The following is a 72,089-nucleotide window of genomic DNA, read 5'->3' as shown; positions in this document are numbered from 1 at the left end:
GAGATAACGTAGCAAACAACAAACAAGGTTAACAAGTCTTTCTTTAACGTATAAATATACACATACAATACGCAATATCGCTTGGCTCAATATTCGCGAGGCTCGAAGTATTATGGCCAGTCCCTGATATTATATATATGATATTATCATAAGAAAATTATGTTGTTAAATATCTACAAAATGAACCAGATAAATCTAAGTTATCATTAACTTTTCCATTTACACAATTATCTAAGTTTGTAAATAACATGCCTGATGAAAATATAGGGTTTGAATATTGTTAATACATGTATAAGAACAAATTTGACATAAATATCTCATTAATAAGAACGTGCACGAGGATTTCGTGTTTAACAAATCGCCCACTGTGTTAGTTTAATAGATTGATACATGCTATTCTATGTTTGATTATATTAATATAGTTAAGATTGGGCTCACATACAACACTTATTTTCATAAGTACATACGTTTCTAGCTTTTTACTATTATTAACATTTTGAAACCAACAAAGTACGCATTGATCATAAACACGTTGGATTAACATCTCCAATTCAACTTTCGTAACATTTGCATTATGTCACATTTATGTATGTCCAAACTCATCTAATGTGCGTTTTAATAGTAATGTCAGTACAGGTATAAATCTGATTGTGTTTTAATCAGGCGTCTTCAGATAAAATTATTGCGCTGAAGGTTTCTCCAAATGGAAGAATTAATACAACTGTCAAATGTTGAGCAATCTTGAGAGGACTCGGTACAACCTAAGCTATTCACACGTATTCCTACTAACTTAGTATCAAGATTAGTTGTTTATGTTTTCTATGGATGGGTTTATATAATTTTATTGCGTAAATAAATTTAAAAAAAAATCAAATTATTTCATATGATCAAATTTGTCATATTGTGAACTGTACGATATGCACACGGTAATAATTAGTCTTTAGGAGATAACGTAGCAAACAACAAACAGGTTAACAAGTCTTTCTTTAACGTATAAATATACACATACAATACGCAATATCGCTTGGCTCAATATTCGCGAGGCTCGAAGTATTATGGCCAGTCCCTGATATATCGAGACAACGGATTTCGATTGTATATGTATTTGAAAACGTCTTATTTGGTACGCGTCAAAGAAATTTAATTTGAAGTACCATGCTATTCATATTTGTTTGTAACAATAAACGATGCCTTATTTAAAAGTCCTAAGTAAAGAATAATAAGGTGTGATATCTAGCAAATTAAAAAAAGCAAAAATCAATTCTCCGTCCGAATCAAAACGCGTGTAGCCACTTCATCAGAACGTTGGTCAAAAACAAACAAAACTCATATATTTATCGAATAACAACTGGGATAATAAAACATGTTACATAAAAATACGTTAACAATAATATATTATTATTAAACGCGCATTGACTATTAGCGAGAAGAAGAAATGACCTTCTGGTGAAAATTTTCAATGTCTCCCAAAGGTCGCAACGATGTTACCCAAAGGTTGTATTTGTCAGTTCATGTCTAGTATTTCCCTTATATGTGTAAACTAGGACAACAGCCAGTAGGCGGCGGTCACCATTTGTTCAGATTAAGCTTAGTATAAGCTCATTCGGAACTCCTCGGCCATTTTTATTGAAAACAACCTCGGATGTTTGTCGGTACATCAGTTAAAGTAGTTCGTATTTTTTTAATTAAATCATTTTAGAAATGTAGTGTTTTAGAATTGTGTTTACTGATCTAAGTTTAAACTGATTGTCATTGAAGTATATTATTGCAAACATAATTAAGATTTCCAAGAGTAAAGTCATAAAGTTTAACTACTAAATAAAATCACTACGCGATCTACTTGCAGCGGACGTAAACGTACCTCTTTTTTAGTATGTAAACCGTCCAAATACATCCGAGGTTGTTTTTGAAAAAAATGGCCGAGGAGCTCCGAATGAGTATAAGCTATGGTCCAAGGTCATGCCGGAAGTCACTATACATTCAGTTTAGGACTAGTAAGTCTCTTTTATGCATATGCAAGGGCGTCAGGCATAACCAGGATGACACTGTATGATCAGTTCAACCTAGTATGTTCCAACTATATTTCTTCTCAACAATTTGTTTAGTTCAAGCCAAGTATATCCATATACTGTGTCTTCTAGAACGGTAAAATTAGGCGGATATCATTCTTTGTTCAGTTCAGGACTCATAATATGTCCTTATTGAATCCCTACCTGGGCGACAACCAGTAGGCGGCGGTCAATATTTATGCGATCAAATCAGGTCTGGTATGTCTTTATTTGTGCCAACAGAGAGACTACCAGTAGGCTGATTCACTAAATGTGCACATGAGGGCGACAATCGGTACGTGCAAGCTATTATACGTTTACTCAGGCCCAGTATGTTCCAATAATAAAGATGGCCTGCGACATTTGAGCCTGGTTGATGACCTTATTAATGCCCGCTAGGCACTAGGTCATGCGGAGGTCACTGCATAATCACTTTAGGTCAAGGACGTCTCAATTATGTTTCTACTAGTGCGAAAACAAGTAGTCTGTGGTCACTTTATGCCCAGTTCACGTCTAGTTACTCCCTATAATGAGTAAACTATGGCAATACTCAGAAGTATGAGGTCATTATATTCTCTGCTCAGACTCAGGGTGTTTTAATACGGCGCCGTGACATGGTGAAGACCACTGTTTATCAAGGTTTTTTAAGGTAAAGACTCGTACAAGTTTTGTTCAAGACTGAAAATGTCTTTTTATGATTCCAAAATTTCGACAACCAGTTGCCTGAGGTCTCCCTGTCTTCTATTCAGGCATAGAATGTCGCTATTATGTTCCTACTCTGGCGACAACCAATATGCTATGGTTTAAGATACTTGCCTTCTTGGCGCGTGGTAACGCGAGTGAATATAAAAATTCTAGACGCATAGCGTTAAACAATATATTAAGTAAGGTGTAAAAATTGCGACCCAAACTTAAGTGCAATCGGAAGTGACAAAATGATAGGTTTTCATCTCGGCAGATCGGCCACTGATGCCAATGAATTCATATTCGATTACAGTCGAAACTCGGTGTCTCGGTATCGCAAGGTTCGATATCCTCGTTGGCTCGAACAAGGTTTAAAGTGTTTGTTTTTTCAATATGTTCATATAAAATTCGATCGGTTAGCTTGGTATTTTGAGGTTAAATATTTCTCAACGCTCGATGTCATTTTGCGGTCTCTAGTAAACAGTAAACATTTTGTTTTGTTTGTATTACTCGATGTCAGTTTTCACACCTTGATTTGTTCGCTTGGCTAAGCCGAGGCGCTGATCGATTAATTTTGCTTGATTGGTATTATAATCATTATCATATTTAAATGGTTTAACAGTTTGAGCAAACATGCTTTCACTTTAATTTCTGTCTTTAGCTGGTACGAATACAGACGTTAAAAGTATGTCAGAGTCAAGTTTAAGTTTTATTAGCATAAACATAAAAATGTCATTGCTATTATACATAATACAATTTAAAGACGGTGAACAAGTAATGTATATACAAACACAAATGTAAATATTAATCATAAGAAAATTATGTTGTTAAATATCTAAAAAATGAACCAGATAAATCTAAGTTATCATGAACTTTTCCATTTACACAATTATCTAAGTTTGTAAATAACATGCCTGATGAAAATATAGGGTTTGAATATTGTTGAATACATGTATAAGAACAAATTTGACATAAATATCTCATTGATAAGAACGTGCACGAGGATTTCGTGTTTAACAAATCGCCCACTGTGTTAGTTTAATAGATTGATACATGCTATTCTATGTTTGATTATATTAATATAGTTAAGATTGGGCTCACATACAACACTTATTTTCATAAGTACATACGTTTCTAGCTTTTTACTATTATTAACATTTTGAAACCAACAAAGTACGCATTGATCATAAACACGTTGGATTAACATCTCCAATTCAACTTTCGTAACATTTGCATTATGTCACATTTATGTATGTCCAAACTCATCTTATATGCGTTTTAATAGTAATGTCAGTACAGGTATAAATCTGATTGTGTTTTAATCAGGCGTCTTCAGATAAAATTATTGCGCTGAAGGTTTCTCCAAATGGAAGAATTAATACAACTGTCAAATGTTGAGCAATCTTGAGAGGACTCGGTACAACCTAAGCTATTCACACGTATTCCTACTAACTTAGTATCAAGATTAGTTGTTTATGTTTTCTATGGATGGGTTTATATAATTTTATTGCGTAAATAAATTTAAAAAAAATCAAATTATTTCATATGATCAAATTTGTCATATTGTGAACTGTACGATATGCACACGGTAATAATTAGTCTTTAGGAGATAACGTAGCAAACAACAAACGAGGTTAACAAGTCTTTCTTTAACGTATAAATATACACATACAATACGCAATATCGCTTGGCTCAATATTCGCGAGGCTCGAAGTATTATGGCCAGTCCCTGATATATCGAGACAACGGATTTCGATTGTATATGTATTTGAAAACGTCTTATTTGGTACGCGTCAAAGAAATTTAATTTGAAGTACCATGCTATTCATATTTGTTTGTAACAATAAACGATGCCTTATTTAAAAGTCCTAAGTAAAGAATTAATAAGGTGTGATATCTAGCAAATTAAAAAAAGCAAAAATCAATTCTCCGTCCGAATCAAAACGCGTGTAGCCACTTCATCAGAACGTTGGTTCAAAAACAAAACAAAACTCAAATATATTTATCAAATAACAACTGGGATAATAAAACATGTTACATAAAAATACGTTAACAATAATATATTATTATTAAACGCGCATTGACTATTAGCGAGAAGAAGAAATGACCTTCTGGTGAAAATTTTCAATGTCTCCCAAAGGTCGCAACGATGTTACCCAAAGGTTGTATTTGTCAGTTCATGTCTAGTATTTCCCTTATATGTGTAAACTAGGACAACAGCCAGTAGGCGGCGGTCACCATTTGTTCAGATTAAGCTTAGTATAAGCTCATTCGGAACTCCTCGGCCATTTTTATTGAAAACAACCTCGGATGTTTGTCGGTACATCAGTTAAAGTAGTTCGTATTTTTTTAATTAAATCATTTTAGAAATGTAGTGTTTTAGAATTGTGTTTACTGATCTAAGTTTAAACTGATTGTCATTGAAGTATATTATTGCAAACATAATTAAGATTTCCAAGAGTAAAGTCATAAAGTTTAACTACTAAATAAAATCACTACGCGATCTACTTGCAGCGGACGTAAACGTACCTCTTTTTTAGTATGTAAACCGTCCAAATACATCCGAGGTTGTTTTTGAAAAAAATGGCCGAGGAGCTCCGAATGAGTATAAGCTATGGTCCAAGGTCATGCCGGAAGTCACTATACATTCAGTTTAGGACTAGTAAGTCTCTTTTATGCATATGCAAGGGCGTCAGGCATAACCAGGATGACACTGTATGATCAGTTCAACCTAGTATGTTCCAACTATATTTCTTCTCAACAATTTGTTTAGTTCAAGCCAAGTATATCCATATACTGTGTCTTCTAGAACGGTAAAATTAGGCGGATATCATTCTTTGTTCAGTTCAGGACTCATAATATGTCCTTATTGAATCCCTACCTGGGCGACAACCAGTAGGCGGCGGTCAATATTTATGCGATCAAATCAGGTCTGGTATGTCTTTATTTGTGCCGAACAGAGAGACTACCAGTAGGCTGATTCACTAAATGTGCACATGAGGGCGACAATCGGTACGTGCAAGCTATTATACGTTTACTCAGGCCCAGTATATTCCAATGATAAAGATACTTGCGTATTAAGCAGTATGGCCTGCTAATGTTTGAGCTTGAATGATGACCTTATTTATGCCCACTAGGGCACTAGGACATGCGGAGGTTACTGCATATTCCTTTAGGTCAAGTACGTCACAATTATGTGTCTATTAGTGCGATAACCAGTAGTTTGATGTCACTTTATGCCCAGTTCACGTCTAGTAACTCTCTATAATGAGTAAACTATGGCAACAATCAGAAGTATGAGGTCATTATATACTCTCCTCAGGCTCAGGGAATGTTTTTTCAGGTAAAGACTCCTACATGTTTTGTCCCAAGACTGAAATGTCCCTTTTATGATCCCAAAATTTCGACAACTAGTTGGCTGAGGTCTTCTGGTCTTCTATTCAGGGATAGAATGCCGCTATTATGTTCCTACTCGGGCGACAAGTAGTATGCTGCGGTTTAAGATATATGCCATCTCGGGTATCAACCAGTAGGGAGATCATTTTGTGTTCAGCATAGGCTGGTTATTTATGTGATTTTTGTATAATGTCTAAAATATATTATAAACAAATCCGATCTTTTGGTAATATTGTTGCAACCTTTGAAAGACATGAAATGATGTTACCAGATGGTCAAATCTTCTGTTTTCCGAAAGTAAGTTTTGTGTTCAAAAAGAATATAGTTTTGCATACGAGTTTTTACATGTAATGTTATCGCATTTCTTATTTTTTTGTGTTTTATATTTTTGTCGTTGTAAATTCATTGTTCTAATGCTGTGTAAATGCATTTTTATATAACTGGACATAAAGGTATATCTGATATTTAACTTCCTAGACATGACATGAATATTTAGCCTAAAATATTGTTAAGGTCTCAGAAAATCTGTGGTCAGTAACAGTAGTACGTGTCATGCTATACTAAACCAAAGAAGTTATGTTGAAATGTTTTATGCAGAAGTATGTGTGCAGCTCGTATATCGTTTTTAGTGCTTACTAGTGCAACGAAATGTAGGCAAAACTAACTATGTCCAGTTCGGTTCAGGGCGTGTATGTCGCTCTTTCGTGCCTTCAAGTGTGGCAGCCAATAGACAGAGATCGCTTTATGTTAAGTTCAGCTCCGATATGTCCCTGTTTTGTTCGTCCTAGGGAAATAACAAGTTGGCAAATGTCACTGTGTGTTTAGTTCAAACTAATAATGTCCCTAAAATATCCCTTCTATGGCAAGAGCGATAACCAGTAGCAGGAGGTCATTCTTGTTCCGCTTAGCCCTTTTGGGTGCTTATTAGTGCAAGAACCACAAGCAGGTCATAATGAACATTTCACGTCTATGATGTTTCTATAATTTGCCTTATAGTCTCGAAATAGTCCGTCCCTATTATTTGCTTTCTATTGAAAAAACAGTAGGGGCGATCACTATCATGTCTATTCGGTCGCTATTTTGCGTCTACGAAGATGAAAACCGGTTGGCGAAAGTCTCAGCTTTTTGGTTTCTTTAATCGAAGTATTTTCCTATTTTGTGCCAGTTAGTGCAACAACCAGTAGGCGGAGGTCACTTATTTTAGACAGGACTAGTATGTCGTTTTCTTTCGCCTACTATGGCGACAAGCAGTAGGCGCAGTTCACTATATGATTACAGTATGTCTAGTTTGTCCCTACAATGCAGCTGGTAGGATTACAACCAGTTGGTGGAGGTCACCATGTGTTCCGATATGGCTCAGTAGATCCCTATTATGTGCCGACAAGGCAGATAAATAGTAGGCGATGTCAGTAGGCTGATATCACTCTGTTTTTGGCTCATACTTAGTATGTCGGTATCATGAGACTACCAGGGCCAAAACCAATAGCAAATGGATATCATTTGTTTAATAGGACAAAAACCAGTACGTGGAGGTCATAACTTGAATTCATGACTGTTATATCCTTATATGTGTTATATGTGTTAACTTGGACAACAGCCGGAGGTCAATAAAATTAAGTTCATGTACGGTAGGTTCTTATTATGTGCTTACTTTGATGACAACCAGTTGACAGATTGTCAATATATGTTACCGTTTGACTCAATTATGTGCATAATAGTGCGACGAGGAATGGCGGACGTCACAATAAACCCATTTTGAAACAAATTTGTCTCTATCAGTTGTCTGCCCATCAACCAGTACCTGGATGTCAATGTATGTCCGGCCTTAGACCAGTTGGTTCATATTAATTATTATTGCATTTAACGCTAGCATGTGCGTAACAGGGTGATGCCCAGTAGGCGGAGGTCATAAACAATCAGTTCACGAATATCATGTTCATATTTTGTGCGTACTAGGGTGACAATTTGTATGCGGATGGCACTATATGAACAGCTGAATTTGCTCTGTTTGTTCCTTTTATGAACCCACTAGGGCATAAAGTCATCGTGGATGTCACATTATGTTCAATTCAGGACAGGTACGTCTCATGCGTCTACTAGGGCATCGGCCAGTGGGTGCTAGTACTATTTTGTGGATACGCGGACCACAATTAGTAGGTGGAGGTCACTATTTTGTAAGTTCAGGCAACTGTAAAAGGAAACTAGAGTGTCGACCCCCCATCAACTTTCAACATGGTATATGTGAAATTGTCGTGTGTAGAGCAGTAGAGCAACCGTGACCTTTCTAGAAAAAGATTGTAAATCGTCTACGGAATATTTAAACAAATCCGACCTTTGGGTTACATGGGTGCAACCTTTGGGAAACTTGTACTTGTTATTAGATGGTTAAATAGCATGTTGCCCAAAAGGTATGGTGTTTGATAAAACATAATTTGGCATATGGTTCATTACATTTTGTGTAATCCAATATATATAAATTATAATATAATATATTTATGTAGATGCAATGTTCTGATGAAATGTGGATACACTAATGGTATTAAAGGATGGAGATGATAATCACCTAAAAATTAAATGAATATTAACCTCAGCCTAATAGGTTAGTAAAAGTAGTATTTGCCATGCTAGAATATATATCAAATAAGTAATGGTAATTAGAATTTTGTCATAAGTTATGGTGCTACAAGAAATACATATTTATTTGGATAATTTGGAACGATTCCAAACGTATCACTTTTTTGAGGCGTATTGTAATAATTATTAAGATTACTTGTTTGCTCATATAGGCATACTTTACAAGTCGGTGGCAAGATATCACTGTTTTTGCAGAATTTGGTATCAACTTGCTGAGATCTTCAGACATATATTGCTAGTTTCTAACTGACGCGTTTCTTTTGACCAAAATCGCATAGCAGTTAGATTTCTACACTTTTTCATAATCATTGACTTGTTTCCTCCTCGCCAGTATACTCGATAGTTTTTAATAACTTTATGACAATATATTTCCAATATTTTTATTTTCCACATGTACTATATATCCCCATTATCCTCATATTCTTGTATTTTTCCCAAACATAGTTCTTAAAACTCGAATGATATAGATCGCCTACAACACTTAATGTTTAATGGATGTTTACTATGTCCGTTTTATGAGAATTCTTTGCTGCCAGTCATGGCGTATATCCATTTATGTTCAGTTCAGTTCAGATTTGTACTAGCATGTCTCGGGTTTGTTTCTACTAGGGCAATAATCCGTAAGCCGATGTCAATATACACATTAAACACCGTTAATCCTAAGTCGGGATAAGGATTAACGGTATGTCGAACAAACAATTTATAGACAAAACAGCATGCGCGATTTATTGGTGACATAAAACATAAAGTCGTGAAAATGTGCAACACCTTAACACCGTTATGAATGTTAGTTGAGTGATAGTTCAGTATATAATTATGTCAAAACAGTGTTTAATTAATAACAAATAACTTGTGATTATACTTGTTTTATTTAAAATTTATGTAAATAAAAATTAAAGCACATGCATGCATTCATAATGTAAATCAAGTCCCTGTAAAAATATAACAAAGACATATAAATCCTGAAATGAACATAAAGCGATCTTTGCTTTCTTGTTACCGTCCTAGAATGCACTTAAACGCGACACTGAAGTCCTGAACAGGAAATAGTGGCCTTCGCCTACTGGTTGTCGCACAAGTAGGCATTATTGTTTAATGAACATTCTAACGAAAGAGGAATATTTTGCATACATAAAAAATAAATATTTACCGCTCCCCAACTTTGAACATCACATAAATAGCCTAAGGTCATATCTCGTATGTTCCTAGTATGTGCCTATTGGGCAATGACACTTTGTGTGCAGCTGAGTACCAGTTTGTCCCCATATTTTGACTACTTTGCCGCGTTGTCATGGCAAAGTACATTAAATGTACTGTTCGGGACATTATTTTCCCTATTAGGTATATATTATGGCATCAACCAGAAACCGGAGTGACTTAATGCACAACTTAGGACTTGATTTGACCTGTTAGGTGCCAACTTGGACCACAAACTGTAGGATGAGGTCGCATTCTTGTCACATAACATTATAAATAATATCGACTGTACGCTTTAGGCTGTCATGTATTGTTATACACGGGTATTTTTATCACTATATAATAAACATTCTAACAAAAAAATGAATAAATTGCATGTTTGAAATTGAAGTAGTTGCCCTTTCCCCCGTTGAACCTGACACTTGCGACATTTATTCCTCATAACATATGAAGAGCAACAGTGACCTTTCAAGAAAATGACTTTATATAGTGTCCGAAATGTTTAACACAATCCGACCTTTGGGTAACATCGCTGCGACCTTTGGGAGACATGTAATTATTTTACCAGATTACAAAATTTTCTTTTGCCCGAAATTTACTGTGTTTGAAAAGAATACAGTTCTGCATACGGGTTTTTATATTTACTGTTATCGCATTTGTTATTATTAAAGGACATAGAAGTAAATTGCCTTTTTAATTGCCTACCCATGACATGAATATTTTACCTCTGCCTAAAAGTAAAGTATTGTTTAGGATCAGAAAATGCATTGTCAGTAACAGTAGAATGTACCATGCTATAATATGCCAATGAAGTTATGTTCATTAAACCTCTACCATCCGTTATAATGCTATTATATTTACATAATTAAGTGTATAACTAGAAGCGAATTCAAATATCTCACTCGTCATTGAAGCGCAGTATTGATTACTAAATTTTATCGCTGAAATAAGCAAAACATACTAGTCGGTTGCATAATATCACGTTCATCGCAGAATCCCATCTCCGAGGGGATCTATCACAGGATAGAAAAATCAGGACAATACGAACATAGTATAACCTTATAACAACATTTAGAGTTTGAGGTTACCGGGCTTCTGCATTTAATGTAAATTAATACCGTGAGATTACAGCTGTAACACAATAACCCTGACAATATTGCTACTTTTTGTCCAAGGATTAAAAAGTTATTTGATAATGATGAGCGGATTTCATGAGACAATGTGTTTCTTTATGGTATATAAGTTTATAAACATAGATTTTGTGACGTCACGACATCTTAGTGATATGCGATTTCTGTTCATTAATGCAGTTTGAACGATCGGAGGCGCGAATACATACATACATACAGCATAAATGAACAACAATTTAAATCATTCTTTAAACAACATTAAAACCGAAATAACGTTAATATATTTTGTTTCAAGAAACAATCTTAAATATAAATGTGATTAAAGGCATATCATGCCTGGTTAAAAGGGTATCTTCTGGAGTGACAACAAGAAGGAAGAGGCCACTGTGTGAGGCTTAGGTCCGATTTGACCCTTATATGTGCTTATTTTGACGACAACCAGTCGGCAAATGTCACCTGATGCTCCTTACATGACTTATTTATCGCTTAAGTATGTATATCAGAGCGACCAAATGTAGGATGAGGTCAATATAGTTTCAGTTCATGCCTGGTATGTTCATATTGTGTGCTTACTAAGGCGATGACACGTAATGTACAATTGCGTATAAGTGTAGCCCCCTTATGCCTACTAGCCCGCCATGGCATGCCGATAGACACTATATGTTTAATTCAGAACAAGCATGTCTATATCATGATTTTTAATACCATAATGCGGATGTCACTTGAAGTTCAGGACTAGTGTGTCCCTATTCTGGGTACTTGTACCACAAACAGTTGGATGAGGTCACTCTGTTGTCACTTTAGATAAAATCGAGTTACCGAGTAAGGCTATTATGTATTAGTATACAATGTGAATTCTATAACTGAATAATGAACATTCTAACAAGAAAGGCATATATCACATGTACAAAATCGCCCTTCCCTTCTACTCCCACCCCAACAAGCACTTTGAGCATGATATACGCGACATTTTTGGTCAGTAATATGTGAAGAACAACAATAATCTTTCTAGAAAATGCTTTAAAAAAGTGTCCGAAATGGTTTGGCAATCCGACCTTTGGGTTACATCGTTGCAACATTTTGAAGACAAAAAAGTATGTTACCAGACGATTTAATCGATTGTAATCCAAACGGTATTAGATTTAATAATAATTTGTTTTTCCAAATGTTTGATTTTGAATTTCATGTTATCCAATTTATTATTTTTGTAGATCCAATGTTCTGATGAGTGTAAACACAATTTTTATATAAAAGGACATAGATGCATATTTATTTTTTTGCTGCATAGAAATGACATAAACATTTTACCTAGGCCTCAAGGACAAGTATTATTTAGGGTTTAGAAAAGTTATGGTCAGTAAGAGTAGTATGTGTCATGCTAGAATATGGCATACATGAACTATTTTCAGTAAAATGTTATTATCAGTAATGGTGCCACAACACATACTTATGCTTATAATTTTAAACGTTTCTAAATGTCTCTCTCGTCTTTTAAGCGCGCTGTAGAGGCAAAACATACTAGTCAGTTGCATAATATCACGGTCATCGCCGAATCTCATATTTGGCGGGTTCGTCTGAGAGTTCAATAGTGATTTGATAATAACGATGATCGTAGAATAGCGGATTTGAAGAACTGTTGCTTTTGAATGGTCTAATTAATACAGATAGGTTTTATTACGCAACAATTTCTTAGTGATAATGTATGTACCTTTTTTCTGTCGGTTTATGCAGTTTGAAAAATCGGGCGCGCGCCTACATACGAACCTACATACCGTATGAACGCACAGCAATAGTTCTTTTTCCTAAAAGTGACACTCTCATTCAAATTCAATCCATACACATGTATAACAAAGATGAATATTGAGAGAATAATATTTAACAACTCACTAATTAATGCATTTACGGAAAATATTAATGACTGATAACAGGATTGTAACCGTATATCCAAAGGCTTGAAACGCATACATATTGAATGACTGGTACCTCAGCGTTTGTGTTATGTTAAATAATGATATTGAAAAAGATCACTGAGTGGGTAAAAGTTTGTAAGTGCTTCCACCCGAACTGTATCTTAACCAAGTATAAAGGATCACCATAAAGCCCTTAGCGCATAAACACAGATGTGTTCGTCAAATGTCTAGGACACACTTGCAGGTTAAATATCAAAACTAACACTGTTGATAGAACTTATTTAGACTGAAGCTAATCCGGGATGAACAATGCATTCTATGAGTTTCAACAAAACGTGAGTACATCCATCCATCCTGACCGACCATTGTCCTGGCTGTATTTTGATATTTCATAATAGGATTTTCAAAAACGGCTTTGCCATGAAGGTTCATCATTATGAGGGGACGTGGTGCACACATCAGCCAGGTCCTAAGGTAACACTCAGAGGTCAACAGTTAAATAGTACTGTTGATACATTCATTAACTAAGTACATAATAAATTAAGAGGTTCGATTTGTTTCTTTTCAAAGTTGTTCGTAATCAAGTGATATATTATTATAAACATAAAGGTTTTCGTCTAGGACTGGAAATTTCCTCTGATGTGCCTATTAGGGCGACAACCAGTGGGCGGAAGCAGTAAATGTTCAGCTCGGACTGAAATTTCCCTCTTCTGTGCCTATTAGGACAATAACCAGTAAGCGGAAATAGCTATAAATTCAGCTAAGGACTAGCAATTCTAGCTTATACGTTTACTAGGGCGACAAATTATGCAACATCCTTATCTGTTCACTTCGTGCATATTATGTCCCTAATATGTATTTATAAGGGCAGAAACCGGGGTCACTTTGTGCACAATTCAGGACTTGTTTTGACCTGTTATAAGCCTACTTGGACCACAAACTGTAGGGTGAGGTCATATTCTTGTAACTTCGTATAACATTACAAAAATGCAAATTGCATATTTGAACCTGACACATGCGACATTGGTTACCCGTAGCATATGTCGAGCAAGAAAATGATTTAATATAGTGTCCGAAACGTTTAACACAATCCGACCTTTGGGTAACATCGCAACAAACCTTTGGGAGACATGAAATTATTTTACCAGATGACAAAATTTACTGTGTTTGAAAAGAATACAGTTCTGCATACGGGTTTTTATATTTACTGTTATCGCATTTGTTATTATTAAAGGACATAGAAGTAAATTGCCTTTTTAATTGCCTACGCATGACATGAATATTTTACCTCTGCCTAAAAGTAAAGTTTTGTTTAGGATCAGAAAATTTTACCGAAAAGTCACTGTGTTAAAAAAAGAATATAGTTTTGCATACAGGTTTTTTACATTTAATGTTAGCGCATTTGTTTTTTGTTTTTTTTGCTTTTTATTTACTTTTGGTTGTTTTTGTTTTTGTGGGTTCATTATTCCTCTGAGGTGTAAACACATTTTTAACATAAAAGGAGATAGAAGTAAATTGCCTTTTTAATTGCCTACGCATGACATTTATATTTTATCTCTGCCTAACAGTAAAGTTTAGGGATCGAAAAATATATTGTCAGTAAGAGTAGTATGTGTCATGTTAGAATATGGCATAGATGAATTATTTTCAGTAAAATGTTATCATCAGTAATGGTGCTATAACATATATATATGTTTATAATTTTAAACGTTTCTAAATGTCTCTTTTATCTTTTAAGCACGCTGTAGATATTAGATTACTGTTTTCGTTTAATAGGCAAAACATACCAGTCAGTTGCATACTATCACGGTCATCGCAGTATCTCATATTTGGCGGGATTTGTCCATGGGTTCAATAGTGATTTGATAATTATGATGATCGTAGAAAAGCGGATTTTAAGAAAAACTGTTGTTTCGGAATGGTCTATTCTGTTCTGTTAATAAAGCTTGATTTTATTAAGCCACGATTTCGTAGTGATAATGTATGTACCTTTTTTCTGTCTGTTTATGAGGATTGAACGATCGGAATCCCGCCTAAGTACGAGCCTACAAGCGGTATGAACGCACAGCAATGATTTGTACGTCAAATGTCAAGGACACAATACAAGTTAAATATCAAAATGAATACTGTTGATATAACTTATTTTGACTAAACTTAGTCCGGGTTGAAACTTTACCATGTATACAAGGATTTTCAACAAAACGTAAGTACATCAATCGATCCTGAGAAAACATTGTCCTGGCTGTATTGATCATACATAGTAGGATTTTCAAAACGGTTTCACAATTATAAGGCGACGTAGCACACACATCAGCCAGGCCTGAAGGTAACACTGAGAGGTCAACATTTGAAACAGTACTATTGAAACATTAATTAAGTACACAATAATTTGAGATGTTCGATTTTTTTTTTAATTTTCAAAGTTGAACGTTACCAAATAATATATCATACTAAATATAAATAGTTTTCGTCTTACTGTTGAACTCCATGTATGTCTGTGTTGCAATAACATGGAAAATATTCTGACTTTGTCTGAAGCTTATTTAGCGGGCTTGACATGTCGCCACTTGACGTGTATTATTGCCGTTGTTGAGTTTATAAAGGTCTCCCCGCACCCCATAGAGGTTGCGTTATTGCTTGACTCCGTCACAGCCCCCTGAATTCTAAAACTTCTTCATTACCAAAGAATATGTTGACATTTTGTATTAATTTATTTTTCTAGTTGTTTTTTCAAATGTTTATCTACATATTTATGTTGTTTTTGTTTGTTTTTTTGTTTGTTTTTGTTTTTCAAACGGCCCGCGTTCGATTGTTTTCTAATTAAGTATTCAAGTACGAGGTAATTATTACCCATACTTGACTATCTAGACATAAACATGTCGCCCCTAGTTCAATGTATGCTCTTTTTCACTGGATATACTTTATTTTCTTGATGCGTTTGTTCATTTGACGTTATGTTTTTGTGGTGACATGTATTTAATTGTTTATGGTTAGACCGATTTGTAAAATCATACTCTGAAATACCTCATCCTTTCATGTAAAAACGAAAACAGAAAACAGAAAAGAAAAATATTTTTTGTCAACACAACGTGGATAATAGATCATCAAAATAATTGTAATAATAAGTGTTTGTTTACCAGGCTCGGTAGTGTTAAAAGCTGATTAATATATCGTTCTTTATGCCATGCATAAGTCCATAAAGTCCTTTTCGTTTTATTTCATAATTTCAAACAGTAAAATATATGTGAACCACTGAATATTTTATAAGTTGTTCGATTTAGAAAAAAATGGCATCTAGTACACTATATGAATTTATTATAGACTTAAGGACAATATACCTGCCAATGAATGAAACGGTTGTGTCTTAAATACAGAATCCTTCACGTTCTTACGTCAAGTTATGCGAAATCAAAGATTGAAGTAAATACATAAAAGTTGATGATATGCTTGTCACAAGATTTTCAGGACATTCGTACTTAAGGACCTATGCAAATTTATGTGTCCCAAAAGTACAAATTGTTTTGAATATTCAACCGATAATCTCTGCTCAGTGTAAGTCGTCTGGTTATGAACTTAAAAAGATTATGAATACAATTCAAACAAATGTAAATATTCCGTAAAATTATGTTAGTGTTATTGTTCTGTTCTTCCCTCTATTTTGTTGCAGGAAAAATGGCCTTTGTAAGCTTCATGTAAAGAACGATATGATCTTAAGCGATCCTTCCTGAAGAAGTAATAAAAATCCATGTATATTGTATGTCGCTTAAACGTATTTCATATGAAAGCTCTTTTCCATGTAAATTAAATAAGGATTTCGATTAAACCTTCATGATTATAAAACATACGTTTTTATTTCCGACTCAGTTATTTATTCAACGTATTGATTTAGATATATCATTGGTGTATAATTGAGGTAAAAGTCATGTTAAGAAACACGAATAAACCTTACATAAACACAACTTTACATTTACTGACGTGTTTGCAAAGTGTTTGTTATATGTTAATTAGTCTTTGCATGCAGTAAATGCCTTTCAATAATATAACAGTGATACACCTCTTCGTCAGTCAAAATAAAACAAAAATCGCATGTCAAATAGTCAATAGGTTTGTCAAGCATTATGTTCTGTGTGTACCGAGGACTTTTCTAAACTTGTGATAAATCTTTTTCCGTTACAGGGATTTCAATAAAAAAAGTCGAATCAATTTCAATTTAGGCCTCATTATCCTGTATAAAATTCCGCTCCTGTGACCTCATTCTTTTCGTGTTTTTTTATACTTCAACGGTTGTCTCGACTTCTATGGTGTAACCATAACCTGGGTTTAAGTGAAAACGTCAACCCCCAGTTATTTGGTGTCCAAAAGTCGCCAGCGGATTTATGTGGTCCCTTGTTATTCGAATACAAAACAAAATAACCAATTTTAAAGGTTTTACTGACTAAGAATTGTTTCAGGAACAATATAATCCCACAAATTAGTAAAAAGAGTTTAAACTAAACTAGGTGTTGTGCAACCAATGAACACATTCTTAATATCTGAACAATTAATATTTGCAGTCGGACTCCTCTGGGAGGGACATCGTGAAACGAATGAGTATGTCTGGAAAACTGAAGTTCGATTTGTAATTGAAATAATTTCTATAAATTGATGGGAAAACTATATAAGAACCATTTTTGAATAAATTAAATTGTTCCTAGATTCATTTTGATACATATTTAAATGAATCTTTGAATCGCAAACGTTCAAAATATCTTATATTTGTTATACATCGTCTACCCCCCATTTACATGTGTTATGCCAATGTTTAAAATACAATTCTACTTAATTTATGTCTGGAGCCGTATAATAATTAAGTATGTAAACCCCTTCTAAGGGGCGTAGGTTAGAAATGGGAAAGAGGGGCACCATATCACCTTTATTAACCACAAAGTGATCGACACAAGGAAGAAGTTGCTCGACCGCATACACGATGGATTCAAGAAAAAAACGGTTAGTGGCAATATCAATTTGATATTCAATCTAGGGAATGTTCGTGTGTCGCTGTGTTTAAATGGGGTATAGATACGCGGAAAGATGATGTACAGACAGTCTTGGCCTCGCGTCAGGACCTACCGCCTGGGGCGAGTGTTGTACCTTCTTTTCTCCCACCTCAGATAAGTAGATCCAATAATTTAACCATGTTAGATATTCTTATCTTGCCCACGGGCGAAGATAAAATGCCCGTAACGAACTCCTTTTTTAATGGTCACAACATTGTAATTACCTCCCTTGTTGAAGACTGTCGTCAGTAGCATCAAGGAAATCTTGTCTTATGGTAATATTTAGAACGCTAATTAATTATTTCTCGCTTCAAATGTCACCATAAAACAGTTTTCAAGCACCATTCAAGAAAAAATGCTTCATTCTCCTTAGAACTATTTAAAAAGACCGATTTGACTATTTACATTAACTGGATCATTGCGCGCATATCCATGACAACCACGTGCTATCGCATATTCATACGCAATTATTTTCACTAAGCACAAAAGAGTTCCAGCAAAAAATACATTGTTACTTAATTTTGTTTAACTGAGGTGGGAGAAAAAGCATCTACCATAGCCGCTCGTGTAAGATAGGTTCATCCCGACCCTCGCGCAGGGTGTTTTGCGGAAACTCGGTAAACCTCGTTTCCGCAAAACACTCTACGCTCGGGTCGGAATGAACCTATCTTACACTCTCGGCCATGGGAGATACTTATAATCTTATATTGTGCATTTTCTCGCCTGCTATAACCGCTTTTATACCGTATCAAATATTTAAGAATAATTGTCAAGTGCACCTTTAAATATTTTTTAGAGATTAACTGCACTACATTCATTAAAACAAATCATTTTTCTTAGTGTAATTTTACTGTATGGTTTCTGGTGGTTGTTTCTCAAGTGAAATAATACGTTACTGATTTGTTTTGCAGTCATTATTTTCTTGGAAGAAAAACCTCACATAATTATTTCGATTGGTTTAACAATCAAACAGATACAAGTGAAACTTACATATATTCATAGCATTTCAGTTTTTTTTCAAATTGAAAACATAATAAATTAACAATGTATATAGATTTCACTCTTTATTCAGTTCTGAAATGATTTTGAAAAACGCACGTGCACTAGGTGTTTTAAGGAATGCCATAACGGTAGATATTAGCAAAAAGTGGTTTCTATTTGTTATTTAAAATATAGGAACAGTGGGTTTGCAACGACACGTCTGTTTAAGTCTGAGAAGAAAACGTATGCAATCGCAGACAACATTACACCAGAGACATATTTAAAATCCAATCGTCAATTCTTCCTCCAAGTATAGGGCCGTCGATGTCTGACCCTCAATCAAACAATCGTTTTGGCATTGGCATAACAGGATGTGGACATCATACACAACAATTTCAACTTTTCGTATTAAACTATTATTAAATGAGTCATTCATGCTGCATTTGCATATAGTCATAATAACTTGTAATTTTTATACCCGTTTCATAAGTATTGATGTTCTTCCAGCTCACGAAAATGAAATAGGCTAGCTGCTAACTACGCGTTTGGATACCAGGGCACGTTTTTGGCATACATTATCCCGCCGGAGGATTTATTCCGACAACCATCGCATTGCTAATCGGTATCGCCATATATAGGGAGAAAATACCGAAATACACGGTTAATAGATTGTCAACGTTTTCCGGGTGGTTCCGTGGTCTTGTGTCACACTAGTCAATCCAGGGACAGCAGTTTCTATTCCCAACCGCAACACTTATATACTAATCATCTTCCGGGATGGACGTTAATCGGGGTCCCGTGTGACAGTTCTATATTTTGCGGCACGTCAAAGAATTGGATTGGCTCAAACCAGGGTTTTATTGTGTCTGTGCACCATTCTTGAATTATTTTAGATAACTAACACTCTTACCAGAGCACTCGTCGAATGGGCAAGGCCCGAGTGCGAGTTTAAAGAAGCTTACACACCAACTGGTGGTTGAAGCAATTCAGCAACCCAGTCATAAGTGCAAACAATGCTGCTTTTTTACAAGAGTAATGCAATGATGAAAACGGCAATAGAGCATGTCATTGGACAAACAACATGTATGTGGTTTATTAATAATGGCATATATTTTGTTGTATTGTTTATTAAGGTTCATAAATCTTCGTCTTAGTGTGAGAGTAAGATCACAACCTAGCCCGACTTTAAATCAAAATTAGCTTCATATATTGTTATGAACACAGCAAATAAAATGCAAGAAATAATAATTTGACAATACAATGAAAGGATTGAGGAGATGGCTACATAAATCATGGTTACCGAACTGGCATCTTAACGTTGTCAGTAGGACTAAAACATTCGAACGGGGTCTGCCGCGAAACATTCAGACCACTCTACCGGCTGAGTTAAGTAGTCAAATTACTTTATATATAATATTGAACCTTTCGGCGACATATACAGTACAACATTTGGGGTACTCTCCCAAAGGTTGTACTTTTTCATGAACATCCGGCGCTTTACCTTTAGGCGACAGTCAAAAATTGTATATTCTCGATGGCTAGTATTTTGGGAAAAAAACATCATTAATTATGCTTTACTACATTTAATTATGCAAATTTTATGAAGGAATATGCAAAGGATATATTATTATAGGATATATCGCATGTAATGATAATGTCTTCCAAAGGTTGTTCAAATAGGCAAAATGTCCCAAAGGTTGAATTTGTATATATATATATATATATATATATATATATATACATATATATATATATATATATATATATATATACATATATATATATACAAGGGCTCTCGCGAGGGAGCGACTTTGGCGAAGTGGGCGTCTAAAATTCCCCTACTTTGCCCATTCGTATCATCAAAGCGACATTGACTTGCCGACAATTTTTGCACATTGTAAATCTGTCAATTAGAGAGTATCAGTAAAACATAGCAATTAGTAATTCATAATTGATAATCTCCTAATCCGATAAATGGGCAGTGTATCATCCAATTACCGAAATATCGCCAGTATGCGGAGCTATTGATGGTCAACCAATCAGAATGTATATTGAGAAGACCCTGATCAAACGACACAAGTTTGCCAAAACGCGATAGGGAAAGTGACATTATTATAAAAAATATATTGTCAAGCATTAATTTAGTTAAAAAATAATTGATATATGTATTGTACAAACAAGGCAAGTCATTTTAAACATTGTTGCTTTTGAAGCAGACTGTCATTGTCCTTATGGCAAGGTAGCTCTAAGAAAATCAATAACATGACTTATTAACAAAATTTGGTTGGTTTTAGTGAAATCTTCATGATAAAAATTGTTTTGTAAGTACAATTTTTTTTCTTTCTTTATGTAGAATTTACTTACGGTATTTTCCTCATGTCAGAAATTTTGGCGAAATTAATTACCATTTTGTCAGCACAATTTTCATACATGTAGTTCATTTCTCATACTTTCTATTATGTATTGGTAATTCTTTCATCAAGGACAGTGCTTTTAAATGTCAGTTGGTTTTAAATTGTCAGCATATTGAAAACTATCTAACCAAAGCCCTGCACCGAATGAGAAATATGTATGGCGATACAGGAAGTAAATTGTGATTGTGAAAGCAATGAATAAAATTAATGACCAGAAACAAATAAGGTGATGTAAATCGGTTGTAAAGTATTGTGCCGACTGTGCACTTAATAAGTAAATGTGGTATTAGTACTTTTATCTAGAAAAAATAGCGAAAACTTAATACATAAAAAAAAAATATTGCAATGCTCAAAGAACATTCGGCAGGAGTTGAGCAATGCACAAAGTTAATTTAGTGGCCCGAAACGAACGACAGCCCCCCCCCCCCCCCCGAGCAGAATGCTGAGGAATAAATTATAGAGTCAATCAACAAAAGTCACCCAATACAGCAGTTAATCAACAAAAGACACCCAATAAGCACACACTCATCAACAGACACTCAATACAGCAGCAGTCAATCAACAAAAGACACCCAATACAACAGTCAATCAACAAAAGACACCCAATACAGAAGTCAATCATCAACAGACACCCAATACAGCAGACAATCAACAAAAGACACTCAATACAACGGACATTCAACAAGAGGTACTCAATACAACAGTTAATTAACAAAAAAAAACTCAATATAACAGACACTCAACAATAGACACTTAATACAACAGGCATTCAACAAGAGGTACTCAATATAACAGGCAATTAACAAAAAAAACTCAATTTAGCAGACAATCAACAAAAGACACTCAATACAACAGGCATTCAACAAGAGGTACTCAATATAACAGGCAATTAACAAAAAAACTCAATTTAGCAGACAATCAACAAAAGACACTCAATACAACAGGCATTCAACAAGAGGTACTCAGTATAACAGGCAATTAACAAAAAAACTCAATTTAGCAGACAATCAACAAAGGACACTCAATACAACAGGCATTCAACAAGAGGTACTCAATATAACAGGCAATTAACAAAAACACTCAATATAACAGGCATTCAACAAGAGGTACTCAATATAACAGGCAATTAACAAAAGACACTCAATACAACAGGCATTCAACAAGAGGTACTCAATATAACAAAAACACTCTATATAACAGACAATCAACCATAGACACTTAATACAACAGACAATCAACAAAAGACACACAATACAACAAACAATCAACAAAAGACACCCAATATAACAGACAATCAACAAAAGACACCAAATACAGCAACCAATTAACAAAAAGGACCCAATACATCAGGCAATAACAAAAGGGACCCAATACAACAGACAATCGACAATTGAGTATCTGTTGTTGATTGTCTGTTGTATTGAGTGTCTAACTCAATATAACAGACAATCAACAAGATATACATAAAACAACAGAAATCTACAAGAGACATTCAATACAACGAACAATCAACAAGAAATACACAATACAACAGGCCATCAACAAGATATACTCAATACAACAGACCATCAACAAAAGACACTCAATACAGCAGAAAACAAACAGGAGGCACTCAATACAACAGACTATCAATAAAGGGGACTCAATACAACAGACACTCAACAAGAGGCGCTCAATACAACAGGCAATCAATAAGAGATACTCAATACATCATACATCAATAAAAGGACTCAATTCAACAGATAACAAATAAAAGACACTCAATACAACAGACAATCAACAAAAGGGTCGCAATACAACAGCCAATCTACAATTGACACTCAGTTCAACAGACAATCAACAAAAGGGACCCAATACAACAGACAATCAACAAAAAGGACTCAATACAACAGACAATCAACAAAAGGGTCGCAATACAACAGATAATCTACAATGGACACTCAATTCAACAGACAATTAACAATAAACACTCAATTCAACAGGCAATCAACAAGAGGTACTCAATACTACCGGCAATTAACAAGAGGCCCTCAATACTACTGTCATTTAAATTAAAAGAAACACGCAACATCATAGGCAATCAACAAGTGGCACCCAATACAACATGCAAACAACAATTGACACCGAATACAACATGTAATCAATTTAACAGACAAGCAACAAAAAGCACCCAATTGATCAGGGAACCTCAAAATGACACTAAATACAACAGACAGCCAACACAGCAAGCAATCCACAACAGACACTCAATACAACATGCAATAAAATAAAACGCACTCAGTACACGAACATCTAGCTATCATTAAAATTGTATTGTATTTCAAAGAAACAGTTGAATTAACACTAAATCATGGTGTAGACGTCACACTGAATACATTTATGTAACTGTATAATGATTAACACTTATCAGTCCAACATTGATCAAATGAACTTATTCTTAGAAGTAGAACATAATACCATTGATACTTGTGTAAGTGGCGTTGACAGTGTGTATCGTATCACTTATTAGAAACTACCGAAAGGATTAAAGAACACATTTTTCGGCTTATTTGCTTTGTCTGTATTTCGTGGTTCTGTTTGTTAACTTTGTTTATATTTATCTCTTCTCTTTGTATACTGTAGTTGTATTATTGCTTCCGTTTGTATATTTTTTATATTTTACACGCTGTTTACATACATTGGATGCATTTTGCGGTAATGTTTGTAAACCGTGTTTTCATTTTGCTCCTTGTTTGTATATTTTGTTAATATGTTTCATTTATGTTTATTTTCGTGCTTATATGTGTACATTTTGTGTTTTATGTTGCCCATCTGTGTTTATGCTTTAATTATATGTTTGTGCTCTCTTTGTAGACTTTTTAATACTTAGCATATCTCTTTAGATGCTTTATTCATTCGTTTTCTTTTCTGTTGAATATATGCTGTGTATGCCACGTCTGGAGGTTGCTGAACTAGAGGGGCAATGACTTTTGTTTATTTTTTTCCAGTATAAACACAGTGAAAACACAGTGAAAGTGAAAGGATATTTACATATACTCGTATAAAAACGGACCAGCTGAAGTTACTTTGCATTTATCCATATATATTTTACGTTCAAAATCTTGAAGTGTACCATATTTCGAATGGAAATTGGATTTCGGACAGTGTAGATATTTTACCTATTCCTACCCGTCAGCTGACTTAATATGATAATCTTATACCTCAAAATTATTATTCTCCAAGAAAAATGACGTAATAATTTCATGCCGATTTGGCTTCCACTAAGTGGCAACATACACCCCTGTCAAGGTTCTTAGGCCAGAAATTCTTCAAACTCAGATGATTTGAAAGAGTTCAACAAACGTGGGCTTCGTTTTATACACTTAACACTCGTAGTCTTTACCCAAACTTGAAGAGGTTCGAATTATTGCTCCTAGAACAAGAACGGCATGTATGTTTGTATCTGAAACTTGCCTTGATGAACAGTTGCTGATTTGGAAGTTTGCATTGAAAACTATTTGATACAACGCAGGGTCTGAATTATTCGACATGGAAGTGGTGTCTGTATTTACATACGGTGGGACCTTTCGCAGTATTCTCAACCATGATGACCTTGAAGCAACTTTGCTTGAACTGCTTCTACCAAAGTCTAAACCTAAACTCCGTGGTGTGATTTATAGACCTCCTAAACAATCTTACTCTTACAGTATTCTTAAAAAATTGTGTCCTTACTGACTCTGGATTTACATTTGCATAAAGTGCACTTCAAATAAAGTTTAACCCACCCGGTAATTGTTAGCATTTAGTGAAATGTTTCAACGTAGGCATGCAATTAGATTTAAAACGTTCAATAATAGCTTTCTTCGATACGTTGGTGTTAATATGCATTTGTTTGTCTCACCGCTGGTGCGGCATTAAATCCATAATTCTTGCATTATTTATCTTAAGTTTCTGTACTCGCACAATGTCAGCCATTTTGTTATTCTACGCATCTTCCGCTGTTTTAAGGTCAAATGCAGACATGTTTAAGGTGACTCATCTATTTGATTTGTTTATGTTTACATTCCAAAACTAAGGGCTATGTTCAGAGCCTTTCTTTGTATCAGTTGCATATTTTTTAAATCGTTCTTTTTTTTTGGCGATCACATGATTGAAAATCAATTTATTGTCACTACCATCATTTTGGTTGGCACTGCCAACTTTTTGTGTGACATTGCCATCATCTTTTACGGTAGTAGCGTTCCGCAAACTTACGGTTGCTGTGCAAATATAAAATTGCCACGATTTTCGTTGTCAGTCAGTCTTAGTCAAGCCTTTGTTCAGAGCAGAACCACGTTACGTACGATAAAGTGATTAAGCTGAGTTTGAATTAAACTAATAACGATACTGTAGTAGCATTATTGAACTGCTTGATATAATAATGATTACTCCGCAAGCATATAACTTATGTGGCCTTGTATAAATCAAACATTTATAAGTATTTTTACATACCTTCAATATTGATAAAATTGAAAAAGACATATAGCATTTACATAACATTATTGCATTAAAGATATATTGAGAAAGTAGAGAGACTTGTGTGTGTTATCTAGCTTATATTTCCATTACCAAAACAATATTAAAATCGCATTTTCCTGCAGTAATAACACCGCTAGATTCATTGTTAATATGACAAATATAATGTGTTATATATGATATAATATAAAACGTTTTATTCAGAATGTGAGAACCAGCGAAATTATGGTGACTTTTAATAATTGATATGATTTAAATACATAATGTTACTGTATGAACAATTGTATTAAGTTCGTGTGATGTATCACCTACTGCAATAATTAACACTGTTAAAACTCATTGTTTTCAATACATGGTTGGAATTGGTACGGAATATAAAAATGTCTGCTTAATATCAAAGTTGAGTCGGTCACCTTAGCGCCTAGTTGAGCTTGTAAGCATACCTTACAAGAAGTTAAAACGAAATATTGTGTAAAATTTGCATTTATGTCAAGTTCATTTCACTTGCGTAAAACAAAGGTGAGCCCCCTACGTTATTCATACAAGTTTTGGCGATCATCGCATGACATTTTGTACTAGAAAGGTTACAAAGCAATCAATCGGTAGTCATAATACAGTTACAGTGCGTTCTCTTTAAGAAATATGGTAGAGAGGAAGAGAGGATTTACAAGCCAGTCTTTTGTCCATCGATTGAAGTCATGTATTACTCAGTAATAATGCTTCTGATGCATGCAATGCTTTTATTGATTTGTTTCAATTAGTAATTTATAGCATAGCTCCTGTTAAACAGGTCGTAATTGAACAGAGGACTGAATAATGGATAGATTCAGACATCCTCCAAGCTATCAATAAAAGAGATAAGGCGTTTAATCGTTATATAAAAGATAAAGTAAAGATAATTTTAATTATTTCACGTTATTAAGACACAATGCACAGTCCCTAATTGACAAAGCCAAGAAATCATTTTTACTGAAACCTTTGAGCAAAACTAAAATGATTCAAATCCTAAATAAATATTGGTTTGTCATCCTCTTCTGGATCAAATATGAGCTAAAATATTGATGGTAATATTTGCTTTGAAAGGTAACCATTGCCAATACTTTTAACAATGTCTATACCACTGAGGCGTCAAAACTAGCTGAAAAAATCGTCTCACTTGTGTATAAACATACGGCAAAGTTTTGGTGTCAAACATTTACACAGAAAGAGGTGGGTTTCTGAATATCCATTCATTCTCCTTAGTTTCAGAAAATAAGATTTTTATCAAATTTTAGTGTAAATAAAGCTACTGGGCTAGATGGTACTCCGGCAGCTTTATTAAAGATGGAGCATCTATTATTGCATTTCCACACGCTTATATTTTCAACTTGTCTTTGATTCAAGGGGGGGGGGGTGAGAGGTTCCTTATGATCTAAAATTGGTTACAGATATAATCCTCTATCAAAAGCGATGTTGGTTTTTACCGCCCGGTTTCTATTTTACGTATTTTATCACAAGTTTTTGAAAAGGAAGTCTATGAACAAGTAGATTCTAAAGAAAATAACTCTTTATATGTTTATTTCATACTTTGAACTTCTCTTTATATTGATGTATAAACTTTGCACATCTCACATAAATTTTATACCGTTGTTAGATTGACCTTGTTTTATACCATTGTTTGGATTGCCTTGTTTAATACTATTGTTTAGGTGACCTTGTTTTATACCATTGATTCGGTGGCCTTGTTTCCTTATATTGGTTGGGGGGGGGGGCATGTTTTAAACTATTGTTTGGGTGGCCTTGTTTTAAACCATTGTTCAGGTGACCTTTTTATACTTTTGATTGTCATGCCTTGTTTCATACTATTGTTTGGGTGACCTTTTTATGCCAGTATTTGGGTAGCCTTGTTTTATGCCATTGATTGAGTGGCCTTGTTTTATGTGTTTGTTTGGCTGGCCTTGTTTTAAGCCATTGATTGAGTTGCCTTGTTTATACCATTGTATGGGTGACCTTGTTTTAAGTCATTGATTGAGTGACCTTGTTGTAAGACATTGCTTGGGTAGCCTTGTTTTATGCCATTGATTGAGTGGCCTTGTTTTATACGATTGTTTGGGTGGCCTTGTTGTATTTTATTGATTTAGCGGCCTCGTTTAATCCTTAGAGCTGATATATCGGACCCACGAAACTCTTAATTCTTTCTTTTTCTCAAGCACAACTCATTATTCACATGACTAATTGACAGAATTAAATTTACAAATATTTAACTACAAATTATAGCATATTCTCTTTATATAGATAAATAACATTGCTTAATACTTTAAATAGATAATTTCTTCCGGACTAAATGTACTTAAAAATGAATTAATAACTTAAATGATAACTTGGACTCAGGTACATCTCTTGAATTAATTTGTGTTCCAATGAACTATGAAATATTGCTTTACACGTAATAAAAAACGAATGTTTTTTAATGAAAATAGTATACATTTTAAAAATTTAAACCATGCTATGCTGTTCTGAGTCCAGTTTGACATAAGAATAATTGTTAAGTTTAGGCCTGGATTTGTCACTTAAACCAATTAGGATGTCGAGTTAGTTTTCTTTTTGTTCAGATGCATTTATCAATTTAAACGTGCTAAGGCCATTCACAAAAAAGCACTTATCGAGCTGATAATTTTGCAACCAATGTGCGTATTGACTCATAAACAAGAAATGCGACCCACCCAACCGAAATTGCTATCAATGAATAGGGAAATATTTGTTCAAATAGCATAATGCAGATCCATTAACTTCCTTTTGTAACCGATACTGATAAATGATTTTGACAGTTTTACGCAATCAATGCATCGAGCTTCATTATAAAAGTATTTACTGTAATTGTCGGCAAGGTTACGAACAGTTTTAGTCTGTATCTTGACTTAAAAAAATCACTTTCATTTAAAGATAAGGGAAGGTCATCTTTATTTCATTTATTTGACAAAAACAAATGTAAATGTTTGATCAATTCAAAATAATAATAACATTCAGCAAATTTTATTATCAATTCTCATCTAGAACGAGAGTTACAATGAGACTAGCGATTAAACATGAAAATCCGTTTGCAGATGGACCCCTTAAGGTTAAAAATTGTTTAAGAAAAGTATTTTGAACATGTTTATCAAATATCTATGGTAGTCTAAATAAGTATTCATTTAAATCGATAACGAAAACTATCTGATGACAGCTTTATACTACCAGGAAGTCAATAAAAGCCTCGTTACAAATAATTTCCGCATTCAAGGCTAAATCGTGAAACTTACAAAATGTATCCATCAGCTAATTCAGATTTTGTTTTTGAGTATAATTGTCTTCCATGTGCCAAGAGCAAGCGTAATTCGGAAGCGGAATCTTACTGTGTCGACTGCAAATCTCAGATGTGTACACCTTGTCTGGAAGCACACAACAGGCTATATTCCGGACATACGGTGTTTGGACACACCCAGCGGAGCAAGTGGGGAGGGTGTAAAATTAAAGGCGAAATTTGCGGGAAACATGTACGAAAAGTCGTCGATACACAGAAATGTTTTGGCTGTGAGATGGATAATGAATTGAAAAGGTATGCTTTAGAGTATTTTACACGTTATTTGGCATAAGTAAGTACCTAGCATTCCCAGATTACATTTCAAGAAGAAGCAGGACTTGCTGAACAACTCTGGCGCTTTAAAACATTAGGATAAATCTATGCAAAGCAGACTCATATTTTCAGCAGCATTTTATCACATCATTTCAAATTTTAAAAAGCTATTTCAAATGAGGAAATAAAATCGTTAAAAAGTGCACATTCATGATAGTAGATTCAAAGTTTTAATGTATTATTCTTTAGAATGGTTACATAATATTATATGTATAAACTGCATAAGAACATTTTAGTTTTAACCTTTCTCCTCAAAAGTACACGTGTACGTAAAACCATAAGGAAATATGTCTTTTTACATTATCAAAAAATGAATACTATGGCGTCTTTATTACATGTGTGGTTATTTGTTCGTGTGTCAGTTCATCGCTTGGAGACTGTTCCGTCCTATTAAGACACGTATAACCAATTCGAACAAAAAACAATCTTATAGACAATGAGTTTGAATGCAGTATGATAAAAAAGTGTGATTTTCTGAGGAAATGTTATAGGACCATCTGTCTTCTCCGAACAAATCTAATTATATGAAAGTAAGTTGTCCTAATGATAATACACATTTACTGTTGACTTCACGTATAGTGTTTTACATATATACGAAATAAAACAACATTGACAACATGAGGTCGAAATTTGAAAGTCAACTTAAGGCTTACAACGTTGATTTATTTAAGACGTGCAAAAGAGAATTTTCGTGTGCTATCACGTCAATGTAAATTAATATAACCTCTGAAGAGCCCTCATAAATACTGTGTGGTTTAGATAGGGCAACACTTCAATTATTTCATTTTTTATTCTCGTTAAGCTATTATTTATTTAGGGTAAAACACAAATCTTGATCAGGACGGGTTTGTTTTTAAATATTAGAAGAAGTTAAAATCGTAAGATCTGTCAATGCTGTAATGATATTTTTAGTGGTTCAGATTATCAAATCAACAATTTTCTATGGTCTCTGCATTTTTTTTATTTAGATGATAACAAAAATCATTAAAACGGTGACACTCTTGACTTGTATACACTTTACTGTAAAGAAAATGAAATAATAATAAGAATAAATCTATACAAAAGGAATCATTACAAACACACAGTATTTCGCTTGTTTGAATATTGACATCTTGCACGTGTTGCAACTCCTAATTGAAACAACTGTACACCTGTATACACCGAACTATACAGATGAATATCTTCATATGACATTGAAATTTGACATTTAAGGTTACAAGAGCAGCATACAAAGGAGATGGGTTCTTGCAACAAATCATTTACAGATAGAAAACTGTGTCGTCAGCGAAGCGAAAAAGACCAACAGTAAGATTGTGACACTTTTCAATTTGGTACTGCTTTTTACTACTACAAGTTGACTGTATCTTTGCCCGAAGAAAAAAGATGGTTAAACTCTTCGACCCTATTTCATATAATACATAATATTATAGAGACCATTTGTTTGTCCCAATGTAGTAGTATTATTTAACAAATGTATTTACTATTATAAATAATTTCATTTTGAAGGAATTTCCGTAGACTTACTGGACATTTCAAAACTTATTTTACCGTGCCCATATGAATGAATTCATTGCATATTTATTGTTACCGGAACGTTTCGCTCTCATACGAAGGTTATGTTATCTTCATGAATTCATTTTCTAATCAAATATGAATTTCATCTGTTGAAACTATATTGAAATGTGTTTTAAGACACTTTCAAACTATTTTTAATGCTGAAATAAACAAACTTGACTTTGTCCAGACAAACACTTTCATTCTTTTTTCACCATTCACATTTAAACGAACTTGCATGCGTTTTACCAATATCAGACCCCCCCTTCACACACACACATACCATATAGGCATTTAGAATTGTTTAAACAGTTATTCCCCTTAAATTCAATTTAGGTATTCGTTTTGCCTTCCTTTTCCTCAAAGATGGTTCAGACACTTATAATTATAGATCAATCACAAACCGAGTCGTTCTTTGTTTTACATACCTTTGCGGGTGTACATTTGCGCATGCGCACTATACAACGGTGTGGTACAGAATGAAACAGACACAGTGTCTATTACGAAATTCTCTTCCGGATTCCATATAATATGTTTAAGGCATGCAATAGTTTAATAACGGCTGAAACAAGGAACATCATGTCTTTGAACTATGACAAATAATGGACACTCTATAAGCTTGAAATGGATATGTATATTAGCAAGATGCGTGTGACATCTAAGCGATGTGTTTTCTTTCTGGATTAAAAAAGAGATGTATGATATTTGTTCCTTATTACCTGTATAATGCTTATTCATAATCAAATAACCAATACAACATCAGCACAAATAGTGAATCAATTTATTTATTTCATGGTTTTAAGTGTTAAACGTGATGTATCTTTTTTGCGCTTTCAGAATCAACGTCAGTTCATGCCTGACAAGAAATTACATTAATTTTTTGTTAATACCCTTTATTGAAATAAAGTTATACTTGAATCATGGTTTATATGAAAAACCTCATAACGCTAGGTTTTTCTCACGTTTAACTACAATAATGATTAAACCTCAAATATAATATATATATAATCACAATCGGGAAGTCAGGCTGTCATTTGATGCTTTGCAGACAGTTGTATAAAGTTGCCCATAGGTTATATTTGGCAAGTTGAATCATAATAATGATTTGATTGGTGAGTAGTAACAATTCGATAAATATTGACCAATCAATAAGTTATTTTGGCTAACTTTAGCCAAACCAAAGAATTTTTTTTATACAATTGGCGTCTGTTATAAACAATTACGTAATTAAGTATTTGTTGCATACAAACTCTTGTTATTCAACATTATTGAGAATAAGATATTTCCCTCACTGTTAGGAACAATAACTCATATATCCTCATTTAAACAAAATGCTTCACATGCCTTACTACAATATTTTTTCAATAGCGTTACTGATACATTTAAGCATATGGAAGCATTTTTCAATCACTGGAATGAATACGTATTAACGAAAGAGGCATTTATTTCTGATCTACTCGTCAATGAGACCAATTAAATGCACTTAACATATTTTGAATACCATATGCATGATGCACTTGATTTTCTTTTGCGTCAAATAAAATGAGTAAAAGATTTGTATTGTATCGATGGCTGCTCTTAATTGCATTACAGTCTTTAAAGATTTACAAAGTCAGATATGAACACACAAAATCATATAACAAGTAACTGCTCAAGTATGCACTCGATTTTCTTTCCCGTATAGCATTTAAATTTCTGCCCAGTATAACATTTGAAATGTTGTCCCATGTTTGTCCCGTATCGAATTCCATGTTGTATCCAGTACAAATATCATACTTTGTCTCGTATAGCAATCCATGTTCCGTAAATCATTCGATGTTTTGTCCCGTACATTTAGTTTTCTGACCTTTAATTCATTTTATATTTTGTCCACTCAAGCCTTTCATGTGTAGTCCCGTATCAAATACCATGTTCTAACAAGTATAGTATTCCATGTTTTGTCCCTAAGGTCTTCCATGTGTTGTCCCGTATCGAATACCATGTTTTAACAAGTATAACATTCCATGTTTTGTCCCCTAAGGTCTTCCATGTGTACTTCCGTATCAAATACCATGTTCTGTCGAGTATAACATTCCATGTTTTGTCCCCTAAGGCCTTCCATGTGTAGATCCGTATCAAATACCATGTTCTGTCGAGTATAACATTCCATGTTTTGTCCCCTAAGGTCTTCCATGTGTAGATCCGTATCAAATACCATGTTCTGTCGAGTATTACGTTTCATGTTTTGACTCGTTTAGCCATTCATGTTCTGTTCCGTTAATCATTTAATATTTTGTCCCTTAAAGTAATCCATGTTTTGTCACGTAAAACATTCGATGCGCTGTCCCTTTAAACATTTAATGTTTTGTCCCGTATAGAATTTCATGTTTTGTCCCCTTAAGCGTTCCATCTTTTGTCCAGTATTATGTTTAGTGTTCTGTATAGTACAAAAATTCCATGTTTCGTCACGTATTGCCCTTGATGTTCTGTACAATTCGACATCCAATGTTTCACACCGTAAAGTATCCTATGTGTAGTTCAGTCTTTGTTCTGTCCCTTAAAGCAAACCGTGCTCTCTCCCGTGAAATATTCCATGTTCCGTCCAGTTCAGCATTCCATGCTATGTCCATTAAAACGTTCGGTCCCTTTGATTTTCCGTCTTCTATCCCGTTAATATTTATTTATCAGACCCGTATTACACCCGAAGTTTCGTTTTAGATATGGAAAGAAACGTCTGTCGGAACGGAAGATAAAATTAGTTGTTTACCAAAGAATTTTCAAGTTGTCGTTCTCGATATTGACGTTATGTTCTTAACAAATGCATTTGCAACCAATGTATTTTATCGTTATGACAACATAATTTTGATGTTTACTTTTGAAGTGCTCACCATCACACAAATGGTGGAGGAAAGCCGAAACCCGGTTGTCGACATCCGAAGCCGAGCTCGAAACTGAAGCCTCCATCTTTACAATGTAGAACCTTGTACGCATATGACGCTCAAGACACTGATGAACTCAGCTTCAATGAGGGGGATATTATAGACATTGTTACAGAAGGTAGCAATTCATTTATTGTTATTTCTAACATAACACATCATAATTCCACCTAATTAACTATTGTGCTTACATTTAATGCTGGAAGTACTTGTGGTGAAAGACTTAACATTGTACAGGGGGAGAACATGTTCAAATCTTTCTTGTCAGGTTTTCAACGTATACCGGATTATTTGAATGATGAGTGGGCTGGCGTCTGGACGGGCTGGTTTCAAACTGGTGTTTTCCGTTCAACATTTTAGTTAGAAAAGACCTAAAGCGATGACACTTTGTCATTAGCTGACATGTCGGCGTACGTTTGGGCTCAACATGGGATACAAGTGGTCAAGGTCATTGACATAAACATAATAATACATCAACACAGTCATTTTAAAGTGACATAAAGTGATGGAATTTGGAATGAAGTAAGAAAATAGAAACGTACCATGGAATTGTTTTACGGGCTTGTTTGGCAATTGTTAAGTCATGTTATTCTCACTGACTTTATCTAGAATAACATAAATATGATGAAGAAATTTGGTCTGCAGCAAGCTGATATGAAAATGTTCAATATGTAATCATTTTGAAATTTCAGGTCAAGATTATTAAAACAGAAAAAAGAAAACTGATTATATGAAGGTTTAAGCAACTGAGGTTTTTCATACGATAGTTCTGCATTTTGAGAAACAGCATTTCCTATTTTGTGAACATATTTGATTAAAAACCTTGTTTCATCACATTGTTGCGTTTCTAGTGATATAATGTAGCTAAAGTAATTGAATATATATTGCTTTCATTCAGATTCTGCTGGTTGGTGGACTGGAACGCTAAGAGGAAAGGACGGACTGTTTCCAGCTAACTATGCTGAGAAAATATGATGTCTCATATTGGAACGCTAAGAGGAAAGGACGGACTGTTTCCAGCTAACTATGCTGAGAAAATATGATGTCTCGTATTGGTCCTTCATTGTAATTTATAGCAAAGCAGGACTTGTGTCATTGTTATTATTGACCTTATTTAAACATATGTCGATGTTGTATATAATAATATATCATATGTTTCCGGTACGGAAAGAAAAATCCGACCCTCGGGCACGCCCGTTAGCCGGTAACGAGCTTGCCGAGTTACCGGTCACGCTCCGTGCCCGAGAGTCGGATTTTTCGATCTGGACCGGAATAGCATGATTGATATTTTTACTTGCATACCTTAAATTATAAATTTGAGGAAAATTGATGTAGAAAACGCATTTTGAACATTTCACCAAAAAGCGCGTGCGACGTTGTGTACTGACGTCATTAAGCGCAGTAACTTAAATCACTATCGACGTCAAATAGTTACTTTAAAAATCGCGCTTTTACGATTATTAATTTCAATTTTAATTAAAAGTATTGTATACTTATATTTTTAATAGCGCTTTATTGACATTGCATAGAAAAGAAATAAGAAGTGGCGCGTTGTTGCGCTCGACTCATCTTACATGGGGGGTGTAAGACGAGTTTTCCAGCACCGAACACATGACCTGAAACACACATCCGATATGCAAGAATATATATTCTTTCTTTGTCTTCTTATGACAACTGATATTTCAATGACTCCTGTGCTAATAGTACTTAATTATTATGTGTTCATATTTCTTATTTCAATTGATGTCAGAAGATGAGAAAATGTCATGTTTTGCCACTTCATAGTTTATTGTGAAGGAATTTACGAAGCGGAAGGACTATCTAGAGTATTAAGGGATGTCTCTGTAAGCACAAACGTTTTAAACATATGCATCCTTTCAGAGTGTATAGATGAATTTCATGTTTCCTTTCAATGTAACAAAATCAGGCAAGAAAGGCAATCTTATATCTATAAATGATACACCGATAGGCAGGATTTCAAAAACGTCATAAATCAAAGAAAAGTCTAAACGATGACCGAATAAAAATATAGCATACTTTGTAAATGTTATAACGAAACAGAAAGATAAGGAAAAATTACTGTTATTTAGAAATATTATATTGTATATACTGTATTTTGGGCCGGATGCCTTTCTTTACATATACAATTTGACTTGACCGTTCCAAGGCTGTACCTAACAATTCTTGATCAACCTAATTTTATATATATATATATATAGTATGTATGCACTGTGCTGTTCTTCTATGTTTCTTGTTTGTGATTTTGTGTTCTACGTCTTTGGCGTTTGCCCTGTGCCACTAAACCGGGTTTATGTTTAAACTATTTGCTACTGAGCTTGTTTCTGTAGCTTCTTGCATTCATATTGACTTGACTTGACTATTGTTTGTTTAACCTAAATGTTATTATTATGATATATATATATTGATTCAATCCCAATGTCTATTCTAATCTACATCACCTTAATAACACTATTTTTGTATTTAGGACTAGAGGCCTTGTACTACAATACATCTAGGTTTTCTTGTTATGCTACGGTTATCAATCTAAACTAAATCATTCCTTAGAAGAAAACCTGTATTTTCAGCCATTAAACACACATATAGGCAATCATTAAGTACTAGGCTAAATCGTTACGCGGCTCTTTTAATGTCCGTCTACTGCCATTCATCCAATACACTCATAATGTCAGATTTCGCGTTGCAAATGTGTCAACCAATGAGGCTGTTTTCTTAGTCGGGCGCACTTCTTTTTGTTGTTATTGTTGCAGGTACGTATTTTTCTGTTGCATAATTTATGATTATTTTGTGTATACAATTAAAAACATATTTATGGTCAATGATAATCGTTTAATTTCCATAATCAAGACATTGTGTGTGTAATCAGGCGTCTGATTGCAACGCCATATGTGCCGATGCTCAAGAAGCATTATGTCAACCATAGGCGATCGACGGAATGGATACGCGCCGTCTGTTGTTAATCAAACAAACAGTGGAGCCATTGTACAAGCAGAATTAAACTTAGTAAACAAATTCAATCTCAGGATTGCTAAATCTGGAGTGTTGTAGCCGCCATTTTCTGACAGGTTTTTGAGGCTTTTTTCTTTAAAATAGGTATGAACGAAAATCATATTTGTTTTATTAAAACTAGCGCTCAATGACGTTTGCTTAAAATGTGTGACGTCATGAAGCTCGCCCAACATGGGGCACCAAAATGGATAATGAAAAAGTGGGACGCACTTCCCGTCAGTCACAATATATGTGTTCTTGTCATTCTGAATTGACTGCAATTCGACTTCAGCTCAAGAACCATCATTCAAGGTTAGGATTTGTATTCAGGATATAACAAGAAACAAGAATCTTTATTCAAAGTCGGGTATATGTTAACAAGAAACATTAGCTCAATGTACTTTTTTCCGACATGAATAACTACAAACATGTCAAAACAAAGCAAAGAGCTTGTGACCTGGAAATAAAAGCATATAGTAACAAATATTAGAATAAGTATTTACAAAAGCCATTGCTTATTTTATAAATGCATTCAATTACAAAAGTTGGATTATAGCATTGAAAACAGTGATAATATCAATAAGTTATGGAAAACAGCTACAAAATGTTATACACACTAATACACATTTATGTGTAAAATTAACTATAGATTGATTTGCCTTTATTGGTTTGTGTAAGAGAAAACCAGCTGTCTCGAAAGTCCAAACACGCGAAGTTTTTCCTACAGATTAAGTCAATCAAATTATGCAATCAAACAAAACATTATAAAGAGTGATGAAAATTTGAACTTATAGATAAAAAAAGAACACTCACACCTTGTACGAATTCAAAAACATAAATAAACAAGTACATTAATTGCATTTAAATAGTTTGTAAGCATAACCGGTAAAAGAAAAAGAGTTTACACAGTTGGTATCATCAGTGAATAAAAATTTAAAGGAAACTACTTAGAAAAACGTGTAGCATTATATACATGATAATTAAAGCATGGTATATTGATGTGCAGTTGGTAAAAGTGTTATTAATAATCTAGCTTGATAGAAAAAAATCTTTGAAAAGTATTGTTTAGAGGGGGTATTTTATTGATCATGTAGTTTAAATGCTACTAGATATTTATGTTATTATCAGAAACAGTAGCGTACAAAGGCATAGCTGATCCCACATTGGGTCATCTCTACCGACAGGTAACCATTCAACCATCTACCCTACCACCGTCTGGACAATGTCAGCACCTACCACTGTGTAAAAATGTTAAGTAAAAATACAAGGTCGCAACACCTTAACCAATTTCTTGCCGAAAAAACAACAGAAGTAGCTGTTTGTGTTCGACAGACGTTATATAAATTTAAAACAGTCATAAATAGAGTTAAGCCCTTGTTATTTGTCGTTATGGATTTTCTAAATTCTTCGTGTCGTTATTGAATTTCTATATTCTTGGTGTCGTTCTAAAATTTCGGGAAATGAATAAATGAAATATCACTGATAAATGTCTCCAAGCATCGGAAAACACATACAATCAATGAATAATCACTCAATAATAGCAATAAATTGCAAATAAGTCGTAATTTTACATTTACAATCTGTTATCCTTATAATTGATAACGGCAACACAATCCGAAAGTGACATTTATGGTATTTTGTCTAAGATTACTAGTATCTGTCATAGACAAATACCATTCATTGACATAATAACAAATATAATACTTCTTAAGGTAACCAGCACCATATAAATAAAAAAACACATAACTAAACATCATGTCCCATATGTTCTTCTTTTGTTTCATTTCATCCCTTGTGCAACACCCTTGCACAGTAAAGGACCATCCTTTTTAACATACATTGGCTTCCAAACAAAGAATTCAATCTTTGGTCCAAGTTTAGTGTAATACTTGTATATTTCCGTATCAAACCTCATTCCGTTTGGAGACTGGTGAAACTCCACGTGTGGCGGTTTGGGCGATATGGCCATCTGAACACAAAGCTCTGCACATGCTTTCACATACGTTTTAAACTCAAGACCGTATCTCTCCATTGTTATCTCTTTTAGTACTGCATCAGTGATAGCCTGTAATGTGATGTTTACAAATACACAGAAGATATTTGTTGAATTTCCGTGTTAGATCGAGCTTAATTTGCCAAATGCTCACTTGTACCATTATTGTGCAGATAATAAATTACAGTCCAATTATTATGAAACTTAAAAAGTGTGTTTGTGTGCATCTTGTTTAGTATGGGTAAATCCTCCCAGTATTCTTGTGCAAACAATAACCTTTTTATAATCCAATTAGCTTTAAATTTAGGCATAATGTCATAGGATAGATTGCTTAAGTACCCCGAATAATGCCAAATTTACATTTATTAACAGTTGACTTACTTAACAATAAGTAAGTCAACTGTTAATAACTGTAATCTATTATCTGCACAATAAAATGCTAAAGCCGCCGCGTCCGCCGACGACACCGTCGACTCGAAAAGTAATTTCTTTTAGACGACAAGAAAATTAAAAAAATAATCAAGTGACTTTGTTTAGAATGTTCGAATATGTTTCATACGTTATTACTGTTACTAAATGTATATCTTTGGGTATTGAAATAAAAATATACCTTCCAGAATAAATTATTTTAGATCATATTATAATGTCGATAACTAACCTGAACTGTATCATACATTACAGAGCATTGGATTTGCCGTGCAATAGTTTCTGTTGGAATGTTGACGCTCTGTGACGGTCTTAAAAGTACTTGTAGATGTCCAAGGCTCTCGCAGATCATTTTCCTTTGAGAACCAACTGTTCTTATTGCAGCTGTGTAAGTCTTCTGCAAAATTAAGACTTCATTAAACTGAGTTGCATATTTGTTAACAACTTCATGTTATTGTGGACAGACATTGATGTTTTGTATTGGTGTAGAATTTTGAAGTTCATGTCAAAGGCAGAAATTGCAATGCATTATATGTGTTTTTTTAAAATTTCCTTTGGTCTCGATTGGTATTGTTTGGAGCAGAGAAGGTTGCATCAAATTCAATAATGAAGCAATACCAATGAAGTTGTATTGGTCCGTTATGATCAATATATTAAATGATGATTTTTATCTCAAGTAAAACGCTCTTCCAATGTGTCCCAATTATTCTATGACTGTTGACGTAATGAAGCGCAAATCGCCTTTGATCACAAGATACAAGCATTATTTTACGAGTTTTTGATTGAAATAATTGCGCGATATATTGAACTTGATTACCTTTAAGTAACACAAAATGTGTTTTAATGAAATTAAAATAAAAAATCACCATTGACAGTAATTATTATCTTTACTTGAAAGTCATACCTCAAATGCTTTAAGAAGAATTTGAGTAATTGTTGATTCATCTACAACGAACTGTTCCACAGCTTCATAGGCATCTGTCCATTGATTGTCGTACAATTCAGTATATGTCTCGACAAATTTTAAAACGCTTACTTGTCCGAGGCACAGCCAAATACCGGCATAACTCGAACCGGTTAACGGCTTCAACCTAGCGCAAAGCAAATAATGAGAACATGGTATGGCAAAACATAATACAAACCTTTGATTAACGAAATAATCTTGTTTTGTACTACTAGTATTTATGATATCACCCAAGATATAGTTTATCCGTTGAAAATAAATGCGGCACGAAGTAATTATAGTTTTTTGGTGCTCACGCGGAGAAATATTCAAAATAATTATATAAAATGACACCATTATTTATATTTTATTATTTAAAAATAAATGCATGTTACTTGTGTCAAATATATGTTCCTGCTATGAGGAGCAACGTGGTATGATTGTGACATAAATACATGCTCGTGGTCACTGCGATAGATATTCAATGTCAAAACCTCTATAGAATCATTGAAAAATGCTTTTTATACGGAATTATTATTTTAAGGTATAAGCCATGTAATACAACTCGGGAAACATCGGGTAGCATCGACATATATCGCCACTCGCCGTAACAGATCGCGACGAACATCGGGCGTATTCGGCCTGTACCGGATGTTGCTATTTTTAGAAACAGAAGGTATTTCCCGCTATTCATAGGTCAATAATGGAATTTCTACATCGTAGGATTTGGAAACATTGTGATGTTTTTCTCATGAATATACGTTTAAAATAAATAAACATTAAAAGTACACGCTGACAGTTGATTACGATACATCTAACAATTTATCATCATTACAGTAAAACATGGATTATAAGTGAAATATATGCGTAAGAGAAGATTTTCTCTCGGAAAAACGAACTGTCAACAATCGGCATGGAACTGGGATATTCAGATATTCGTATCAAAAGGGCTCTGAATGTAAGTATCCTTGAGCAGTTTTGTACGTTGATGTGTTCAAAAACGTTTGTTTTTAATTTATCTTTGGAATTCTTAAATCATTTTTATTATCTAAATGTTTAGACAGCATGTTCATATTTTACATGTACTTATGTACATGTTACATATTTTTATATGTACTTATGTACATAACTTATGTTTAAGATATAATATGAGTATGTAATCTTTAAATTGATTGTTTTATCTTAGAAAAATATTAGACTTAAATTTTTGTTTAAAAATGATGTGTTTTGGTACGTGGCCTATTTCTAACATACCACAATACATATACATGCCCGTTATTCGTTTACAAAATGCATATTTCCAAAATTAACCTGTGAAAAAAGTTGTATATGGTTTGGGGCTTGAAGCCGCATCTGCTAGGACACTATTGACATTCATTGGCTTGGTGTAGGTCTCGTTAAACCCCAGACTGTTGTGAATCATTATCAACCATATGCACAACAACTACACATTTGTGCCTACCAACCCTTACTCTTGGCTAAAACAGATATTAGTGCAGAATGTATAATACTTGTGCATTTGTATTTTACGGTGGTAGTTTCTGCTGGTTGATTATCAGAAGTCTAATTTCTTTCAGGCAGGAAAATGACTGAATATTACTTAGTCAACAACACTGGGTTATGAAGAATTCCAGCCTGCATTAAATACTATGTTGGATCCTTGAGAGCGGATTTGACAGCCATGTCCATCCACAAGGCAGTCACATCTGATTGAGATAATGTGAGTATTTCATATAAAACGTATTTGACTTGGTTTTTGTTTTTATAAACACACTGTATTCAATAATCAAGTGGTGGTGGTGGTGGTGGTGATGGTGGTCAAGTGGTGGTGGTGGTGGTGGTGGTGGTGGTGGTGATGATGATGATGATGATGATGATGATGATGATGATGAATTTTATTGATAAATTTGATAATTTTCTTTATATATATACATGTATGTTAATGTATCAGCTTGTTGTTGTTTTTTCAAAATAATGTCGAGAAATATTAAACTGTTTATATTTTATTTTGTATATGTATGCCAGTATAATTATCTATACTAATTAGTTAGAAAGGCTTTAAAGTACAACTTTTTTCCTTTACAGCACTAAACATTCTTGATGGGTCAAGTACCTGAAGGTGCATGAAAACCAAATCAGCATTGACTCAGCATTGAGTAGTTATCATCTGTGCACACACTACAAGTACAAAGCATGGGAACAGAGCAAACTTCAACTGTTGAAGAGTGAATAATTATTGTGAAAAAAACTAATTATTAGAATACCAATGACAAAATAAAACAGATAGACATCAAATTACCCACAGAGATTGTTTACATGTCATAATAATAAAAAAAAATATTAGTTGAGAACTTTCACTCTGATATTTTTGGAGCGGCGAGCCCACTTAGTGTTCTTGTTTCTTCACATATTTTAGTTTAAAAGTACACTCATTTGTTTTAAACTCTGTATTCTGAGTTAGTATCATAAGTAAAATTCATTTATTTGAAAGAGTACATTTTATGAATAAGTCCAATTAAGCTTTATAAATTTTTACAAGAAAAAGGTTGATTTTAAGCATTTTATTAGCTATAAAAATGTATGGTAACATGACATTATGTATATTTTCTTCAAAACTGGACGGTAAACTATCATAAATTGTCTTTTAAATTGTTCTTTTAAATTGTTCAATAGACATCATAGATAATATCTAAAATGATTTCAGCAGCTTGCCTTATAGTTAACTATTTTTTATGAATTTTATAAAACTGCTATATATTTTCAAACATCGAAAAACTGCTCTTTTCCGAAGAATCATAAGATCAATCAAAATGATTTTTTTCCATGTGTATCAATAATGTGTTCGTTTGAACTTTAGTTTTCTGTTAACTGAAGTTTATTTGACCAGAAACTGTTGTGTTTATTTCATAATCTCTGATAATGCGGAAAAAAAATCAAATATAGGCAAAAATTTTACTTGTCGCTCTTTGTAGCCCTTGGAGTTTGGGGGTGGGTGTAATGAAACATAAATATTTTTTTAATTCACGGTAAAAAATCTTCAAAATTTGGATAAAAGTCCCATAGTGTACCGTGATTATAACTATGTTGTCGGTTAAAGCTTTTAAAAAAGTGCGTATTACGCGGCTAATACCTTAAGTGTAAGACTCATTTCGATATTAGTGCAATATAACGTCTATCATCTATCTCTTCAATTTTCATTTAAAAGAGAAAGGATAATAAATATGGATATTATTGCTTCTAAGGGCCTGTACGATTACTCGGGTAACCGGCCGACCAAAAAAGCAATACTATTTAATGGTTGGTAATTTTATATTTCATTGTCAACTGCTGCTTGTTGAAATTAATGAAAACGATGCCTTTCCATGTGCTTCGTGGGCTGAGCTCATTTGATTTGACGAACGATAAAAAGGCTTCCAAACCGTACTTGAATTTGCTTTAGGCGAAATACTTATTAGCGGTGCTTAGACTCATAGAAGAAGCTGTGTATGTACTATTATATGTCGTAAATATTATGAAAATGTATAAACGGGCACATTGGTACCCGCGGGTATTTGCCAATCCAGTCCTATATTTCTATCTGCCGTGCCCTACTTTCTTGATACGAATACTAAAAAACACATCCACAAAGAAAACACAACATTATCAATTACGTTAAAATTTAACAAAAAATTAAATTTAAAGAACGAAGTATTATTCTGGATTGTGATTTTACTTAATCTGGATTCTTATTTTATTTCTAATACATCGACGCCTGAAATCGTATATATAAAGTATGCCTAAGAATGCAGATTAAGGTATTAAAGACAAATGTTGCCAAGCGACAGACATCAGGGTAAATTGTAAAGTGCAGTATTTTCAACTTCTAAATACATATTCGATAATATTTTCTTATAAAATTAAACATGTTTAACTTCGTGTTAATTTCTTATGTGCTCATAGCCCGGTTGTGTGTTCACTTTTGACTAAGAACACAGGCAAAGTTGTCCTTATCTTAGTGGTAAATACGTTTGTCCGCATTAGATCCATCTCATTTATAGGGGGATACAAAACCTTTACCGTCTTATTAGTTCAATAAGGCGTAACTGGTATATGTTTTTAGGTTGAAGACATCAGCTCAACAGACCTAATTACCACAAATCGCATTCAGGTATCGTTAGATCTACTGTTTGATATGGCATGTTAAATAATGCGCATGGGTTACAAATTGGGGCGTATGATGTTATGCATTTTAAAAAAAGCTTGAATTAACAAACCACAATATTTTAGTACGTTCATCATACGTAAATGGGAATTGGAAAGTAAGCCTAAGAATCTTAAATAAATCATGGTGAGGGACCATGGGGGATAGATAATTATTGATAATTACACAGAATATGTTGACTAAAAGACCCGGCCTAACTTAATATACTACAAATAGTTAAAGCTTCCTCAGTCAATATCGGGTTTCATTTATATCATTTTACACTAGCAATAAACTTGAAAGATAAAAGCGATGTTCATATAACTTAGTGCATATCGGTTTAACAGATACTGTAATGAAACTAGCCAGTTATATTAACTGCATGTGAACAGAATTGTAAAAAATATCACGCTTGTCGCACCTACAATCTTTCAAATCATTTATCTCTTTCATTAAGTTATTGAGTCCTTTAGTATAACACCATTATTGGTACCTCTTTAGTAGCTATGCTGGGTTAATAGACCACAATAAACATGGGAACGATAAATCACTGGTCATAGTTACAAAATGAAGCCTTATTTGTCCATTTGTAAGATACACCGGCTTTAAATGTGTTTTGCTTTGGCTAACAAAGCAGACCAATATTCCAAGAGGATTACATGTTCGGGCACATGCCAAAAACCGTTCAGACGCGTTTGGCGTCATAGCGTACGGCGCACACTAGTTATGCAAATGTATTTTTCAGGATTGGTTGCTTCAATTCCTAGTAATCAATTACATCCGAATATTCAGCGTCCGGTTTGAGGGACATACACGGATTAGTAAACAAATGAGCTTTTGTCACAAGTAAATATTATTTACTTAGGTTTATGGTGGTTTTTACCAAAAACTTCAAATTTCCTATAACCATACGGATGAATTAATTCGTTTATGGGGTTTTATGAGCAATTGGCTGGTCAGTGGAACCAATTTAATCAATATCATGTCATTCTTACCGTTGGTAAATGCTTCGAGTACATTGTATGTTCTCAACTAACTAAATGTAAGAAATAACTCTATATACAAAGTGAAATATATTTGTAATGCCACTTAGTAATGCGAATCTTACACTGAAACAAACATAAGTTCTCTATAACAGTAAGTTACATATTCGACAGGGCACGCAAATTGTCCAACGTAATATAAAATATAAAAGTGTCCTACTTTTCGTCTATTTCCTGTCGTTGCTGCAACAGTTTCTTGTCTGTTAATGATTTGATGCGAGACTCCAGGACCGACATCTCCTTTGTATGTTGTTCTTGTAACCTAAAATGTCAAATTTGAATGTAATGTAAGATCAATTATGCATCTGGAGTCTTCAGTGTTACGTCTAAAAATATTTTCTTATTTCAAAACGAAACCGTTAACCGACGTATGGAATATATAAATGTTTTGTTATAGGAAAACAGGTAACGTGGTTTGGTTTGATTGCTTTTATTAAGAACGATATTTACATTTTTTTAAACAGTGAGGTGAATTCAATTCAAAATCTTTAATTTGAAAAGAAAACACGAATAAATAAGTCACACATAATTGTTGATTTGATAATTAGGGCACATTTTGACTAGAAAAACATATTCAAATTATCGAATACCTTTTGAAATGTCAGTTTCTTGTAACGAAAAAGCATGCGGCTATGGTTTATCCATGAATTTTTTTTACCTTAACCCAAACAAAAACAGAAAATGTTTAAAGCCTTTACCTTCCCCAGCCACTTCGTAATGATGAAGGGCCTTAAGGGGTTATTTTGATTATTGATTACTAGTTAGGATAATTGAATGCATTTGACATGTTTCAATTTGTCTATGAGGCCTTTTGTGGACGTCAAATTTCCACTTCATGTCATTATAATGGTGAATTACAATTAGGACAACATTGTTGTCTTATAATGATGTTGTGTTTTGAAAACGTGTTTACCGTTAAAATCAGATCGGCCAGAAACGTTTCCATTTTATTGCAGAAATGCAATTTTACCAAAGTGCATTGAAACTCATTGGCTTTGGCGTTATTTTTAAAAATGTTTATGCTTAACTTGAAGGCCCAGATCGGTCTCCGGAAGTCTTTAACCGTATACATTACGTCATAGATGAACATTGTTGATAAATGTTCTTTCGTATACAACAACTGTTGCCTGCTGCGTTGTATGGCGCGATTTGTTAACAGCATTTCATTATTGTCGTTTTACCTCCACTGTACCTTTAACTGAACTAAAACACATGAGTTAGGTCGTGCAAGAACTTTGACAACAACTCTTTCATTGAACATCTTTCCCATGTACCGGTCCATCTCGCCCAAATCTTATAGGACATGAATGATATATATTGAGCTCACGAATATCTATCGAATTAAGTCATTGTCGAGCATCGCCAGTAAAACCGAAACCCCCAACAAGGAATCCACAACCTTATAGGAACTATAGGTACCCTAAACTTATTGATAAGGCTGTCAAGCAAGAAACACTCATAACAGAAATCAGAACATGGCAAACTGGTAAATCTACACAATATTCAAAAATCGTAAAAACAAGGTCAAAATAGAATCTAAAGCTGGGTTTTTTACAAAAACGTCACAGAAACCTAACAATCATTCGTTTAACCTAATGATACTCAAAGACAACATAGGAAAATTGGTTTCTGACCAAAAGCTAGTGGTGAATAAAATGAACTTATTTTACTTCAATATAGCTGAAAATATTGAATATCTTGAACTAAGCTTAAAGATAAACACCCTAGGCTTGACAAAATTCAGGAAAATTACCAAATGTCACCTGATTTGCATTTCACTCCGGTCACTAATAAATATATTGTAAAATATATTGGATAAATAAAACAGTAACTGGAATAGACCTGATTCCTATCAAAATCATCATTGCTTGCAAAACGTTCCCATCCGAAACATGGCCAATGAAATCATTAGCCAAGAATCATTTCCAAATAGTCTTAAGCGGGCACAAGTTACCACTTATTTAAAAAGATAAGCCTTATAGAAAGAACTATAGACCAGTCAGTATTTTACCGTCTGTGTCCAAGTTATATGAACGGGTCATAATTGTGCAACTGATTTGTCATTTTTCATCACATTTTTCACCATTTTCTGGCAACTTTAAGAACATAATTTGGATGTCAAACTACCCTGTTAAGGCTACAGTTCTAATGGACCTCTCAAAAGCATTCGACTGTCTGCCACGTGATCTCATCTTAAACAAGCCGCAACACTTAAGCCCAGCTATCTTACAAAAGAAAACCAATGAGTAGGACTCCATCCTGAACGGTGTGCCACAATGATCAATATTAGGGCCTCTAGTCTTCAACATCTTTCTCAAAAACATATTCTACTTTATCAATGAGGCAGCTTTGTATAATTATGTAGATGGCAATATTTGTTCTGTGTGTGAAATAAAAAACTGTTGTTGTTAAGACCACTTATGAAAAAGAAAGCAACATTTTGATAAACTGGTTAACTCCAACCATATGAAGGCTAATCCTCACAAATTTTAAGCAATTTCAGTCGACTCAATGTACGTTAAAGAAATAAAAGAATTCAATATACGTAATCACAGTATTGTTTGGGAAGATCAAATTAAACATTTAGGCGCTAAGGTAGATTTGAGTTTACTGATGCCAAGATTTCTAAAATTCGCAAAAAAACAGCTCAGTAACTGAATATCATTCAAAGACTTAGCAAACTTTTGACATTCAATACTAAGCTTATGCTCCTTAAGTCTTGACGCAGATCCAATTTTGACTACAGCCTTATTGTTTGGCATTTTTGTAGCAATATTTATGCGAAAAGCTACAGAAACAAGCTCAACAGCAAAAGGTTTAAACATTAACCCGGTTGAATGGCACTGGGTAAACGCCAAAGACATAAAACATAAAAACAAAAGTCACAAACAAGAAACATGGAAGAACAGCACAAAACTCCACAAACAGCAAAGTACATTCATACTATAACCAATTCAAAACCAACACAAACAATCAGAAAATATTCCATATAGAGCTTTATAATTGTTTTTAATGATTACACCTCAGCTTATGAAGTTATTTTTCATAGAGTTCAATTGCCAACAATACATCTCAGCAGGTTAAGATACATCGCTATTGAAACGTACAAATGTCTGAACGGTTTAACACCAGAATATGTTCAAAACCTTTAAGACATGTAATTGTTATCTCAGATATGAAAAGTGTGTAGATGTGCCATCAGGAAGAATAACTAAATTTCGGAATTACTCTTTCCGCTTTAAGGCCAGTCAGATATGAAACAGCCTCCCGAAGAAAATAAGGTCTCAAAGCTACCTGGCATTTTACCTTGTAACTGTTAAATGTGCAAAAAGCCTTTTTTTAAATCTAAAAAAAATAACGATAATTTGAGAACAATAAGATGTTTCCCTAAATAGATTTTATCCTTCGTCTTAAAGAAAAAAGGAGTTTTGATTACAGAAGGGTGGACTGTACCCACTGCACAAAATGTGGCGTTCAAATACCGGAAAATATTTCAGAGGGCATTTGAATAAAAATAGAAAAAATCAAATTATTTACCAAAGGCACATATCTATTTATGACTGTTTCAAATTTATTTAACATCTGCCAAACACCTACAAATCCTTTTTTCGGCAAGTTTTTGTTACGGTGTTACGATTTGGCATTTTCAATTAACATTCTTACCTAGTGTTAGGTACTGATATTATCAGGACAATGGCCGGACAGAATTGTGGATGGTTACCTGTAGGTATGGATTAACCCAATTATAAGAGCAACCATGCTTTTTTACGCCTTTGTACCGTTACTGTTTCTGATAATATATCCAAAATTAAGTAGTAAATACATTATAGATTTAATACCTCCTCTTAGCAGTACTTTCTAAATAGTATTTCTACCAGGCTAAATTAGTTATAACATTTTTACAAACAACAAATTTCTGCACTATACTGTATTTCCATGTACATAATGCAACTTACACTTTTACTGTTTAAAATGTATACGATTATCCTTAAGTTATACTCTTGAAATAGCTAACCATTATACAGTGGTATGTCAACTAAAAGAAGTATGCGCGTGTGGACAGGGCGTACAGCCGGGAAAACTAAAAAAACTATTAGGCTTTATATAGTAATGTAATTGTCGTCTTTTTAGAATGGTGTTAAAGTAATAATATTATTATGAAAAAAAGTTTTAAGGTTTTAAACTGCACATTAAAACAAAGACTTGAAAAACGAAATAAATATTTATTTTACTTGCTCTTATCCATCTTACATTTCTGTAATTGTATGCATGAATAAAATAAGAAACGGCTTTTGTATATAATTGTTCCAATACTGTACTTATTCAGAACTATATGCATCTATTTCCAGGTCAACAGTTCATTGTTATGTTTTGATATGCTATGTATGTTTTCATTTCATGTCAGGAAACAGCTTAATGAGAAAAACATTCGTGTTATCGTATATTCAACTATAAATAAACATTCTTGTGTCTTGTATCTTGTAAGTGCATTCTCTGTTTATATCTAGTCCTTTTTACTAAGTAAGTGCTGAAAATGATGATACAATTATTAGTGTTTATATATTTAGCGTTATTTTTTAAAAACGTCGAGCATGTCCTGCTGCTTCTTGAAATGTCATATGTGTATTTAAATGCTATTTTATTAGCATTGTCAAACTACGTGTGCTTTAAACCGTTTTCATACCTTTTGATTTTGTCATCCACTTCACAACCAGTGCATTTCTTTCTATCGAGAATATTTTGTACATGTTTTCCGCAAATTTCTTCTTCATTTTTACACAAGCCCCACGTACTCCGCTGATTTTGTCCGAAAACCTTATGTCCGGAATATAACCTTTTGTGTGCTTCCAAACAAGGTTTACACATCTGCGATTTGCAGTCGCCACAGTAAGATTCCGCTTCCGAATTACGCTTGCTCCTGGAACATGGAAGACAGTTGTAGTCAAACACAAAATCAGAATTAGCCGAAGAATGCATTGTTTAGCGTTTTAGCCTTAAAGGCGGAAGTTTATTGTAACTATGCTATTATTTACTTCCTAGTAGAGTGCAGCAGTCAACAGTAATGTTTTGTTATGTGTTTTAGTGAAAAGTAATTTATACTACCATTTGTCTTATCACGTATAGTCTGTCTCAGAGTTTGAAGCTGGAAATCAAAATAAAATTACTAATTATAAACTAATTTAAAGAAACTTGTCTTGCCTTTGTATCGAAATATTCATTTTCATTGTAATAAGGGGCTTTTCTTAGGGCCTTTATTCATTGGGATATCGGCTTTAAATAGTGATGTAGCACCTTACGTTATCGTGTCCTTATTTTTAGTATGCTTGAATGAAAACAACACAATAAATTATGTTCGTATATCTATACTTTAGTAAACTTTAGGTCATTCCTTTGTGTAAATTTTTGTAAGACGTTTTTTCTGTATATCACTTTTGAAAAATGCTGATGTAAAAAGTGTCCCGGTTTTGCTACACTGCTGACCAGCTTAAATTTAATAATATGAAATCATTAGAAACCACAGTTGTAATGCTACAGTGAGAATGAGCAGAGAGGTCGTTTTACGCTTTCTTAATTTTGTTTCAATTGGGTATTTGGGTGTGATATTTTTTTTCTTTGTATCAATCATTTATAAAAAGGGAACAAAGGGAATATGTTGGTGAGATTACCCTTTTTCGACCTTCTGTCATCATATACAATAGGAGACACATAGGGAGGATAAGTTCAGGGACGGTTTGAGGAGAGAGCTTAACATTTATCTGAAAACTCTGTGTAAGTTATCTGGTAAGAATTGTTCGCCCTCTATCTTCAATGTTTTAACTGTATAACACTGACCCTGCTGATTCCTTTAAAATGGCAACAAAAGGTAATTTATTAACATTTAAATCAGTAATTTATCAAAGTTTTTTTTCAATGGGCCGAATAGTATGTTAGATATAATAATTGTATCGCCCTGAAATCATTGTATGAGTCTAAATCAGTGGTACAATAGATACACATGATGAACATATGTGACGCCTCGATTTCGAGAAAAACGTGCGCGTTGAAGCGTAAAAAATAAGAGAGTAATGAGGTATATATCTTAAAAAAACAACCATTTAACTTTCTGTCACCCTTGATTGTTCCGTCAAATATACTCTTGAAAATGTAATGTTCATAGAAATAGTGGTTTTTAACCACTTTCTTTCGTATTGTTTATGAGTCATTCGGAACTCCTCGGCCATTTTTTTCAAAAACAACCTCGGATGTATGCAGGTACATCAGTTGAAGTAGTTCGTAAAATTTTGAATTATATCATTAATTAAATGTTGTGTTTCAGAGTTGTATTTATTGATCTAAGTTTAAATTGATTGCCATTGAATTGAATTATTGCAAACATAATTAAGAATTCCAAGAGTTAAGTCACAAAGTTTAACTGCTAAATAAAATTACTACGCGATCTACTTGCAGCGGACTTAAACGTACCACTTTTTCAGTATGTAAACCGTCCAAATACATCCGAGGTTGTTTTCGATAAAATGGCCGAGGAGATCCGAATGGTTTATGACTTTCGGTGTTATCTCCCGTAGCTGTCATGTTTGATTTTTTACCCGAATTTGAGGATGTAGGTCGAGCTGAACCAAAGGAATTTACATCAATTTAGGAATTTATAGGTAATTAAAATTCTTTTCATTGTTTAAGCATATAATTTTACAAATGTTTATATCTTCAATGTAATGCAATGGATTCTAATTCGGTCAAATGGATAAACATTGATTAAATGTAAAGAAAGCGGAAGAAGAAGAAAAAGATTTATTCATAGCATAAATAATACAAAATACACATTTGAAATAGGCCAACATGACCCTTGATCAAATCAAATTAATACACCAAATTGTGATTGCGAACAGGTACATATAAATGTATATTCATTAAATAACAATTTTATCTACAACTTACAAATGATACTATTCATAATTCATAATCTAGTAGATACATATGGTAAATTATTTATATAATGGAAATAAATTTTGCTAAGCGAGCTATCCTCGGATTCATTATTACCTATGCCCGGGTTTTACCGCATACCGGAAAAGTACAAGCGTTATCAAAATAATGCGTTACCACATGTCTTGAGAATTATTGCAAAATTGGAATAAACTACAGTGTGTCATTCATAAAAAACTGTTGGAAATAGTTGTTTGAGTGATATTTCATATTCCGAGGATAACTAAAAGTGGAGAAAGTAAAAACTAAGTTGGATATATTGGATTTATCTTAACGCAAGAGACAGGGTCTACATGTATATACATCAGTTTTGTCCAGTGTAAAAGTCGGCGCAATGAAGGTAATGGAATTATTTCTTTAAATTAAAGGATATCTTATAAATTTTTAAGTTACTCATAAAAATGAAATCTTATTAATAGAAGTATTTTAATTAGCACTTACGAACACAATAATTTAAGTTATGCTGAGGGATGACATGTCTATAATATATTTGTTGCTGGATTTAACATAAACTGTTAAAACAAATTATAATATTTGGTGAAAATTTAAAACAAGATAAATAATTTAATTAAATATGCAAAGTTATGTATTTATTGATTTATTTCAGATATAGATGCATGTTTCGCCTGTCTTAAAAAATAAGCCCGTAAGTATATTTTAACTACAATTACATGTATATACAAATATAAGTAAAATGATAGCATATTTATACCGGAGCAGAGACAGATAACCTTCTCAATTGAAAGGCATTGTATGTAAACACAGCAAGATTTCTAAGTAGCCTCGCATTATTTGATTTTAACAAATCAATACATTTAAACATACTTGGTCTAGACACATAATATTTCTTAATATATTTCGAACGTATATCATCATATAGTTTACATTCAAAGATGAAATGAAATTCATCCTCTAAAGTATTGCATTCATTACAAAGTCTCTCATTTCTAGGGATATTTGACCATCTGCCGGTCTCAACATTTAATCTGTGTGATGACATTAACAAACGTGTGAGAGCAATTCTATATTTCTTAACATTTACATAATTCAGATATGCACTATACTCAAAATTAGCAAAAACCTTGTAGAATGAAGCTCTGGATGAGTTTTCAATTCTACTATACCAGTTCTGTATAAAAGTGTCTTTAACTCGTTGCTTAAACACACTGATAAACATATTATTGTTTGGAAAACCTTGAGCTAGCCAGACATCATGAAATCCAAAATTACACAACATATTATGCAACATAGATACCCAATTGATAAATCTAGGATTAGTTTCATGGTCACGTAACATTACATTATACATAACTCTAATATATTTTCTATCGTCACATTGCAATATTTTTAACCAATACTTAACTATGAATGTCATTCTTTGTGAGAAGAGATCTACTCTTCCCAACTCCCCATATACAAAATCATTTTGGGTAGAGACTTTCACACCTAAAATACTTTTACAAAACATAGTATGAATTCTCTCAATAGCACTGGCTTGTGAAAAGCCCCATACTTCACAACTATAGAACAATATAGGTTTAACTAACTTGTCAAATAGATCTACAACATGGTCAACTGACAAGTTTGCAAATTTAAATAAGTGTCTTCTTAATTTGTAGATAGCCTTCTGCGCTTGACCAGAGAGAGTCTTCTGACATTCTACCCACGATCCTCCTGAGGTCAAAACCACTCCGAGGTAGCAATATTTTGGCACGATCTCAATCTCGTCAGTTCCATAATAAAAATGTAAATTTTGTGGTAGTCTTCCACCTTTCTTGAAAATAACTATTTTAGTCTTGTATTTGTTCACAGTTAGTTTCCACTTTAAACAATATTTATGCAAAATGTTCAAATTTTGCTGCATTTCTTCACTTGAGCTAGCAAAAATAACTATATCGTCCGCATACATTAGCAGAAAAAGTTTTAGTGAGGACACATCTATACCATTGGCACCATTTAGGAACAGTTCATCTTCCAAATCATTCAAATACAAGGAAAACAACAATGGGCTTAAACATTCTCCCTGTCTAACACCTAGTAGACTTTCAAAAACTTCACCAGTTTCATTCAGCAATTTTACTCTGGATTTTACTTGTAAATACATGCTTCTCACAATATTAAACAATTTTCCTCTTATTCCAAGCCTTAACAACTTATACCAAATATTTTCTCTAACTAAATAATCAAAAGCCTTGGAAAAATCTACAAATAAACAGAACAGTTGTTCTTAACTGTTAAAGACATGATTAATTAGACTATTTAAAACAAAAATATTATCTGCTGTGCCCATTTTGGCACGAAAACCAGCTTGAGCCTCAACATATATGTAGTAATTTTCAGCCCATTTATTTAGCCTTTCATTTATGCATTTAGTAATCAATTTACCAACAACACTTAACAAAGTTATGCCTCTAAAATTCTTGACATCATCTAGTGAACCTTTTTTGTGTATTGGAATGATTAGGCCTTCACTCCATTTGTCAGGGAAATAGCCTAGTTGTATAATTTTATTAAAAAGAGTCATTAAAACACATCCTAATACATCTTTACCATGAAAAATAAATTCATTAAGCAGTTTATCGGGGCCAGAACTACGGCCCATGTTAAGGTCTTTAATATTTCTTTTTATGTCATCTAGTGTAAAAGGTACATCCAGTTCACTGAACATGATCTTCATTTCATCATTTAAAATATTATTGTAATACAGTACATCTTCATCTGGTTGAAAGAACCTGTCATCCGGATTGTTAATGGCTTTAAAGTATTCAGAAAACGCATCCAATGAGATGTTTTTAGGTTGTTTAGCATTAGAACCATCTTTTAGCAACTTCCAATACTGTTTAGCATTTTTACATGTTGTCATTAAGAGCCGGCCGCCGGCCAAATTGACCGTTTCAATCAAGATTTGCGCCGGCTCAAATCTTGGGGGATTTTTTTTTTTTTTTTTAAATATCGTGACGACGAGGATATTTTTCATATTTTCATTCGTTTTTGTAAGGACTGTACCGGATGTATTGTAACCTAAGAACCGGTATGTAAAGTATCTTCTGATTGGTTGACTAGTTTCGCTTGCCCAATGGAGAACTCGGTAACATAATACGGAACTGCGGCAGATAACAGACGACGATACAAACATGAAAAAAATACAAACATGAAAAAGAGAAAGATTGACGATTTTTTCGCCCGTGTGTCCAGTAAGAACATACTTTACAGTGTTACACTATGTTCAGTTTGGATCCGTGTGGTTTTTTTAACTATTTATGTTGAAAGCGTGCTTTGACTTTGCATGTTCATGATGTTCATATTATTTTCAGTGAACTGTTGAAGTTGATATCGTTCGGTTTTTTAACTATTCGTTGTTCCTGCGATGATATTTTATGAAAGTCAGCAAGGTAAGTACAATTCTTTTGCAACATTTCTCTGCACAGGAGGGTCAGAGTTTCATTAGGATAAATGGAACTCTGGAGCCCCAAACTCTCCTGATTTTTAACTTGTATCCCCCCTCCACTTATAGTCATTGTATAATGTTATATAGCCATAAGAAAAATGCCTCGGCTAGGGGAACCTATGCTCAAATTTTTAATCAAACGGCCTAGGCTAGGGGAACCTATGCTCGAATTTTTAATGAAACTGCCTAGGCTAGGGGAACTTGTGCCATTTTTTTCAGAATGAATTGGCTTTTGTTAGGGTTCAGGTTATTAAGTATAAGGTTTAAATAGATACATTGTTGTGACTGAAACATTGTTGAAAACAGGTGACAACCAAACCAAGACGTATAATATACTAGATATATATTTTCTTTTTGCTTATCTGGCAATAACCATACATTATTTATAATGCCTGCCCTGATGTATTTCAGATGCATCCAGTCATGATGCAGGTAGTGGCGGATCAACACCCACATGCTCATCCGAGACCACAAAGTCTTCCAAGTCAACTGAAGAATCATTGGGTACATAATTTATGTTTTAATCTGCATGCAGACTATTTCTTCTTTCCAATACCTCATCAAAAAATCTGCACGGAAGACATAACTGATTAGGAAGGCGAGTGGGTTGTTTATTTGTGTGGTATCAGGTGCTCCAATAAACAACTATCTCTTTAATAATAAAGTATGTAAAGCAACGGAAATGCATTTGTACTTTATAACACAGGTGGAAGGAACATACCTTTGTGTTTTTTTTCTCTTAAAACTGATATCTTAATAGATCTCTAAATTAAATTCTATGGTAAACCGCTAAGAATATATTGTTATTTTAATTTTATTATGAAATCAGTTTTAAGAGAAAAAAACACAAAGATATGTCCCTTCCACCTGTGCTTTATAAATGCGTTCTAGAATGGCTAAAGCTGCTGGATTGTTTTGTTTTTAAAATAAGCTTTTAATAATATGAAATTTCTTTGTAGTTATGTTGGTTGTTTTGCATATGGTATCGGTTTAAATAGTGATATAAACACTACTTTTAATTAATTTTATAACACGATGGAAATGGAAGAAAACATGAAACACAAATGATAATTACAATATCTATATATTATTTGTATTATGTTTATTTCCTTTTGGAAGTAAGATACCCTTTGAAGCATTTCACTTTCAAGTGCTGCTGCATGAAGAATGCTCTTGCTGTGAGATTATTTGTTACAAAGGAAGCTTCAAGCTTATTGTGTCACTTTCGGTCTACTATCTGGAACAAAAAAATAGTACAGAACATTACTTGTGTCTGTTTTAAGTTATGACTTGGTACAATTTAATATTGCCTTAACCCTTTCGGACCAAATTTAAAATTGTCGGTTGTAACTGGTTTTGGATCAAATATTTTAACGAAATAAATAACAGAAATAATTAAATAAACTTTGGCTTTTCCAAAACCCTATATAAGGACTAAATTTTGTTGCAAAACAGTGAAGTCCCTGATCAGACGCCGCCTTCTAAGGCGGCGTCTGATCTGGGACTTCACTGTTTTGCAATGTCGATTCAAGTCGCCTATGGCGGTGAAAAGGTTAATGGGTTTAAACTTCTCTTTCAGACAATGTCAAAAGGCAGTCACCTATCACCCAGACAGATGTTGCCAGCAGCACAGAACCAGGTGGTTCTTGTCCTGTCAGAGAGAATGATGCCAAACCAGCTTGTAAACCCTCATGTGGACCTTGGACTGGTGATGAATGTAGAGAAGCCATAGAAAACCTTTTTGACTCCTCCAAAACAATACACAATGTATTCCTGTGCAGTAAGATAGACTGCACTAGTGTAAATTTACATGAGCAGCAGAGACTTAAGCCAAAGAAATTTCAGCACAGTTGGCTGAATAAAGAACACTGGTGGCTTTGCTACATTGAAGGCGAAGGAATGTTCTGCCTTGCTTGTCGTAAACATGATATGAAACACCCACAGAATCTTAAGGAGGTTTTTGCAGCTGCCCCAAGTGTCCGTTTGAAAGGAGATGCCATTAAATCCCACAGCAAGAGCATTCTTCATGCAGCAGCACTTGAAAGTGAAATGCTTCAAAGGGCATCTTACTTCCAAAAGGAAATAAACAAACGGTCGGACACACAAAATGTAATTCTAGAACAGGCATTCAGTAGTGCTTATTTTATGATGAGTACATTCATAGCAAACAGACAGTTTGTTCCATTGCTGAATCATATAGAAAAGGTATATGATGTAGACAGTTTGAAATACTTTGGGCATAGATCCAGGGGAGCCCAACAGGAAATCTTTGAAACTCTAGGTCAGACTATGAAGAATGAAGTACTGCGTAAGGTGAGAGCAGCATCAGCATTTGGTATACTTACTGATGAAGTATCAGATGTATCAGTAGCTGAAAATCTTGTAACTTTCATACAGTACTTTTGCAAAGAGACTGGTCATGTTGAAACTCAGTTCTTGGCTTGCCAGAACATTCTTGAATCTTTTGAGTCTGCAGATTCAAATGCAATTACTACTCTGATTCTTGAAGAACTTGAGGAGCGTGGAGGGTTGGACTTGTCTTCTTTTACTGGGCTAACCTCTGATGGTGCTTCCGTGATGGTTGGCAAACGCTCTGGTGTTGCTGCAAGACTGAAACAGGTCAATCCTCTACTGTTAAATGTACATTGTGTTTGCCACCGTCTTGCCCTTGCATGCACAGATACCAATCATACCTTGAAATACATCAGCAATGTAGAGCTATTGCTTAGGCAGTTATGGCAGTACTTTCAGAACTCGCCAAAAAGAATGGCAGCATATTTGAAAATTCAAACCCAGCTGAAATCTGTACGGCTTGAGGGCAAAGCTGTAAAGGGTGTAACCAAACGCCTGAAAAAAGCATGCCACACACGATGGTTGAGTTTTGAAGCTTCGGTAAAAGCTGTTCATGAAGACTACGAGGCAGTTCTCCAAACGCTTGCGCATTTCCAAGAGAGTGATGCAATAGCCTCAGGTTTGCTGACGAAGATGAAAAAGCTCAAATTTATTGGCGTCATCTACATTCTTAGAGACATTCTTCCCATCCTTGGTGATCTGTCCCGTCGATTCCAAAAGGGATATTTGAGTTTTGCAGCCATTGTACCCGCTATAAATATGACAAAAGATAGGCTACATAATCTCGTTGCTGATGCCAAACCAATGGAAAGTCTTAGTCGGGACATTGAATCATTCACTGACATGTGTGCTGAAATCAAAATGAATCAAAATGACGCAAAGGAACTGCATACTCTATTTGAAAAATATGTCAGTGCTTTGGTTGAGAACATTGACAACAGGTTTACAGATAGCTCACCAGTCTTGGAAGCATTCAATGTTTTTGATCCAATGCTGGTGCCTGATTCTGGTGTTGAGATGAGGAGTTATGGTCACGGTCAAATTGAAGTGCTGTCTAATCATTACTTCAAGGAAAATCCTGATAAATCAGACAGACTGAAAGCAGAGTGGGAAGGAATGAAATATCATTTGAGAGATGTCATCAAACCTAGCATGCCTGATTCTGTTAAATCAGGCAAAGAACAAACAGAAACTACTACTGAATGGTGTCTTCTACAACTGCTAAAGAATATTGCAGTGAGGCAACTGTATCCCAATGTAATCTACATTGCAGAAGTGATAGCCTCACTCCCAGTTTCTAATGCATGGCCTGAGAGAGGTGCTAGTACACTGAAGGCTTTGAAAACAAGGCTGCGTAACAGACTGAGTACATCCATGTTAGAGTCTTTGCTTCACATTTGCATAAATGCTCCTAAGCCATCATCCCTGGAAGGTCAGCAGCTAGTGAAGGCAGCTGTAAATGCATGGTTAGAGAACAGAAACAGGCGTAAACTTCCAAAACAGTCTGGATCAGCAACAGTCACAGCTGCTAGTGCTACAAGTGTCATAGATGTTGAGGATGCTGGAGTCCAGACAGATCCATATATGGATGTTAGTGAAGATGTCATCAGGACAGCAGTTGACATTGCTTTAAAAAAGCTTAGCCTTGACGAGTATGATGCTGGCGACTCAGATTCAGACTGGTCAGATGACGAAGATTGTTGTTCCAAAAATTTGTGACTGTGCAGTTTGGTAATACTTCAAGTTCTTAAACAAATAATAATCAAAAACTGAGTTTTAAAGTAAAGTTCACAGGTACAGTAGTTATTAAGTGTTGTTACTTGTACCCGAAATCGCTCTAGTGCCAGAAGTGCATATCATTATTTTCAAAATTTTCCAAGAGATGGCATGCTTCTCCCTGCAAAGTCATGACATCTTGGGTTTTTTTCTTCAGTATAACAAACCCAGAAAACTAAGTAAAAAGTAGTAAAATTTAGAGACCAAATTCGGACGATTAATGGGCCCACAACTGCTCAAATGCCACGATTTGGCACCGTTTTTTTGAAAAATTTCCGGGGGGGCATGCCCCCGGACCCCCCTAGAAAACTCGCGTCTTCGACGCTCGGACGTTCAGCCGCCTCAAATAATATTTCAGCCTTCTACAATGAATATTAATGACCTAGCATTTACAAGTTTTTGTGTACGTAATATGTTACTTTGGTAATCAAAAGATCTAACGCTTTTCTTATATATGTACTTCGTGCCTCAACCATTGCCTGTCTATTAATATTTGATTTATCCTTTCTAAACTCGTTTAATGCACTATAGAACTGTTTTCTGTTCTCTTCGCAGGTGTTGGTGAATAGTTGGGTGCTCTCCGGCTCTCTCATCTTAGATTTACTAGATGCAGTCCCATCATGAGAGATGTTGTTCGAATCTTTCCCAAATAATGGTTCACTGACAGACTCGATGTAAGTGCAGAGTTGGTTGACACACATGTCTATCTCTTCACCTGACGTAGATGCTTCAATATTAAACACAAGGTTATTAAGTTTATTTTGCGTATCATTGTTATTTAAAGCGTTAATGTAACATTCTCTCTTCCTATCATCCCATTTGTAATGAAAGCTATCTTTGTTTGCATTTGTAGCACTATTTGCATTGGTGACATTAGGTATGGGTTCTGCTGATATATTTCCATGTAAAGTGAATTCAATTAAGCAGTGATCCGATAACAAATTTGGACCATATGTAATAAAAGACGTGAACTGTCTTAGAAGATTTTGACTAACAATACAATAGTCAACCAAACTTGAACCGTTGTGACCAATATATGTACAAGAGCCTTTGTCATCGCATACTCGACCATTTGCAACTCTTAGTCCACTTTGTTTTAGAAAGTCTATTAAAAGTGTTCCATTTGCATTAGTGCTATTATCCATTGATTTTCTGGGCACAACTTCATCAACATTATAGTCATCCGGTAAAATGTCAATATTAACCAATGAGTCAGTGTCATGTATAACATAATCCGGTAATTAACCAATTCTTGCATTTAAATCGCCTAGGATCATAAACGAGCATTGCATATCATAAACGTCCTGTATTTTGATGATGTCATCTAATATTGTGTCATAGACATTCACTTCCGTTAAAACTTGACGACTTGAGTTGCTTGGAACAATATAGCATAAACATAGAAATAAGTCACTGGCTAAATTGAAATGAGTTCCCTTAAGTTTCAACCAAATGTGGGTATCGTCGTGTTTTTGTATGACTAAATTATCATGTACAAGCTTGTCTCTAACATATATTATTATTCCTCCGGAGTTACGCGTTGCGCCTTTTAATCTCTCGTTTCTGTTTAAAGCAATATGCGTAAAGCCATCTTTGGTAAAATCATTATGATCAGCACCCCATGATTCAGTAAAACATATTATGTCATTGTTACTAAATATTTTATTTATTTCATCACTGTTTAACTTATTTTGCGATTTTAATATTAGACCTTGCACATTTAGTAATGCAAAATTGACCTTAGATATATTGTTGATGTTGCATTCACTTTGTTCATGCTAATTGCCAGACACTCCGTTTGTTTCAGGTCGACCTCCACCCTGGTTGGTAGACGTCGTAGCAGCCTGCGACGTTTTCCTTGGTGGCCGTGTACTGGCTGAGCGGACTCTCTGAGGGTTTCCAGTCGAATGTGCTCGCGCACGGGTTCTACCACTTTGGGTCGATTTACCAGCTACTTTAGAAATAGCGTTACTCGCGGACTGTGTTGGCTGTGAGCTGCTATTCGTGCCGGCGACTTGTTGAGGCTGTGATAGTTGTGAGGCATTACCCTGGGAGCGGGTATTACCAGCTTGTTTCCAGTCGAAGAAGACCGGCGGTGATGGATTCTGAGATGGAGCGTTAATAGTCGTTTGTGTATTTGCTCGTGGAGCCGTATTCGCTGACGATTTCGGTCCGACGGGCTGGTCTGTAGACGCGTGCGTGTACACCGGTCTACTTAGCAATCGGCTCCACCCCGGAAATTCATCTCTGACCACTTCACTATTGACTACTACCGCCGCCGGATACTTTAGCTGAACTCTAGCTGAACGATTCTAGCCTCTTATACGTGGGCCACACACGTTTTCTTGCCTGTCTGACTTCGTCTGGATAATCCCGGTCGATTGCATAGCGACTACCAGCAAGATATTTTGCATTTTTCATCACAGTGTCAACCTCATAGCCATATCTAAACGTGACTACGATCGGACGTCTTAGTGGGCCATTGGAGTTACGCCGATTAATATTACCCAAACGTTCGGTATTATCAATGTAAAAGTCATTTGCATTCAGATTCATGTTTGTGTACATGAAATCATTGATCACCTCATAATTGTCTTTGCCTGGAACTTCATCAAGACCATAGATGAGAAGATTTCTCTTACGTTCACGTGTTTCTAAATCAATGACTTTGTAGGTTAATGACAATATTTTATCATCTTGGTCATCTAGTCTTTTATTACAATCACTGGCTGATTTTGTCAAATCATTTATACTGTTTTGGTTTTGTTCAACAACATCAAGTTTTGAGAATAAAGCAATAAGTTTATCATCTGTGTTCATGTTTTCGAAAGAAGATAGATCTACCGTGCCAGTTGAATGTCTTTTTCTCTTTTTCTTTGCCGCCTCCACTTTTTTCCATTGTTCGGAACCGGGTGGGGGAGGTGCTCCCGCGCCAAACATATCCTCGTTTTCCATCTCCTGGGAATCGTCCAGGATTTGTGAAAGGCTTTGCGAGTCCATATTTATATTGTCAGAATGTTTATAGTCAACAATATCCAGTTTCAAATCGAAATAAGTGCACAGAATCGATAAACACCTGTAACTTCACCTGAGCTAAAAATCAATGGCCTGTACTGTCCGCCATTTTTATGCCCCCCTTCGAAGAAGAGGGGTATATTGCTTTGCACAGGCATGTCGGTCGGTCGGTATGTCCGTCGGTAGACCAAAGCTTGTCCGAGTGATAACTCAACAATCCCTAGACGTATGGCCCTCAAACTTGACATGGAGGTAGGGCCTGACCAGTAGTTGACCCCTATTGTTTTTGGGGGTCATCAGGCCAAAGGTCAAGGTCACAGTGACCTTGAATGGTAAAAGGTTGTCCGAGTGATAACGTGACAATGCCTGCACCCATGGCCCTCAAATTTGACTTGGAGAATTGGCCTGACCAGGAGATGACCCCTATGGTTTTTGGGGGTCATCTGGCCAAAGGTCAAGGTCACAGTGACCTGGAATGGTAAAAGGTTGTCCGAGTGATAACTCAACAATGCCTGCACCCATGGCCCTCAAACTTGATTTAAAGATTGAGCCTGGCCAGAAGATTGTCCCTATTAATTTTAGGGGTCATTGGGCCAAAGGTCAAGGTCACAGCGACCTTGAATGATAAAAGGTTGTCCAAGTGATAACTCAACAATGCCTGCACCCATGGCCCTCAAACTTGACATGGAGGTTGGGCCTGACCAGTAGATGACCCCTATTGATTTTAGGGGTCAAAGGTCAAGGTCACAGTGGCCTTGAAAGCAAACTCGACAATTCTTAGACCTATGGTCATCAAACTTGACATGAAGGTTGGGCCTGCCCAGTAGATGACCCCTATCGACTTTGGGGGTCATCAGGCCAAGGTCAATGTCACAGTAACCTTTAACGCAAAAAAGTTAACAAATCTTCCCCCACTGATTTCTCAACAATGCCTGAACCTATGATCATTAAACTTGACATGGATGTTAAGCCTGACCAGTAGATCACCCTTATTGATTTTAGGATTCATAGAGCCAAAGGTCAAGGTCACAGTGATTTTGAATGGTAAAAGGTTGTCAGAGTGATAACTCAACAATGCCTGAACCCATGGCCTTCAAACTTGACTTGGAGTTGCATCTGACTTGTAGATGACCCCTTATGATTTAAGGGGTCATCAGGTCAAAGGTCAAGGTCACAGTGACCTTGAACGAAAAAAACTTGTCTTGTGATAACTTGACAATGCCTTTCTGGTGACCAGCTGATGACTCTGGATTTTGAGTTCATAGAGTCAAAGGTCATGACGGTCATAACACACTTTATCCTCACACTTTAATGGTCATAATCTTAAAACAGCAACAAATCAGCTGTCATTTCGGTCCATGCATATTTCATTCAATTGTCCATTTAATCCTGACAACATGGTGCTCATGGGGGGCATAATGTTTGACAAACATCTCTTGTTAATCATGAAGTGATATTTGACACTCTGAAATTGAACATGTAAACAGAAACCAAATCAAGCAGATATTCCCTTTTTGCATACTTATGACCAAAGAAAAAAGAAAATAAGCAAAATTTCATCAATTCACCGCGATCAACGATCAATACAAATTAATGATGGATTTTACGAATAAATTTAAAGTTGTAGATTACTTGTTTTTAGCAGAGTTGTACTTGTAGATGGATTTAAAGTTGTAGATGAACGTATTTAGCAATGTTGTCTTATGTACACAAAATACAATCTCCTGAGGTCCACGTACATCGAAAAGAATTAGTATTACTGTTATGATGAAGATGATCATTACGACTATGATAAGTTAACAATAGACTGATGCAATTTGTGGACAAGTTATATAATTAGAACACAATACTGTTATACTTAAAGGCCATGGCCAATATTAAAGACTGTGGCTGCGTGCTGCTTTTTGAGTATACATGACGTCCAGACTACCAGGAAATTTCTTTGGCATGCAAAATTGTGTACATGTAGTCTGCCGGGGCATCACCCCAACTACAAACAGTTAAAAAATTGCATTTCAATAAATATATTTTTAGAACTATATGATCAAATTTCAGGTCAAGCACCTGTTGTACACAGAACAACAATCCAATACTGTTTTGACTTTGCCAAGCAGGTCTTTTACCTATACTAGGCAAAACGAGTGGGCCCTGCTTTGAGGTGTTTTGTAAGTCATACGGTAAATTGTATTTATAAAATGAGTGGTTAATACAGTTTTCCATATCACTAAATTATTATAGGGGAAATGGAAAACCTCTATATTTTGTAAATTCACTAAAACGAACAGAAAAGCGCTCACATTTGCTCTGCGGCGCTCTTGTTTAAATATTTCATATCACCTATATTCAAAGTTCTTACTTTAACATAAAATTATAGACAGTTATAAATATATACATATATATATACATATATATATATATATATATATAGCTTTTCTATTTAATAGTTGTTGTTTTTTCCAGGTTCACACATATCTATCTCAGTGATGAAGGGTATAACTATAATATGGCCCATGATGTGGTACATCATTTTCAACATCATCCATATGGAGAAGAATCTGCATACCTGCACATGGACAACTGTGTTGGGCAGAATAAGAACAGTCATTGGCAAAAACAGTTTTAAAGTACATCACTTATGCACTGCATACTGACACATGAGAACATTAGAATAACAAAACAATGTAAAATTTATCATTTTTGCTTTGTTATGTCAATACCAGTATAAATCAGAATTCTCAAAATCTTCATTTGTCTTATGAAAATAGTTCTGGCTTAATTAGTTCAATAAATTGTTTGTGATTGTATGTTTAAGGAATTGGTGTCTGATGTATTCTGAAGGGGCTACAAAGAGAAATAGCTACTTAAATGGAAGCAGGTGACATAAAGTTCAGTCCTGTCTGATATTTGGTCTGTGGAAGGTAAGTTGTAAGAATGCTGTTGGTGTTATTTTTTTATTTTAGTGTTTTAAATGTTTCTGTTGTAGAACTGAAATTATTTCCTCTATTGATCTAAAGCCATATTAAAGGATTTTGTGTATAATTGTATTTAAATTTGGTACTTGTGTTTTATTGTTAAGTTGTTTATAATACCATATTATGTAAAAGAAAGCTTGTGTTAAAACAATAGGTATTACATCATCATATAAACAATATGTTTATTTATTTAGACAAAATGAAGGAAGCACACATCCTTTGTGGATTGATGACCTTGGCAAACTGATTATATTCTTTGACTGGTTGGAGTACACCAAGAGACCCCTGAAGTCCAATTCAAACTTGAGGAAGTATTATCACATCAGGTATAACAAATGTATTGTAGAGAGTATCACTGCCAGTGTATGTAATACAATGAACAGAAGTCAAAAACATTTTATTTAAAAAAATTTGGGGGGTGGGGGTGAGATTAGTCTAGTGGTATAGGTGTGCGCCCCTCACCCAAGAGGTTGTGGGCTCGATCCCCATCAGGGGTGCTTTCTCATGGCCTCTCAAAAGGGACACGGTACTCGAGATTGATAGCTTAGCTGTCCTCACAATCGAGCTAAAATAAATTTGTATATACTAAAAACAATTTAAGACACTATTTTCATTTCAATTCAGAGGTGAGTTTTGGCGTTCAGATTAATTTGCATAATTTATTCCAGACAGTAAGTATTGTACAAGCACATTATTTTGCAGAACCTCAGCTGACAAACCAGTGAGTGAATTTATGAGAAAGCATGCCAAGGACAGTGAGATTGAAGTTAAAGTTGACAAGCCCACAACAATGGCTTTTGTCAGCGAGTACTCCGAACGCATCCCACCAAAAGGATTTGATGCAAAAAGACTCGGATACTTGTTCAACCAAATTGCCCTCATGGTTTAACACCTGTGTTTGTTCCGAAACAACAGCGACAAGACACTTAAATAAGTGTAAAACAAATGTCAATACACTGATATGTGATATGTGATAAACTTAATCTAAGATTTTAAAATGATCCCGTTACTGAGCTGATAAAAACGTGTATCAATGTTTTATTGACAATTATTTATTCAATAGAATCTTGTTCATGTGAAATGAAGCTACCAGTGATTTTGCGTGATAAACTGTGGTTTTAGCAAATGAGTGAAAGAAGGGTGCTACACCCTGTCTTTTGTCAGTAGAACTCCTCTGCCATAATGGAGACCACTGCATGATTATTATAAATACAAACTTAAAATATCTGGCAGTTAAAGCCTATAAGTGCTTGAATTGAAAGCATATATAATATTGTTTGTCAAATTCAGTTACTTCACAGCATGATAAAATGTACCTTAGCAACCTTTCCATTCTTCTTCAATATCTTCATTTTTAAAACCTTCCTGAACCCTATAAACATGTTTAGCATTAACTTTTATCTATGAATAAGCATCGAGAATCCTATAAACATGTTTAGCATTAACTTTTATCTATGAATAAGCATCGAGAATTTGCCATGTACTATGTGGCCAATTGCATACTTGAAACTACATAATGACTTGTTTATGCTAAGTAGTTAGTATGTTTATAAAAAATGTTTTCATTTTTGTAATTGTGCCCGTCAATTTTTATTAACTGATCTAATTATACAATAGTGCAAATTATGCAGTATTGTTATGTTTTTTGAATGAAGAGTATATTTACCACCATTTCATGTTTAATGAGCAATGAATTACTATATAAGAAACAAAAGACACATTTGAGGTAAAGTTAGTGTGATTATAATCATGTTTGTGACCTGTTGCCATGGTATCCAGGATAAAAAATCAGACCCTTAAAGGCCATTAAAATAAGTTAAATTATAGTTAATTACAGTGTTTACATACTTTAACTTCTAGATATACATTGTTTTGTATAAGGTGCAAGTTCCAACCTAATGTCAATTTATTGTGAAAAATTGCCAATTAACTACAGTATTTGGCGAACAGTTTTCATTTATTCTGACATATTCTTGAATGTCAAATACATACACCAGGTACAGTAAGGTTTGAGGATATCAATTTACAAATAAACTATTATTGAATGCTTCAGAAGACATTTATTGTATATTTAAAAGCAAATTTAACCCCAAAACGCTTTTTCGATAATGGTTGCCATGGTAACCAAAACATTTTCAACTATTTTCTCAAGAATAATTAAGAATGGTTTTGAAAACCTGTTGTTGTCGTTATTATGCGGAAATTGTGTATATTGTAGTGATGCATATTTATTGCATCTTTGAATACAATAGTTTCAATAAATTCTTGAACTTCGCCAAAGTTCACCAGGTGTTTCTTAAACAAGTGCCCTTCCAGTTTTTGCCATAATTTCGTTAAAAATAGAAATTGTTAAATTTTCTCATCAGGGTTTTTATCCTAAAGAATATGATTGTCAGAAATTACTAATATGTCATTTTCGCCCAAAAAGTGGCTTCGGGCCAAAATTCCCGTGACTTATAATATTATTCTGATATCAATCAAGATAAATTGATATTTCAACAAAACGATGAATGGATGCTTATTTCAACGCCACGAAACGTTTTAGTCCTAGATATTTCTAGCAAGAATAAAATTAACACCGAGGTTTAGTAGATACAATTTATTGGTTCAATGTCCTATTTCCATAGATTTTCCTTCGGCATGCATCGCTACAGCCTTAAAGGCCTAGTTTCAGCCTTTTATTTTATTTATGTTTTTAAAATGCTTTATCAAGTGCAATAATAATAAAAAAAATGCTGTCTCTCTTGTACAATTTGACACACATGTAATTACAAATACATATATACTTAAGATAGTTTAAGACATTTCAGAATACGCGTCTCGGAGCCTGAGTCTCTAAATCAGACCCAAGATGTCTGTGAATTTGGGCTCAGCAGAGGCCGAGCCGTTTCATTAAAACATAGTGTCGTAACTTTTACGATATCGTAACTCGGAAGGTTACGAAAATACTTGCGACCGTTTCAGAAAGCGTATCGCAAGGTGCGATCGTAACTTTACGATTTTCTTTCGGGTAAAAGAGAAGTAAACTTGTTGACTGCGCATTTGTTTACTTCCGGTTCGTCGTCTGCTGAACTTTGGACCAGTTAGTATCCCAACTTTCAGTTTCACTTTCGAATGAATTAAAATGATATTTGAATTACAAGTATTTCAATAAGCAAAGCATGACTGTTAGAGTATCCATGGTCATGTCAGCTTTATGCTGAATACATTTGGCAGAATGTCGCATGCAATGACTCACATGATTGGGGATGGGGTTGCTAAGTAATCAATCACTTCGATTGATTGATTCACCCCACTATATTTATCCTGCCTCTTGTCCTGTCTTTGTTATGTGTGCATGGGAAAAAACAAAACATGTGTGTACTTTTCCCACATATGTTCGTTTAAATGTTTATATTACTTGCTCCTGTTCAATAACATCTATATATAAAAGAATAATTTTGACTTACATTTCAGACTCCAATTCAGCTATATATAGGCTACCATAATCATAATTTGTAGTTTCTTCCATAATACTTATATATTTGTTTAAAGAATAAAGATGCCACTGAAATTTCTGGAATCCATGTAACAATTATGCATCATTTCCTATCAAGGAAAACAACAGACTAGTATATTGCAGCCATTTACATTGTGTTAGATCTACAATTATATGGCATTTAAGAAGTTGAATTTATTTTGTAACATCGCTGATAATCAATTTTAATATATTGTTTTATATTTAGACATGAGTGTCAACAAGGAGCGGTCAATGAATTGGACCAACGATGAAGAGGCGACTCTTGTGGCTAATTGTGTAAATAGTCATAAGGTAATGTTTGGGAGTTTCTCCCAAACGGTTACTAATTATGATAAGGACGCAATATGGAGATCAATTTTGGAGAAGTGAGATTCTTTTTATATTGGATTGTTAGTTAAAATTAAAAACAACAACTCAGGGACACATTCATTATTTATATGATTATCACATTTCTTGTATATCTAGAATTCAAACTTGTCACATGAAACATTGCTTATAATATCCTCTGCATTTTAGTGTATGTGCTGTTGGTCACAACCGCTCATTGGAGCAAGTAAAAAAGAAATGGACGGATTTGAAGGTATGCATACAAATGGTAGAAGAAAGTGAAAAATACATTTTTAAGAATGAAATATATACCACTAATATGTACTATATATAATATAATAATGCAGTGAGTGGCTCAATATAGTTTTTGAATATGATATTTTTAACATATTTTGTTTCTATTATCAGTGGCCAAAAAGTTGGGGTAGTAATTGGTATCAACGTGCAATCAATAGCACCAAGCACCCTAGGGATTCGGCTAAGCCTGTAAAATGCTGTAGCTGTGCTCCTTCTTTCCACATCTATTTCTGGGAATCTAAATGTTAAAACACTAATATAATTGTTGATTGATTGATTCCTTTCCTAAAATATTGTAGATTTTAAGCATTCACACAATCAAGAGAACAATTAATAATGAATGGTTACTTTAGGGACATACTTCAAAGTTGTCTAAATTTAAAATTAGCTATATAATTTTACATATAATTTTGTAACAAGAACATATGCTTTTCTTAGTACATGTACATTTGAACCGTGACTGAACAACCTCCTGCAAACCTTATGTTATCAACCCTGTTGTTAATCGCCAGCACCACATCATGTCTGGACATTGACGACTTGGACACACCATGGATGTCTCCAACTTCAGAAAAAAAGTCTCCTTTAGCGAGGTACCTCAATGTCAGTAAGACCTGTATTGACACAAAATTAAAGATATTGACAATTTATGTGTTAATAGTGGACGCTACTGTAAACATAGAAAAGAAGGGCCAGTCATCAGCATATCATTTGTAATTATTTAAGGATATTTGAAATAGATACTCATTTGAAAGGGTACTGTGAGGAAGACCCACTTAAAGGGTTGCGCTGAAATGATCAATTATGTTATTGTTACATACACACTAACGCTACTGTATCGGCTGAATTATTTTGTTTTAACTACATACGGATTCAGCAGAAAGATCATCTCTTAGTAATGTCCGAATTGTTATCCATATCCGAAACACTAATTTCTAAGTGTTTACAGTATAATCCTTGTTGGTATCTATTGAAGATTGTCGTCCTACATACTTCATCACTTGTCAAATCAAATACAAATGATGAATTATGTACACGCTTTAGAAATAAAACATTAATTCGGCTGCTCCTTAGCTGCGTTTAGTCTCAAAACTTGACAACCGGATACAGCTGGGTAACTAGTACTGTATTAACCCAAAGATACAGTATAACGGAAATATTTTCAAAGCGAAAACCTTCACAACAGTTGCGTCCCGTGCGGATCTCTGAACAATCTAATTGATTAAGTACTAAATATTTTCCATACGATCATACCTTCGTTTCTGCATCTATGCCCATTCCTCGGTTGGTCTTTGGGTCGATGTCCGCTCTTATTAAATCGACTAAATCATTTATCATTGGCCTTGACAGTCTATATCGACTGATTACTTCTTGGTCCCGCAACCCGACCATGGTTAGACGTGGGTGAAACAGTCGTTGAGCCGTATTTCTCCGCTGACCGTAAAGGACGCCGTATATGGCAGCCATGTTTACGAACGCTACGTCAAAGTTACGAGCACTTCCTAGCACGCGTAAAGTTACGCACGAAAGTTACGATATTTAAGCTACGACAACTTTAATGAAACGCATTTACGAGGAAAACTCAAAGTTGCGATAAAAAGTTACGATATCGGTACTTACGACCTTTAATGAAACGGCCCCCAGAGTCCCGTTTCAATAAAATCATGAGTCTAAATATCATAAACTTCATTCTTGGCGTACTTTGCGATGCAATTAAAATATTATCTGGACATTAATCGGTAACATTCTCTCACGTAAATTC

General features: G+C 34.4%; 3 protein-coding genes across 10 annotated transcripts; 2 read left to right on the top strand and 1 right to left on the bottom strand.

The window, feature by feature from the left end:
- Positions 1 to 30,791: 30,791 nt before the first annotated feature.
- On the top strand, positions 30,792 to 36,159 carry LOC128222021 (unconventional myosin-Ie-like). The gene is made up of 3 exons (XM_052930765.1): positions 30,792 to 30,881; positions 33,991 to 34,166; positions 34,944 to 36,159. Exons 1-3 carry the CDS (start codon positions 30,814 to 30,816, stop codon positions 35,018 to 35,020), a joined length of 321 nt encoding a protein of 106 aa, XP_052786725.1. The 5' UTR covers positions 30,792 to 30,813; the 3' UTR covers positions 35,021 to 36,159.
- A 1,226-nt stretch (positions 36,160 to 37,385) lies between these two features.
- On the bottom strand, positions 37,386 to 50,663 carry LOC128222019 (uncharacterized). Its single transcript, XM_052930763.1, has 5 exons — positions 50,321 to 50,663; positions 45,797 to 45,898; positions 40,375 to 40,561; positions 39,703 to 39,867; positions 37,386 to 39,116 (listed from the first exon to the last, which is right to left on the bottom strand). Exons 1-5 carry the CDS (start codon positions 50,611 to 50,613, stop codon positions 38,832 to 38,834), a joined length of 1,032 nt encoding a protein of 343 aa, XP_052786723.1. The 5' UTR covers positions 50,614 to 50,663; the 3' UTR covers positions 37,386 to 38,831.
- A 2,003-nt stretch (positions 50,664 to 52,666) lies between these two features.
- On the top strand, positions 52,667 to 68,479 carry LOC128222018 (zinc finger protein 862-like). Of its 8 annotated transcripts, XR_008259047.1 has the most exons (8): positions 52,667 to 52,960; positions 53,228 to 53,266; positions 54,240 to 54,316; positions 65,267 to 65,376; positions 65,672 to 65,835; positions 66,024 to 66,129; positions 66,378 to 66,509; positions 66,886 to 68,479. XR_008259047.1 is itself a non-coding variant. In XM_052930761.1 (3 exons), the coding sequence occupies exon 1, from the start codon at positions 58,646 to 58,648 to the stop codon at positions 60,137 to 60,139; it is 1,494 nt and encodes a 497-aa protein (XP_052786721.1). In that variant the 5' UTR covers positions 58,630 to 58,645; the 3' UTR covers positions 60,140 to 60,151; positions 60,752 to 60,870; positions 62,004 to 63,002. The 8 variants fall into 8 exon arrangements, 2 of the variants coding, with proteins under 2 accessions (XP_052786721.1, XP_052786722.1); XR_008259048.1 differs by lacking the exons at positions 65,267 to 65,376; positions 65,672 to 65,835; positions 66,024 to 66,129; positions 66,378 to 66,509; positions 66,886 to 68,479 and adding exons at positions 60,752 to 60,870; positions 62,004 to 63,002; XR_008259046.1 differs by lacking the exons at positions 65,267 to 65,376; positions 65,672 to 65,835; positions 66,024 to 66,129; positions 66,378 to 66,509; positions 66,886 to 68,479 and adding exons at positions 60,752 to 60,942; positions 62,004 to 63,002.
- The last annotated feature ends 3,610 nt before the right edge of the window (positions 68,480 to 72,089 follow it).

Source organism: Mya arenaria, chromosome 16 (genome assembly GCF_026914265.1).
Source record: "Mya arenaria isolate MELC-2E11 chromosome 16, ASM2691426v1".
In the NCBI taxonomy this organism is placed as follows: Eukaryota; Metazoa; Mollusca; class Bivalvia; order Myida; family Myidae; genus Mya; species Mya arenaria.
The sequence above is the reverse complement of the archived record's forward strand: the minus strand, read 5'-3'. Positions and strand labels throughout refer to the sequence as shown.

Bases quoted from the DNA above. Each gene is read 5' to 3' on its own strand.
- LOC128222018 (XM_052930761.1), top strand. From the start codon at position 58,646: ATGGTTGGCAAACGCTCTGGTGTTGCTGCAAGACTGAAACAGGTCAAT.
- LOC128222021 (XM_052930765.1), top strand. From the start codon at position 30,814: ATGGGTTCTTGCAACAAATCATTTACAGATAGAAAACTGTGTCGTCAG. The intron at 30,882-33,990 runs GTAAGATTGTGA...TTACTTTTGAAG, and splicing joins CGAAGCGAAAAAGACCAACA to TGCTCACCATCACACAAATG. The intron at 34,167-34,943 runs GTAGCAATTCAT...GCTTTCATTCAG, and splicing joins TATAGACATTGTTACAGAAG to ATTCTGCTGGTTGGTGGACT.
- LOC128222019 (XM_052930763.1), bottom strand. From the start codon at position 50,613: ATGCATTCTTCGGCTAATTCTGATTTTGTGTTTGACTACAACTGTCTT. The intron at 45,899-50,320 runs GTATGAAAACGG...TTGACATTTTAG, and splicing joins GTGGATGACAAAATCAAAAG to GTTACAAGAACAACATACAA. The intron at 39,117-39,702 runs GTTAGTTATCGA...ATCACATTACAG, and splicing joins TAATGTATGATACAGTTCAG to GCTATCACTGATGCAGTACT.